Raw genomic sequence first — 72,089 nt, forward strand, 5'->3', positions numbered from 1 at the left:
TCTTCTGGCTACACAAGAATAGTGGGTAGCATAGTATACATTACAGTAGTCCAGTGGTCTAGTAGCCTAGTAGTAAACAGGTGAGAGGTGTGTGTGTTCTAGGCAGATATGACCCCAGCAGTAAGCTGTTCAGAAATGTTCCGGGACTAGAGGCCCTGTTCAGTCCTGTTGCAAGCATAATGCTAGAGAGACTGATTCTGATAGATAGACTGATAGATTATTATGTTTTTCTCTGTTCAAAATAATGTTTTTTTGGGGGGATGATATACATTTCTATAGTAGGCTACTTGAGTTTGATTTCCTTTAGATTGAGAGCAACTGAGGTTGCCAGGTCAATTGTCAGGTTGTAGGAAAAGTAATCCGATTACAATGATGGAAGACATTGGATTAAATCCAATGTCTTCCATCCCATAGATATATATATCTATGTTCCATCCCATATTCACATATAAGAAGAATCATGTACACATCGTCTGGCTCAGAACAAACAACCATAAACACGTAAATCACTGTGTGTGTGTGTGTGTGTGTGTGTGTGTGTGTGTGTGTGTGTGTGTGTGTGTGTGTGTGTGTGTGTGTGAACCATCACTGTGGCTCAGTGGCTGACCTGAGTCATAAGTGACAGTCAGTCAGTCAGTCACTACACGCTAAAGGGTGGAGAAAAACTACAACACCCAGTGTTTTGTGCTCTGTTGCCGTGGTAACGTTTGACGTCAGGCTCCCCTGCTCCCTCTCTGCTTTGGACTGGTGTGATTGGAGGGAAACCCCGTGGATTACATTCAGACGGACTGAGTTGTGAGAGAATCAGCTGTAGCCTGTTAGACCGAGATCTATCCGCTATCACCCACTTCTCAGGTAAGAAAAACACTCGATTCCTTGCGATTATTGTAGTTCACACTTGCATAGACCGTCGTAGTGCTAAGTGTTTTATTGTGGTGATTGGTGTTAATGGGGAAACCATTAGAATATAGCTGGGTGGCTGGTGTTAGCAACGACAATCAGGCAGTCCAAGAACAATGGCTAAGCTACAGTTTGGGCTCTGGCTAAATGCTGGAACCAAAATGGATGGAACACCCAGACATGCGAGCAGACGAGAAGGCGTGTCAGGTTGAGGGTTCAAAAGCTTCTATAGCTATTGTTATATTAGATTATTATAGTAAACTAGCCACCTAAATACACAGGCGCGTTCTGTTAATTAATTTGGATGTCTGATATAGATTTTTTTTTTAGCTCATCCTCAGACTTAACTGTGAAATTAAATAATTTCATTGGCATTGATGGACTAAATATCACTAGCAAATACTGCCACGAATTATCTGTCTCCGTTCCCCGTGGAGTCATGGAGCTGTCATGTTAAATGTGTCAAATGGTCGGATTTTATACTTTAATCGTGACAGAGACAACGTGTGATTTAATTCTAGAACATTATGGCAAATCAATCAATGGAGGGAGAGGCAGGTTCAGAGGCTGGGCCGTCACGCTTCTTGAGCAGTGTTGCCATATTCTGTGAGAGAAATAAGAAACCTAGGAAAACAGGCCTAGGAAAACAAGCCCAAAAGAAGCAACTAGGCCAAATGAGCACTTCAGCTTGTAGATCTGCTATTTTCAAAAACTCGTGGAATATTTGTAATATTTTTGAAACATTCTCAACTCAAATGCTCCCTGGAACAACACATTTATGACAATATTTGAGAACCACTGGTTTAAAAAATCATTACAAAAAAAATTTGAAGCAAGCCTAAATAAGCAACTACACTTTAGAAACCAGCCCAAAAAACCGCAACCACCAATTTTGACAAGCAACTTCACATTGAAAAAGAAGCCCAAATTCGCTTATAATAAGCCGACATGGCAACACTGTTCTTGAGCTGCGTTGTGGAAATAAAATCAATGTTTGATTGACATGTCCAGCTCGTTTTTAAGGTTTTTTCTTCTCTTTTCGGTGGAGGGGGGCATCGTAACATAACATCATACACTCATCATTTCAAGATGACCCATGTTGTCTAGTCTACTCTCTCAGGCTTGAAGCGCTTCACTTCCAGGAACTAGTCGGCGTCACTAGGCTGGAAACGGGTCACGAGGACTTGGCTGTTTCTTTAGCGTTTAACCTTTTTTTTCCCGACTCGTGTTGTGGCTGAAAACATGGATGATCTGATTGACTTGAGGAGACACACTGAAGTCCAAAGCCTGTGATGTGTTTGTGTTCTTCTTAATACAATGGCCTAGCATCTATATACCACTAGTCTGAAATGAATCATTTCCGCCAGCGGGGCGAGTCATTCCAACAGGTATAGAGATGGGTGTGGTGTGTGTGTGTGTGTGTGTGTGTGTGTGTGTGTGTGTGTGTGTGTGTGAATGAGTGCACATCCGTGTTTTGCCGTGGGAGCAGCTAAGGTTGGCTTGTTTTTTTGGCATGTGATTGTGCATCCAATACCGCATTGGTTCTCAACCTTTTCAGGCCGCGACCCCCCAAAATGTATCATATTTGAACTGCTGGGGAGAGGACCCCCCCCAAATTAATCATATTTGAACTGGGGACCCCCCAAAATAATCATATTTGAACTGAGGACTCACCCCAAAAACAATCATATTTGAACTTGGAAAGTAGGAGTTGAGGCATTACATTTTCGGTTCCACAGATACATATTGTGGAAAATAGCAGATCTACAAGCTCCTTGCTAGGCGTTGTGAGCTTGTAGATAGGCTATTTTCCTAATGATTACCTCTTTCTTATATTATTTGACAATTTGGCTAATGTTTGATCAGTTTTTATAGTACAGTTTGTTGATTACTTTTGATGCAGTAATGGTCTTTTTCTTTCCTTTTTTTTGTAGGTATTAAAAAGGTCTTAAAAGTCTTTAAATGATCACTTCACTGTCATCTAGGGACCCTCCTGGGGGGGACCCACAGGTTGAGAACCACTGATGTATTACACGTGGAGGTGACATTAACTAGGCATTTACACATTGGTAAAATGCCTAGTTAAAGTAAGGTCAGATACACTCAGACAAGCAATGTCTGAGTTGGGTGTTATGAAGGCCTATGTAAGGTGTCTAATAAGTGCTGATAATTTGGCTACAAGATGGATATTAAAATTAGATTCGTGATGAATCGTATTGCTTAACTGTTAAGATAATGTTGAGTTTATTGCTTGTGACACTATTTGGGTGCTCAGCTCAGTTTACATTCAATTTTCTCAGAATAGCAAAAATGTTAGACATGAGTTAAAGTTGTACAATGCAAAATCACAAATAACGATTTTTAGCAACCTCTGCTGGTCACTACCGTCACTGCATACAATTTCCCTAGTCCTCGATTACCCAGAATTCCATTCGTTTTCACCGGAAGCCGGAAGCGTTTCAAAAAGCGATCTTTTAATTGTTTTATACTATCTACGGATCGTTTCTCTTAGCCAGTGGAGCATTAGTTACCATGAGCTGTGCTTTCTTTTTCTGTTCTTTTTCGATCTCCAAATCCTACATTATCTTAAAATCAGCGTGAGGTTCCTTTTTGTTAATAGCGCGGTAGTTCCTGGCCAAACAGGAAACCGTTGCGGTAGTTCCTGAGGACGTCGGCCACGACGTCATGACGTTGGCCAGGAACGTCATTTTCCCGGGAAAGTCCCCCCCGTACACGTTCAATAGAAAATATATAAATAAAAGGCTTCCGGGGGTGAAATTCACGGAGTGGGTGTTGTGAAACTTTTGCCACTCGCAAAAGATATACAATTTAACTTTAGTTTTGTTGAAAACGTTACCTAGTATTACTTTAATAAGAAAGTTGCAGCTGTCCTAGCCTTGGCTTGGACCAAGATCATCTTGTGTCAAGGCTACAGCTGTCCAGATATTAATTTAGCGTTCTATATTTATTTCTTATTAATTTGTGCATTGTTTTCTCACTACATGGCCCATAGTTTTCTTGCAATCTTTCCATGCAGTCTGGGATGGAAAATAAGTGATTGATTCTTTGGAAGCCCTTTGGCCATAATGCCTTGGTCAAAGGATGTAAGTTATTGATCTAATGATTTGTGTGTGTGTGTGTGTGTGTGTGTGTGAGAGACTGTGTAGGGACACACGTGCCTTTCTCCATGAAAACTAGGCTAATTTAAAAGCTTTATTGGTACCTTTCACAGGCCTACAGTAGTTGGTAACGCTGCATTGCCTTATCCACTTAAACCCTATTTGACCGGGGTCCCCCAGGATTCTGTACTAGGTCTGCTCATAATTTCCCTCTACACCAAATCTCTTCGCCAAAATGTGCAGATCAACAAGCTTTGCATTTGCAACTGTTGTGAGCATGTAGAATGCTCGCATCCAGAATAGGGGCAATTCGGTTCATGTGGTTATTATGGAGGCTTGGCATTGACATAATCCAGCACAGAGAATGTGTTTGCAGTGTAATTGTTACTAGCTCTGTGCAGCTGTTTGTAAAAAAAAATCTTTTACTTTTATTTGATTTTCCTATACAGAACATTGTAGCTACTATTTTATTACCACACTATTATAGCTCTTGCAGGCATATTGTTCTTTTTCACTTATTTGGCCCCAATAATTGAGTCACTTTTCCACTACGGGCCTAAATGAAAATGGTTAACACAAGGTTGACAGCTCTACTACTGCTATTGATGCTAATGCTTGTTGGCCTCTTTCTCACAGCGGGAAGGCAGGGATGGCACCAACATGTTGGCCCAGAAAGCTAGCATTGCTCCATCCTGTTCATCCTGACAGGGAGCTGCCAATATGACCAGCTTTTGCTCTAGTGACTAGTCTGTCCTAGAGCTGTGAGTGACCATAAATGCAAACCCGTTTTCCTTCTTTCTGTTCCTCTACACGCTTTCCCTATTTTCAATAACTTTCTTTTGTTTAAACCATATGGCAAATCCTCCATACTAATTGTTCTCTTTCTGCCACAGCCACGAATAGTCCTTCCCCAAGAAATATTTCTTGGCTGCATAGAAAAAGCCACAAGACAAAACCCTAAAACTCCATTCAAAATGGATACAAGTTTTATTCTTTTAGGAAGGGTGGCATCTTCTGTGTTCTACACTAATGATTCCTTCCCCTTTCTTGTGACTGGCCTGTGGTGGACAAAAGCATGGAAGACATGGAATGTGTTTGATCGCTCCTCATTATGTAACTAAATTCCTCTGTTTACTATACTTCTCCAATGGGTATAGTTAGTTAAAGCAGTGAAGTGCTTGGGAGGAGGAACTACAAGGCCTAGAGAGAGACCATAAAACTAGTGCCCATTCCAGCCAGCTTGTTATAACAATAAACTCTAAGCCTGATTTATACTAAGAGTGGGCAATGGGCACCGGTGCACCAAAAATAGCAGATCTACAAGCTTGGCTCTTTTCAGTATGTGACACCCTTCCGCAATGTATAACCCGGGCTTTATTAATAGCGTGCACATCCCCTTTAGATATTGTTTCCTTCCTTCCTCATCCCTATTGTACCTAGATGAAAAGTAATCGTGAAGTAAGTGGAAATGAAGTCGTTTTATTTATTCTCATGTAATTACTCTTTTCTTTTATAGTTCTCTTATCTTGTCCTGCAACAGGGAAATGATTGCCATGAGTGATCTTCAGAAGCCATAATAAACAACCAGAAAATGTGTACTTACTTACTTATGCTCTTCGCCCCCGATGGGGCATAAGGCATTGATGATGTTCCTCCACCTGTCACGGTCTTTGGCAACCAGTGCCTTGCCCCACGAGAGACCCATCTGCAGCAGCTCAGCCTCTATAGTTCTGTGATAGTTCTTAGGTCGGCCTTGTTTCCTTTTCCCCGGTGGTGTCCATCTGAGGGCCACTTTAGGGATCCGCTCTGGGGGCATTCGAAGTGTCTAAGCCATCTTAGACGACGGTGTTTAAGTTCTGTGATCACGTCTCAGCAGCCAGTCTTCGTGTAGAGTTCCTTGTTTGATATTTTATTGAGCCAGAATATACGGCAGATCTTCCCCCAGGCAGCCATTGTGGAAAGAGCTGACTTTACTCATGTCGCACTTGGTTATTCACTAGCACTCAGCCCCATATAATAGAACCGGCTTGACCAGGGTGTTATATAAGCGGATCTTGGTTTTGAGGCTGTTGGTGTTGGACTTCCAGATGTGGAGTCTTGTGTAGGTGCTGCGTCCTTGTCCAAGTCTGCACTGGATGTCTTTTTGTGGACTGTTGTCCTGGCTAATCAAACTTCCCAAGTACACAAAGTCGTCAACAACTTCAAGCATGGGGATGCATGCCTGTGTGGTGGTGTTGATGGACATCACTTTGGTTTTGGTGGTGTTGATGAAAATGTGTGACCACCTAACCTGTCTGCCTGTTTTTTTGTTAGTTTTTTAATGTCTCTTTGCTTGCACCCCCAGCCTCCAGTGAGCAGCCATGGTGGACAAGGTGGAAGTGGTGCAGAAGGAGCTTGTGCAGAAGGCCAAGCTGGCGGAGCAGGCGGAGCGTTACGACGATATGGCGGCGGCCATGAAGGCAGTGACAGAGGAGGGTGCCCAGCTGTCCAACGAGGAGCGCAACCTGCTGTCGGTGGCGTACAAGAATGTGGTGGGGGCTCGTCGCTCCTCATGGCGTGTGGTGTCCAGCATCGAGCAGAAGACTGAGGGCAGCGATAAAAAGCAGGCCATGGCCAAGGAGTACCGGGAGAAGATCGAGAAGGAGCTGAAGGAGATCTGCAACGATGTGCTGGTGAGCTTAACTGACTAAAAATAAATAAAAAATCATTAAATATTTATTAGTACTATTGGGTTGTGCAAACAGACTGTGTGTCTCCACAGCCTGACCGCCTGTTGTGTACCCTGCTTTTAAAGTCCTGTTCGAACTTTGCACTACCTACCTTAAAGGGATTCGTTGCCAATTTTGAACCTAAATCCCATTGTTATAATGTGAGGAGGTCATATCTAGTGTGGGAACATACCCTATGTATTCTGTGAATTTCTCCCGTGATATTGTGTCATCAGGCGTACACGTCCTTTTGTCTTGAGGCATTTCATGTCACAGGTCAGGTGTACCTGTGACATTGACATGTGTACCTGTGATACAGGTGTATCTGCATTTTGTGAGAGAAATACACAGACTAGGTCTTTTTTCCCACACTATATAAATTTCAATGTTTCCCCTAAGATGAAGCTGTAGCAGCGGCGCTGAACCCTTATATATGCGCTCTTGCCCATAAGAAGGCAAAATAAGAAATCAGTTGTCTTTGAGATTGACATGTGTCGCAGAGTCACAGTGGCCCTGTGAACCACCTCCAGACAAAACACTGTATGGGTAATACAGTGTAATACCAAGGCTTCTCCATTTTTGTATGCAATGCATTATATGGGTTTTACAAATGTTTCACAGATTTGCATATGCATATTTCGTTGATTCCAATCAAATGATATTGTTTGTAACCTTAATGCTCCATCGCGCAATGGTGTTTCTTTCTTGACCAAACGAACAAATCTACTGTTGATTTAATATTCTGCCATGGTCAGTTAAGCGCAAAGTTATTGACCTGAATATGAAGAGATAAGCCATAATTGTCTTAATAGACAGAGCTATTGAAAGAAGCCCAAAGCTTCAACTTACTCACATCCTACTAATGAACTACAAAATACACGTTGAAACCATGCTAGAAAAGCTATACAAACTGTAGCTGTAAAACAAAACAAAAAAAACATTCCAGCTGACGGTCGCAGCCGTTACATTTAAACCTGTGACCCATAGAAAGGTGTTACCCTAAAGGTGTTACCCTAGGGGGAGCAGTCTCACAGGAGACTATGCAGAATACAGGCCAATTCATACTGCATTGAATGATGGTGTCACGTAGAATAATAAGTGTTTTCATACAAATTCTGCTGTGGCACTGGCTAATCCTGGAGTGGTGGCGACGTGGCGTGCCGCTGTTAAATGCATATAGGGGAAACACTGTAGATTTATATGAACCCACCTCAGAACAAAGGAATCAAGGTTTCAGTGTCAATCAGTTTCCCTTTAAGTTTCATTATAGCTAAGCTAAATTATGAATTAATTAATCTTTAGCAATTGAACTACAAATTCAACATAGTCCAATGAATTCAACATGGGTCCAGTGCTCTAGGTGCAAGCTGGGGGAAGGGAAAAAACTACTTGGATCAAAGTATAGTTGAATTACTCCACTTTGTTGGATGATCAAAATGAAGTAAGTGGCAAGAGTCACAGTATAGATGTCGTTCAACATCTATAAATGTGTTGAAGACTTATTGGGACTGTTCTAGATGAACATGGGTTTAAAAGTCTGAAGGGAGGGAGCAGGGCCACTCGATGAAGAATGTTTACCTCAGGCAAACATTTCATCAGTCCTAAGCTCGTAGTCACACTTTGAGCAGTTGAGGCTGACCGTCAGCTCTGATTTATCTTGTAATGTGAATGGGTGGCAGACAACACTTGTATCCCCCCCCCCATCTACTGCCAAATATTATTATTATTTAATTCTGTCAGACCCAGTCTGGTCAGGTTTGGATAGGCCAGTGAATCATGACTACAATCTGTGAACAACTGTGGAAGCAACCAATGAGATTCAAGCTCCAGCAAGCTGTCATTGGTGTATCTCTATTCCCTTGTTTATCCACCCTGCTCTAATTCGTATATTGGCCGGTATTTTCCCCATTGACCTAGTCTCAAGGCACGCTTTTGTCCAGATGTGGCACTTTTGATTCCTTTTATTTCTGTTTAGTAGGGAGATGGCAACGCTGGTCAAAGGTTATTGTCAACCAGCAACAAGCTCCTTGGTCTCCATGATGCTTGTTTTGTTTTTACAGCTGAAACCGGATTTCCTTGTTGTTGTATAAGGAAGTGGTCATGTGTATGTGAGGTTGAAACAAAATATGACAAGTTGGGCTGCAAGAGAGCCTTGTTTGTCACTATGTCTGTGACAACAAGCCTTTTGTCTCTATGTCCATGTGACAAACGGCTGTCTAAACAGTTGTAGTCAAATAATTGCCCTCAAACACCTGGTGTAACCAAGGCCTTAGTTTGTCTGAAGAGAAGTAAGGTGACTAAAGAGTAGACTTAGCCCATTAAAACCTGCACAGCATCTGTGTCATTTTAGATTTTTGCATTGGCTATTAAAAAATAACAGATATACAAGCTCACAGCGCGTCACTTCGTGCCGCGCTGCGAGCTCGTACATCTGGTATTTTTGAAAAACTTGAAAGTGTGAGATTGACAGATTTAGAAGGCATTTGTAGAATCGGCCTCAGGTCTTCTTTTAATGGGTTAAGTAAGTACAAAGTCAGACGTTCCTAAAGTGTCTCAGCCGGTTGATGGTGTCGGTTACGTCAACAACAGGTTGCTGGACCTTCCAGGCAGTGTGCGTGCCCCATACCTCTTAACTAGCTATTTAACCTCGTCTGCCCTCTATCTGTTCCAGTATTGAGTTTGACAGTAATCTAGATAAAGAAGTTTCGCTGGTTCTTCTAATTACCTGTCTTGAGCAATGGCCTCCAGCCTATAGGTTATTACCACGTTACTCATCTCATCTGTTCCCATGTAGAGAGAGTGAGTCAAGAGGAAGATGAGTGTCTGGAGTGGGAATGAGATGTGTCACAGTAGATGGGGGTTCTCTATTTTTAATCCAATGTGAGGGATGAATCCCCACAAGACTTGTCGCCGGTGTAAGGGGAGAATGAGCAAAATGTGAGAGATTCGTTTCCGTCAATAGAGTGGTCTTGCAGCATACTGTGTTTTGTGTTGTCATAATCACACACCACCTGAGGATGTGAGAAATGAATATTATCTAGAAACGCTATCCATTACCCCTCAGTCAACAGTGGTGTTAAGATTCAATAGAATCATGCAAGACATTAATCTCCACCTGCCCAATAGTGAATGTTGTAAAATTATGCTCAATTCTGCGTATAACTGAGTCATTTTATTAGCAATGAGTGAGTTGAGCCTGGTAAAACTCGCAGGTGGTCCCTTCTCATTATGCCTGCTGGCGCAATAGGCGTTCTGAAAAGCCACTTCCTTGTTTGATCAGCAAAGTTGGCTAGTACAGTCAGGTGATGCATGCTCTCACTCCAGGGGAAGATGGGAATGTGAGATAACGGTGAAAGCATTACCTCATACAAGGCAGAAAGTACATGTAGAGAAATGCTGTCCACTCCCTTGAGTCATAGTAGTATGAACAACCCAACTCTTCTATAGAGAAGGCTAACCTAGTTTAGGTTTTCACTGCCAGTACCCCGATGCTGTGATTTGAAATGCAAAGTGTTGCACTCCTTGTAAAGGGAAAAACATTTATATTTTATTTTGTATTTCCGTTATAATACTGCCGTTTAATTCCTGATGGAGAGTCTGTGTGAAGGGATGATGTGTCCTATACAGCCAGTGACACTGGAAGACAGCCAGGCAACAGGGGCAACTTGACCCAAAGCTGAAGGCATACACTATTCAGACCCTGTCTGCAGACTGGGCTTTCAACAGGGTCTAGTGGCAGCCAATCCCAGCATTGCTCCTGAGTCCATGTTTAGGGGAAGAATAATGCACCGGTCAGAATTTGATGCCATTGCATTGATGATGACTGATTTGGTAACCATCCGTGGTCCAGCAGTCAGGTTAAAGGAGTATTTCTAAAGGCTAAATTATTGTCACTTATTTTCTACTGAAAAAGGTGTACACTTTTTCAGTTGAAAATTAAAATACATAATCTTTGTTTGGTTGTGTGGCAAAGCATAATTATTAAGCCTCAGGGTACGTGTGAGCCATGAACCATGTTTTGTGGGCGTCTTAACCGTCTTTTATGGTGGGTCACTCTCTACATGAGGAGCAGTTGTTTTAATGACCATTGTTTCAAAGGCTGTTACAGAGGCTGTCACAGAATGAGCAGAGTTTTGCTCAGGCTTTGTAAAACATTCCCCACTTTTAAAGAATGGACCTATGCAGCAAAGCAGATGGTCAACCAGACATTATCTACTCTGCCATGAGGTGCCTCTTCTTCATTGACAGTTGACGGTGTTGTAGCTTTATTGGCGTCCCTGCTTCACTATGCGTGTTGTAAGGGCCTAGCAAAAAAGGTCAGATAGCAAAATAAGAACAAGGGACTATTTGTTAGAATTTCTATTTTTATAACTTTCCTTGACTACATGAAAATTTATAATGTAGATTCTAGAGGCACCATGCTATTCTAAAGCACTCTCTCCTCTGTATTATATGGCCGGGTGAGTCACTGGGTACTAATCCCATAATGACAGCAGCTGAGCCACCAGCGTTCTGGGCCACTGACCTCCACCTCAGCCTTGCACAGCCTCATGGGGACAGAGCAAGGGGGGGGACAAGGTTACTTTCTATCTCAGACTAGCATAGCAGCATTCTAAACAACATTCATCTGGTTTATTTTATTTTGTCTTCACAACAAGCTCAATGTGATGTGCATCTGGTATTTCATTGATTTAATAGTGGGAAGATATAAAAGTGTATGAGACCTCAATGTTGAGTTAAGAATGGACGCACCTGTGTCAGAGGAAGATAATGTTGGGAAAATGATCTAACGGTGTGTGCAATGGGTGGCGGTAGAGGGGAAGAGGAGGCGATGTATGGTAACGAGAGGAATGAGAGAGGAGGAAGAGGGATGGGGGTGGTCACTTTCACTACCCACCCCCACTTCTACCCCCCAGGGGCTTGTGTGGGCAGGCTTGACATACAGGGAGGTGGAAATGGCACACAGATTCCTGGATGTTGAGCAGTTGTCAGTTCTAATTCCCCCATCTAGCTTGTGACCTACCTGTGAGAGAATGGTGCAATCTGTCTCAGAGTCTGCTTCGACAGCTAAGGTGTGTCTCACTTCATGTGTTCCATATCTTCTTATTTTTTTGGCGAATGAACGCACTCCTTGTGCAAACAAGCAACAGTATTCTATTCTAGGACCATAATGGCTGCATGAACTGTGAACTGAATTCAAACATATGATAGATTTATCAGATTTATAAATGAAACCAAATCATTACCATCTGACTTTTACATTGCTTTATAAGTGGCTATCGTGAAACACCACAAATGGAATGTGCCTTATTACTTCGAGGACATTATTGTGTAATGTAAGGCTCTCCACGGCATATTGGTGTTACATAACATTCACGCTGCCCCTGCATACCAGAGAGCTTGTAGCCTAGCCTATGTGACGCTACCTCCAACAGACACTAGTTAAATTCGAAGTGTGCACTGCAGAAAGAATATGACTTATTATAGAATATGACCCATTTCTATTGGGTGGACAGAAATAATCGTTTCAAAGGCCTCCCCCTGTCTTTCTCCTTGCAGGAGTGGCACATGACTAAGTGTTGCCAAACCCACTAAGCCTTCATTTCTCTCCCACTTTCTCCCTGTTCATGTCTTGGCTTCCCTTTTTTTCCTTGCTCTCTTGTCTTTTTTTAATTGTTTTATTAAGGTGATTGGCATTTAGTAATGCTGGTACAGGATATATTAAGTACACCTTAGTTTTATTTAAAACAAATGACACAGTGACAACACAGGATAATATAACTGCAGATGGATATGAGTACAAACTTAAATTAAAACAAGCAATGAGTAAAAGGTACCAAGTAGGAATAGTCACTCCCACCCTAGCAAAGAACCGAAAGGGAAATGGAACCTTGCTCTCTAGTCACTGCATCTTTCTCTCTCTCTCTGTCTCTCTCTCTCTGTGTCTCTCTGTCTGTCTGTCTGTGGTAGAGATGATGTCTGGTATGCAGCAACCATGATCCCAAGGCCAATGCCTCAGAATAGGCACACCTATATGTAGGCATTTCAGTCAAGGGTATGATAACTGAAATTGTACATTTCACCCGGTGCATGCATTCCTGTCATCGTGCTGCTTGTCATTAGCCTTGCCTCTGCCGGTGCCCCAATTCTCCACACAGCTCTTGGAACACTTGGCTGCTCCCCAACGGCAGCCTAAAAGCATTGTGTAAGTACAGGCTCTTACATCAGCCCTGCCTTATTTTTATTCCGCATGGGAAAATTTAAAAAACATATCCGGTTGTAGAATCATACAGAAGTTGAACTTCTCTGAAATGAAATAGTGTTGGAAGTTAAAGTTGGACCGCTGAGCCACACGGTCAGTGTTTGGTGTGTTGGATTGAATGGTGTGGGGCACGGTGACCCCAATGTTAAAAACCCAACCGATGCCATATTTTTTGGTCAGATTGCCTGCCTTCATTAATTGGTCTGATGTGTGTTGGCTCTTAGATCTGATATCGTCGTGATTCCATATCGCTCCTCTTGAAACCATCCAATGATCAGATCTGCACTGTGGAATTCAAAGATGATGTTTCATGACTTTTGTAAATGCAGGCTGGGATCATGTTGGACATGGATAAAAAAAGGAATGGTGCTGAGGTCCAGCAGTTGCCCCAACATCTTTTTGCTCACCTCTATGCAGGCTAGTGGGATGATAGAGTAGTATCTACAGTACATTGCGTCCAATGAGTCGGTCGGCGCTAGCTTGCCACCATTGGTGTGTGTATTTGGTGGACGCTGGCATTGACCGTTCGCCGCTTCACCTCCCAATGTCCCCCCCCCTGTATGTATGTATGTATGAATGAATGAACCATTGTTCATTAAAGCGTACATAAAGCTCTTTTGAGTAAGTTTGAGTACTTAGAAAATTGCCATAAAAATGCAATTCATTATTATTATTATCTATCTTCGCTGAAGAGACAACTCAGTACGGTGTGATTTTTGCTCTATTGAGGCTAGGGGGATGGAGTAGTATCTATATATATATATCTACAGGGGTTGACACAAAGGTCTCGGAGGCACTTGCCCATCGGGCAAGTACAGGTCATATTCTACTTGCCCAAAGGTCTTACCCACTTCCCTGAAAAGTAAATTGTCCATTATAAAATGATAGGTAAAATTCGTGCTTGTAGAACAAATTAATGTTAAATCCAATCGATAACTGCAGAGTGGCGACAGTCACTTTGAAAAAACAGAATGAGTGCAACTGCTAGTTGTAAAAAGGTTGCATTGTTCATCGTGCATTGTGCATGAATGGCCAATAATATTTAATGAAGACGGAATGCACTTTCCCGTCGGGCAACCTGAAAGCAAACTCTACTTGCCCGAACGTTTTATTTACTTTCCATGGGCAGTCGGGCAACCGTTAGTGTCAACCCCTGTATCTATATATGCTGATGTGATAACGAACACAATACGGTATATTTTTACTTGCCTCCAGTCAGGCTAGTGGGATGGAGTAGTATCCATCTGTGCTGAAGAGACAACGTGGTATGGTGTATTTTTGTTCGCCTCTGTTCAGTTTAGTGGGATGGAGTAGTATCTATCTGTTCTGAAGAGACAACGTGCTACATGTCTCTTTTAGAGATGTACTGATACCATTTCTTCCTTCCATATATATATATTTTTTAACACTTGCGTATCGGTCGGTACCAATCCGATACCAGTGTGTAAGTTAAAAAGTTCTAGGACGGTGGTTCTAAGTGGGGTTCAGGGGCTATCTGGGTTACTTGAGGGGGTTCCAAATGGACCCTTACAGGTCTGTAACTAAGTTATGGGGGTCCTTGAAATTAAAAGGTTCTAGCCTAGGAATAAATCAAAATTCCATGAATAATTGTTAAAAGTGCAGCTATAAGTTAGTAAAATAATAATGTCAATAGTACAGTAAGGGTATAAAACAGTCATGCAACATCAACTGAAGCATTCAAAATATGGCTATAAATGAAATATCATCATGTGATAAATGACGTGGTATCGAAATGGTAAAGACTGGCACACTCGCCGATACCAGCATTTAAAGCAGTATCGGCAGCTTTTCCGATACTGGTATAGGAAGAACTCTAGTCTCTTTGCTCGCCTCTATTCAGGCTAGTAGGATCTGTACTGGAGAGCCTAGCTGAGCTAGTTGAGTGACCTAGTTCTACTCAGAAAGCTCACCAGGAGTTCAACAGCCTAACTCACTCCTCTTGCTCCTCCCACCATCCATACGCCTCTCTTTCTCTCCTCATCCACCTTCCAACACTTTCTGTTGTCGTCAGTCTCTCCCCCATCCCTAGTTACCTCCCACCCGCTCTTACACTCAGCCTCCTCTCTCTCACCCCCTCCCCCAGGGAGGTCTCTGAAGCATCTGTGATGCAGCCCAAGCAAAATCCAAAGCCCATGCCCTGAGGCTATCGGAGGTAGCTAGCATCTCCCTACAGCTTTAACCAGGCCTGGTTAAGAAAGAAGCTTCTAGTTTGTTTAGCTGTGATGATATTGGTTACATGTGTGTTTGTGTAACTAGCACTGCTATCATGTGTAATGGATGGAAGAGTTAACAAGCCAATACAGAACCAACCACTTAACATCTGGTATTACCGTCTGAAAATTGCCCTTCTGCGTCATTGAAAATGTCTCCTACACTTTCTATTATTTTTTATTTTTTATGTCTACAGTTGTGATAGGATGTCGGTCTGTTTTTCATGTGTTTCCATCCCCCCTTCCCCCATACAAGCCACATGTAAATAAATGAAAAGGTGGAGGAGGATGTTGGAAAATGTGCATGTTTTCTAACAGACGGTCCTTTTTGTGTGTTTCTGTCCTCTGTATGTCTTCCACAACAGGGTCTCCTAGACAAGTTCCTCATTCCCAACGCCACTCCAGCAGAGAGCAAAGTCTTCTACTTGAAAATGAAAGGAGATTACTACCGCTACTTAGCCGAGGTGGCTGTCGGAGAGGAGAAGGCCAGTAAGTCGTGCCATAAGTCCCTCTTATGCTAGCTGTGTGTGTATGTGTGTGTGTATTTAAGGATTGAAATCCACACTGGCTACAATTGCCAGGTCTTGCCTATCGCACCAGATCCTTTTAAATTAACACTTTAGTATCCGGATCAGCTTTGTGACATTGGCACCTCACAACAGATTACAGTATTGGCATGAATTGCCTTTGAGCAAGTTGGCTGCCCACTGCTCCTGATAGTTTGGATGGTTTAAATGCAGAGGACCAATTTCCCCACTGGGATCCATAAAAGTGTAGTAATAGTTGCAGCTTTTTGTTCTGTTTAGATGGACCTACAAGCTGGTTGAGAGCATCTACTGTACAAACTGGGAATTATATGTTGGGCTGTGTCCTTTGAACGGATAATGGTATCAATATGCTGTTGAATTATACCCGAGAGATTATTTAATGGAGAACCTAGTACATTTTCAAATCCCCCAAACACACACATACACACACACAGGACCAGTTGATTGATTTATAATCTATCTGGCAGCAAAAAGCTTCCTTATTGGTTAGTTTCAGCCCACTATCTCTTGCTCATCCATTCATATAATGACTGCCACAGGATGTTTCAGTCACGGGTAGGAAAGACTGGTGTGTGTTTGTGCGTGTGTGTGCGCACTCATATGCACTTCCTCTTTTCCCTTTCCCATCACACTTTGATATGGTGCCAGAAAACTACTAAAGGAACTGATGACATAGGGGAAGCGTGTCTGGATTGGATTTGCAGCTGTACACTCGACAGTGGAGTTGTATTAGTTCCTGAAACAGACTGGTAATGTTCACATCTTAGGAACAGTGGGACAAGAGAAAGATCTGCCATATAGTTGAGATAGTCACACAAACCTACAGGTACCCGATCAGCCAGCCAACCAAGGAATTCACAGAACATAATAGCCTGTCAGTGTCTACAAGTACAGCATTGTCTATCTAGTCAGTCAGTCATATTCAAACATTAGCTGCCAGGAGCTCTCTCTATTTTTCGGTATCACTCACTTACCTTGACCCACAGCAGCTGCCTGCAGGGTATAGCGAACATGGCATAATAACGTACTTTAAAATAGCTCAGACCAACCGTCTTTTCTGGGGATTTTTGAGGTCACACCATCCTAAACACAAAATTATGTTTCTTTTAAGCTCAGTGTAGCCTGAAGTATGGCAACTGCCATAATGTGCTGCCTGAGGAATCTTGAAATGTGTTGCTATCGAGTTGCTACACCAAGCCTGTTTTTGTGTTCAGACTGTTTCTTGGCGCTCGTCTTGTCAGCATGACTGTAACAAACATTTCTTGTTTTGTGCATTGCGTGGTTTCCCCACTTTTTTTTTGCTGCCATACGCTGCCATGTCAAAATGACGCCATAGGTTTCCAGGCTGTCAGACATGCATACAAAGTAACCCAAGTCATGAACGCAGAATAAATCAGCTAGCCGACAAGCCTTGCAGAAATGGCAGCACAGCTGCCAACCGCTCATCCCCAGGAGGAGAGCGAGGCAGGGAACAGGGCGCGGTCTTGGCCACTGCTTCCTGTGTGCTACAGCAGGGTTGCAGTTTGTCTGTCTGCCTGGTAAGAGCAAAGCAGGTGCTGACTTGTTTCACCATTTGCATCTAATGTATAGAGAATTAATTGGCCTTGGAAATTGTGCAATTATGCCCCCAAAAACCTGGAGTGATTCATTACTTTCTGTTCATCAAATTAAAGGCATAGCTCATGATCTGATACAGAGGCTTACAGAGCTGTTGTGCTTTGAATTGAAACCCCCAACCCCCCAGTTTTTTGTTACTCCACAGTCCACACCCAACTGAAACTGAGGCCTTGTGAATAGAGAGGTGTGTCCCCTGACATGTCAATATGATTAGTCATCAGTTATCTCCACAAGGCATTTAGGAAAAGTCATTAATGCTTTTGAAACGTTTCTACACAGTATTCTAGTGACGGGTAGGCAGCAAGTCCTTGCTAGTCATAATTGTTACGTGATCCTTTGGGCATGGCTACTACTATGTTCATTACAAGCGTGTCTGATGCCTGAACGGTGATAGACTCGATAGTTTGACTGCCCATAAATGCCATGTACAACTGTCACCCTACTTGTCAGGTCGTCACGGTTTCTGTTTGTTTCCTCTTTGGAATGGGGTGGCAGAGATGAAGGAAGCAGGGAGGCCAGTTAGAGTGTAATGTGGGAACAGGGGAAATAACACAAGGCTCAGTTCCCTTTTGTGTCCAACAGACAGACAGTTAGCCCATTGTGTTTATCTGCAGGAGAGGAAGAGATCTACACCTAGTCTCTTAGTTACAGAGAAACCGTTCTGACCCCCAACTGAGATTGCCAGCTCCTCCAAACTTTGTCATGATTGCATCATGCCTCTGTTTTGTAATGGAGTTGTTCTGTTGGGGGATGTAATGTTTTGTCATTGAATTAGGCTAATGTCAGCAAATTTGTTTCATGTTTGTTCCCTCCCACACAAGGTCTCTGCCGGGTGAATAATTGTCTGCTTACTTTTTTAAGAAAGAAAGTGTTACACATTAAAGAACCAAAGCATAAACTATAAACTTGCTTGTTTAGTCTGTTTGTCTAGTTGTTTCCAAGGCAACTGCTAAATGCTGGTGGTAGTACTCCGGATTATTCACTGAGTAAAGCCTGATTTATAACTTTGTGGTATGATTGTGTCGTGTGCTGAAAATAGCTCCAAGCTCACAACATGTCACATTCGTGATGCATTGTGTGCTTGGAGGTCCGTTTTTATTTTACGCACAACTCCATTGTATGGAGAAGTATAAATTGGGCTTTACACCACAGGTCCTCCTGAGCAATACAGTCTGAGCATTCGCTGCATCGCTCTACTAACAACTTGTGGTGTTGTCCTGCTTGAGATGAATTGTACAGCCTTTTTCTGCTTTAATACCTTGTTTTGTTTTTTCACTGTAATGTAAAGCACTTTGTGAGATCTCTCAGTGAGAAGTGCTATATAAATAAAATGTACTTACTTACTTAAGCACACTGTAGTTGAGCAGCAAGAGATTTTTTGTAATTGGAATATGATAATGTAATGCAAGACCTTGTTCCACACATATTGTATGAATTGAATAATGAGGAAATCTTGGTATGCAATCAACCCATGTAAATTGGTAGATGAGACGGCCACTAACATGTATTTTCTCTTCCTCAGCCATCATAAGCAGTTCACAGGATGCATACAAGAATGCCTTTGAGATCAGTAAGACAGACATGCAGCCCACACACCCCATCCGTCTTGGCCTCGCCCTCAATTTCTCCGTCTTCTACTATGAGATCCTTAACTCGCCTGAACAGGCCTGCAAGCTGGCCAAGACGGTAATGACTTTATAACACGTTGGTTTATTTATGGCATTAATATTGTCTCCGGCAGGCCGAAGGCGTGGCCGAGAGACTGTTTTTGCCCCCGTCGGTCTGACCTTGTGATTGTGTGTGTGTGTGTAGGTGTGTTCGTTCGGTACCGTTGGACCAATCAGCGTAAAACTATAGACTTTGTCCAAAACTCACACAAATCGGTACACGTTCTGGGGTCTGGGGTCATGTGATCAAGATGTATAAGTCCCATTCCAGCCATGGCTATGACCAAGTTTGCAGGCCCTGGGTAGGCAACCTGGCCTGGCGGAGACCTGTGCCCTGAGGAGCACACTTTTCTAGTATTTGAATTGTATTTAATGATCCAAAATAAAAATTATTTCTTAAATGTGAGGATATGTTAAATGTACAACTAAACTGACTATATACAAAATGCACAACAGCCACAAAAGAGGCAGCCTATACACAAAGACAAACAGTTCATACTCATACCAACCTGTATGTTGATGCATAAACAAATGCTTTTCTAACAGTATTCTCTGTTTGGTTCCTCCAGGCTTTCGATGAAGCCATTGCAGAGCTTGACTCCTTGAGTGAAGATTCGTACAAAGACAGTACATTGATCATGCAGCTACTGAGAGACAATTTGACAGTAAGTAGAGTTTCTTTTTTTTGTGGATTACATAAGCACAATTTTCCCAACACACTTGAGGCCCATCTCATTTTGCAGCATAAATAAGCAATGTGATTGGCCGAGAGCCCTGTGTTATTGCGCCAATATGGGCTAGGTGTTGCTTAGCAATGCATGCACCCAGATGACGTAGAAGTAAAAACACACACCCACCAGTTCGCTAACAGTCAGTGGTGCTTCCAGCTTGGCCAGGCACTCCAACGACCACAATTGGTAGTGATCATGGGTAGGAAGCCGGCAGGAGATTTTGTCCTCGTCACTGCTCTAGCGACTCCTATTGGTGGGTTGGCGCACCTGTTCAGGAGGGAGGGAGGAACGGTAGCGTTATGCACTCAGGTGAAACTCCTCACTGTCAGGTGAAAAAGAGTGGTGATGCCATCATGTATCGAAGGAGGCATGCGGTTGTCCACACCTTCCCCAGGCTGTCACTGTCAGTGTTGGCAGCAACAGGGACTGCAGTGTACAGGAATTTGTGTCTAAATTGGAGAGAAAATGGATAGTTGTAAAAACACTGACATGTTTAAGTCACAATATGAAATCAGACATGTACCGTATATGAATAAAAAAAAGTAATGGAACACTCACTCATATGTTCTATTGCTTGAATATACATAATTACAGTGCATTTGGGTGGTGCAGGGGTGAAGTACCTGTCAACCATCACATCCGATTTGGCTATATGAACACAATTGACCCGTGTTCAGGGTAGGGAAGGTAATATAACCCCCAAAGAGTTACATTTGAAACTATATTGCCTGCTATATTATGGAAAATAGAGCAGCAGTGAACACGAATCTAAGAAGACAGGATCATTCTGTTGTATGCTACAGAAATGTTGCTGCAAACAGCGTCACAGTGATTCTGTTCCTTCTCGTGAATACATGTTAATTATTCTAAAACTTACCTTCCTTATAATTATTCTCATGAGATTCACATCCTGACTGCAAACTTAAAACTTAAGCTAGGTTTTTCGTTGACGGTTACTCACAGTGGGTGGTTAACTACCTGTTAACTCCCTCTATTGTCTACTCAGGGGGTGAACATTCGCCAAAAATAGATCTACAAGCTCATAACGCGCCACAACGCATCGCGTTGCGACATGTTGTAGATGGGCTATTTTTGGCTAAGATAAATGTACAGCTTGGAAATCCTGTCTACTCAGTAGGGTTTAAGTGTAAGTAGGTCTAGCCTACACACAAGTAGCTGCAGTGCAGAAGGTTACAGACATTGGTAGAGCGAGAGAGTGGGGTCTGTTATGTAGCCGCTGTACAGATGCATAATAAATAGTTGTACATATTTTTCTTCCCCAAATCATCCCGTAGGCCACATACTGTACAGAGGCCAAGTAGTCTAATCGGCCTGTGGGCCACTATTTTCACACCTGTGCCATAGCTATTCCGTGGCATGTTAAAAACCTGAAATTGTTTTAAAACAGTAGGAATGACTATTACATTTTCTCTGAACTCTGATATACTGTATATTACAGCTATAACACTAGTGATCATTGCTAATGTGTTTGTAACTTCTCTTCTTTACCCCTCGCTTCCCACTTCCCTTTTTTCCTCGTCCTTCCTCAGCTGTGGACCTCTGATAACCAGGGTGATGGTGAGGATGCAGAGGAGTCCAGGGATTGAGACGGAACCCCACCCCCCCTAGTCGTCCCTGTCTGCCTGTCATTGTCCCGGCTCATCTTCATCATCAACACTGAGACCACCTCATTATCATCATTGTCGTCCAGCTCTCTCCATCTCTTCATTTTTAGTTCTCACCACCAGACATCTCACTTCTATTGGTTTACTATTTCTTATTTTGTAGTTACTGTACGTCGGAAGGGGGGTTGTAGGTTTGGAGTTACAGGGTGGGAGGGTTATCTTGGACGGGGTGGGGGGTGGGTAGATTAGTATCAGGAAGGTGTGTTTGGGGTTGGGCGCTTGTCTGCTGACCTTTTTGTTTGGGTTTGTTTGAGTGTGGGAGCAATAGGGGTGTTACATTATACATGCGGTAGGTGAGGGGGCAAGTTCTCAACTCATGCAAACTGCAGCAGGTTGAATTTTTAAGTCAGAAAACAGTTGTACTGTACCTGTGTCTACTCATGTTAACAGTCTTGTGCTTGATTGACACCATCGCTTGATGATACATCTGTGGTTTCACAACATCAGAGTCGGCTCCTCGTATCTGAGGAGGCAGCAGTTTTTAGTCTGTATTTAGCTAGAGAATCGACAGTGGAAACGAGGACAGTGGAGGTAGTATTAAGGCTAATTTATTCTTAGCCGCATGACCACGTCGCTCGACAGGAATGACTTTTGTCGTGCAACACGGTCATGCAACTAAGTATAAATGAAGCCTTAGAGGGCGCTGGAGACAGCAGGCAAGGTTATGTTGGAACAGAAAGGTTACATTCCATTTACTGTCACTTGCTCAACTTTCTATTCCTCTTTTTGGGTGGCCTGCATTTGTATTTCTATGTATCAATTACGAGGTATAGAAAACTTTTATGAACAAAAGAGCACACAAGCTTGTTACTGTCACTGTATGAGCAGAGCAGTAAGGATTTCTTTCCCATTATGCTTATCTAGTTACTGCTTTTTCCAATTAAGGTTTTTATTTGTTTTGATTTTCCTTTTTTCTTTTGATACTTGCCTAAATTGCATGTGGCTAAGTAGTTAGAGAAGAGGTGAAGGAGGTCGTTGTTGGGCTGGCTAACTTTGTTCATGTCTTTGGAATTTTCATACAGAACACCCAAACATAACTGTTATTTGGAGGGAAACATGTAATTTCATGTATGTGGAATAAAAAAAGATAATTTAAAAGTTTGATGCTGTCTATTTTGACTGATTATGAGTTTCAATCTACCTCAGTTTATATCCTGGTCCTACGATATTAGTAAACGATGCCAATTTGAATCATATCCAAGATCTCTAACGTTGGGCATTGAAGAAAATTGTATATTTGTAAGCCCAATCAAACTCATCGAAAGAAATGTTGGATCTAGTGCTTTTAAAGCATGCGGCCATTTCCCCTCAGCCGCTGTAATTTCTGTGAATCACTGTCTGGACGAGAATGAGTGAGTCATTATGGTGGAGAGAGAGACTCAGCAAGTCATCTTGCACTTGGATTCAGAATCTACAGGAAACACTCCTGTTAGTGGTCAGTAATGACTTTTGTGCCTTTGTAGTAAGTGTCATCCTGGAGCTACGTTACACAATTCTGCTATTCCCTGAAAACCACTGGCTAGATAGATTAATTAACAACTAACCTACAAGTATGCAGGCAGACCCACTTTTGAAGACACTGACCTTCAGAGACCGGGGACATTAAAGCCTACATACAGTAATCCATTTGCTGAATAATAACTAACACACACACACACACACACACTTTTCTTTAAGGATGAAGTGGAACATCAAAAAGTCAGTCAAGGTACAACATGTAAAATTGGGGGAAGTAGAGAAAGCACTAACTTTTCCTCCCAGAAACCCAGCCTTTCCATGCAGTCCTTTGGGTGTGTCTGCCCCACTGCCATGCGTCCAGGATGTGGGAGGAGGACACTACAAAGTACAACCACAGAGGAATGTCAAGCTGAATACCACTTATTAAATCCTTACTCATCACAGAGTCATGAAGTGACATCTTATTCACAAGAGAAACAAGCAGACCTTTGGACACAAAGTGGGCCCGATAGTGTGAGATGAAACTTAGAACTTAAGAGTGAATTATTAACCCAAACAGCTGCCCTGGGCCATCAGCTGAAATTAACCAGTGTATTTTCTTTAAGGTGGGACCTTCCCTCCGGCTCCACTATCTATGGTGTCATAAAACCAGCCTAAACAGACTTCTCTCTCTCTGACATGCTGCAGTGCTCAGAGCACCAGCAACGAAAATCCTTATAAAGGGAGGATGAAAAGGCGTTAGCTCTAGTAGACAAGGCACAGTATTGTCAAACAACCCGGCCTCATCTATCTTTCTGCAGATATATACAATTACTTTACTGATGATAAAAACGAATTGAAGTATTTGCGTAATCTCACAATCATAGTCATTGATTAATTGGAGATGAATAGTTTAACAAAATTGTTAAATGCAATGTACAGTCAAAGGTTATGCTAAAAGGATAACGCAACCAGCTTGTTTCTATTGTGGTCCTAAATGCATCAGTAAGACATACAACCCATACATTACATCATTGGTTCTCAAGCTAAATGTGTTAAAGGTTCTATGACATTCATTTTCACTTTTTATATTTTTTATGTTTTTTGGGGGGTTTTATGACCTCAAATACACCTAAAAAATCTGAACTTTGAACATTCAGTGGATTTTCTGTGGTCTGGGGTTTTCTGAATAATTAGGCTGAAAAGTAATCTGAGCTTGGCCCTTCGACAGTGAGGTCACAGTCGATTAATCCCGCCCACTCTCCTCCTCGCCCCTCCCCTCCCCTATCCTTTCCTTTGGGGGGGGGGGCGGAGCAGAGGCGATGATTGACAGGCAAAATCCCTCACCAGCGACACCCGCAGGCAAAGATTTATTTTTTCATTGCAGTTGAAAAGGCTTTAGAAATGTGAGAGAAAAACACCTGCCATGGATCAATGGAGTGGAATTTTTTGTTAAAACTTTCTATACACGTTTGAAAGACCATGACAAAGACTTTTAATGTGTGATAAAACTGAACGTCATGAAACCTTTAATACAGCATCACAATCATTTTGTTATATGTCATATGTTGACTATTCAAAAAGATCTACAAGCTCTCAGCGCAACACAAAGTGACTTGCTGTGAGCTTGTAGGTCTGCTATTTTTGAACATTTTAGAAAAATCTTTAGTGTTTGAAAAATGTTCATTAATTTTTTATTTTCTTTTAACACAATTCTTCTCTTCTGGGGGCCCCTGGCACAAAACATTTTCAGATGAGGGTCCCTGGCCAAATATCAATTTGGGGGTCCTTCCTTGGCACAAAAAGGTTTCAGAACTACTGCATTACATTTCATAAACGGTAAAAAAAAACATATATTTACAGAGAAAGTAGGGGGGGAATGAATATTCATTATTAATGCAATAAATATTGGAATAAAATGTTAATGTTTGTTTGTGACGGGCAGCTGCAACACTCACACTTGATATGTATCATACAAAGTTAAATAAAGGCAACATCAGGAGGTACAGGGCCTACACAAAATATAATATAGTGTTTATATGAAATCACGATGCTTTCTGCGCCCCCTGCTGAATTTGAAAACTGTTTTACACGTATTTCGAAAATGGCCTTTTTCCTTAATGTGACATCTATCCGGAGATTTGACAAGGTTTGCTGGCAGTCAGTCAACGACCATTTTAGAACGCATAGTTAAAATGTATTCTCGATTTTATTTATTACACTGCTGATACGACGTATGTACATTCATTTAGAGTCGTTTTCGAGCGTACTCTGTGGTGACACTGACGTTGCCGTCGTGGGCCGTTGGGCTCAATCTAGATTTCTAGAATAAAGATGCCAAGGTTTCGTCAGTGACGTCACCGTCATGCAGTGACTTCTGCTTCGTTCTGTTCAGCGATACTTCAAAGGACACGTGAAAAGGTTCGTGCAACAAAATGAAAGTAATTTATTTTCGTAAGTATAAATTAGGCTTAAATCTCAACAACAACAAAAATAAGTAGCAAAATAATTGTATATTTTCTATACAGGTGAAATAAACAAAGTAATAAGGTAAAGACCTACTGCTACAATACATTATCTGCAATATATTTGAAAACGAAGGTATGAGAAGTGTGGCGTAAAGTAACAAAGTACATTTACTTAAGTACTTTACTGTCTTAAGCACAGTTTTGAGGTACTTTTACTTTACTGGAGTATTTCCATTTTTTTAAAACTTTTACTCCACTATAGGCCTACAGATTTGACAGTCAAATATTTTTACTTTTTACTCCACTACAATTATTTGAAACCTTTAGTGACTAGTTACTTTGTAGATGTGTAGATTTTATTACAACATACATTAATCACTTCAGCCCTATTTAAACTTTGTCTATTTGAAAATAGTAAGCTTGTAAATCGGATATTTTCAAAATGTTTTTATACATTTGAAAACTTATGAAATGGGACATTCTGCATAACAAGTACTTTCCACTTTTGGTACTTTATGTACATTTTTATACCAATACTTTTGAACTTTTACTCAAGTAAATTTTGAATACAGGACTTTTACTTGTAACAGAGCATTTCCACATTGTGGTATTGATACTTTTATTTAAGTACAACATTTGAGTACTTTTTCCACCACTGCATATCTGCAAAATATGTGTAAACGAAGATAATGAGGATTGTTTGTTTTATCGTGGCCAGACTGGCCACATTAACTTCCGGTCCGATCGCCTGTGACGGCACCGTACCATCCTACCCGCCTGTACTGTGGGTTTAGACACCCAGAAACACACACGTCGCCCGTCCTTTTCATTCCCTGTAATTCGTCTGCGTAGGGTGTGCTCCGGAGCTAGTCTCGGCACACATTTTATTATTATGAAACAAACCAAAAGCTAGAGTACAAACGCAGACATATTTTTATAAGAAAAAGTAAAATCGGTGAAGCAGGATTTCATTTGCAAAATCAAGTAACGTAAAAAGAAGATTTTTTTTTTTTGGAAAAGACGCAGCAACCAGAGGAACGCAGGCTAAAGCTAATCCGTTAGCATCATTGTTGAAAGCGTGGGGTGATTAACGTTCATATTATTTTCCCTCCTCCTCGACGGGCATTAATATATCATTTCGTTTTAATTGCACTTGACAATATAGGATTTTGTATTACCGGCGGCAAAGCTTGGTGACTCGGCTGTGAAGGAATATAAACTTAGTATTGTAGAATTGTACGAAGCCAGCACGGGTAGGCCTCAAATCCGACATTTCGCTAATCAAGCTAACTAGCCCCACGTTGCTAAGCTAGCGAAGCTAGTTCTGGACCGTGGTAAAGGTTTATAATTCTGGACGCTAGTGACCGAAAACCCTAATTTGGGAAGAACAGTCATTCCACATCTAAAGACTGGTACTGGTCAGACAGTTGCCAGCTTTTGAAATCACGTTTATATACCTTTGTTAATTAAATAACCCCCTCGTGAGGAGTGAATCATGAATCCCAGCGCGCCCAGCTACCCCATGGCCTCCCTGTACGTGGGAGACCTGCACCAGGACGTGACCGAGGCCATGCTGTACGAGAAGTTCAGCCCGGCCGGACCCATCCTGTCCATCAGGGTCTGCAGGGACATGATCACCCGCCGCTCCCTGGGATATGCCTATGTCAACTTCCAGCAGCCCGCTGACGGTAGGTGTTTTTTTTTTCTCGTGATGAAATATGTTGCAGTGTAAAAAAAAAAAAAAATGCACACGTGCTGACTCCATTTTGTGTCGATGACACACACACACACACACGCATGGTAGCGATGGATGGGCAAAGCGATGATATTGTGTGCCGGGTGAAAATTAGGGTTGTGGATCCGGAATCGGAGGAACCAGATTCGGTTCCATTTGGAACCGTTTCTGGAACCGGTTTCTATCACACTGTCAGAGCAGGCATGTGGACTTTTACATTTCAAGGACCACGATAACTCTGAGTGTACAAATGGAACCAAATGGACCCGTAAGGGACCCGTAAGGGTCCATTTTGGTTCCATTTGTACACTCAGAGTTAGAGACCCGTTAGGGACCATTTGGAACCCCCTACAAGAATCGTTAAAGCTAACCACTAAGAAATAGGACCGAGGGAATCGTTAAGGAACTGGAATCGTTAAAATCCTAAATGATCCCAACCCTAGAAATCCACATCGGCAATATGGTATACCCATGTAATTATACATTACACTTAGGAAAATAAGCGGTACGATGCTAAGCGATGCCTACAATTGCCATTACGGCGATAGATTCATCTGGCTGCGGGTCAAGCCTTCTATCTATTCTAAAAGGCGTAGAAAAAAGTCATTTATATTCATGAACAGTGATGGTGTCAACGCAGAGTTTTTAAATGCTCTGTATTGTCTTTTCAGCTGAACGAGCCCTAGACACCATGAACTTTGATGTGATTAAAGGCAGGCCCCTCCGTATCATGTGGTCTCAGCGTGACCCCTCTCTGAGGAAGAGTGGTGTAGGCAACATATTCATTAAGAACTTGGACAAGTCTATTGACAACAAGGCGCTCTATGACACCTTCTCTGCTTTCGGAAACATCCTGTCTTGCAAGGTAAATTGAGACATAACTGTTGTCAACATTAACCACGCAAGTGTGTCAACATTAACCACTTAAACACTAGCTACTTGGTTGACAAGAGTCCCTCAGGGGTCTATACTAGGCGTCCTCCTTTTCCCCTCTGTACAGAATATTTGCACGGAAATTAGCCGATCTACAAGTTCGCAACGAGTCTGATCTTGTAGATCAGATGATTTTGTTGAATATTCACCCCACAGAATAGGGACACTAGGGTTCAAGTGGTTAAGATTAAGACTGCATGTGTAGTGTGAGAGAAAAAAGTGTGTGTTATAGTTACACGTATTTGATTGGCATGGTGTTTTCTGATCGTTTATATGCTCAAATGTGCTTTTCCCAAGGTGGTTTGTGATGAAAATGGCTCAAAAGGTTACGGCTTTGTGCACTTTGAGACCCATGAGGCCGCAGAGCGTGCCATTGAGAAAATGAATGGCATGTTGCTCAATGACAGAAAAGTGTAAGTGGGACAATAATTACCCTCTTGAACTCAAATATGTTCATTAACAATTTTAACAACAAAAAACCCCATTTAAGACTAATGTGTTGTTTTGAGGGGTGTTGAATTGCATCTTGTATACTAACTCTACTGCTGATCCTTCCTGACATCTTTTTTTTTACAATTGCATTATATACTCTGTTACTCATTTACACCCTAGAGAACGGAACCACATGCTATGCTCCCAGTCCTAATACGGTCTGGTTAAATAAGCATTATTTTTTATCTAAGTAAGAAATACGTTACCATACTTATTATTGTCTAGGCTTTTTTATGAATCAATATATAATGACCCCAATATTTTTTGAGTGGCTCTTATAATCCCTTAATAGCTAAATTGTCACCAGTGTTTTTCTTTGTAAATCTGAGCAGCACTAAAACTAAAATATTTATGTGACACTTTTTCATTACTAATCTCATCACAACAGATTTGTCGGTCGCTTCAAATCACGCAAAGAGAGAGAGGCTGAGCTTGGTGCACGTGCCAAGGAGTTCACCAATGTTTACATCAAGAACTTTGGGGAGGACATGGATGATGAGAAGCTGAGGGAGATGTTTAATAAATATGGTGAATATGGTGAATTGGGTGACTTTTTTTATTATCGACATTCATCACATTCACTCTACGATGTGTTGACAGCTGCTTGTCAACATGTTAAGTTGACCATTGAAATTAGTTTTAATAAGGCAAATAATCTGTTCCAGGACCTGCGTTGAGCATCCGTGTTATGACTGATGACAGTGGCAAATCCAAGGGATTTGGCTTTGTTAGCTTTGAGAGGCACGAGGATGCACAGAAGGTAAGTGATATTTCATATTATTTTCCTCCTGTCATCAGATGGAAGACTAAAGGTCTTTCTTTGCCATATTTTAGAATTACATTGACTAGACAGGGAAATGACCATGTTGTTCCATTGCATTGCAGGCTGTAGATGATATGAACGGTAAGGAGCTAAATGGCAGGCAGGTGTATGTGGGCCGAGCCCAGAAGAAGGGAGAGCGCCAGAATGAGCTGAAGCGCAAGTTTGAGCAGATGAAACAGGACCGCATGACCAGATACCAGGTTGGTTGGTCTTTATAAATGTGGTAGTTTTCACCCAGTTCATGGGAAAGGTCAAATAATAATAATGTCTTAATTATTAATGTCTTAATAATAATGTCTCTTTTTTTCCTTAAAAAAAAAGGGTGTCAACTTGTATGTCAAAAACCTGGATGATGGCTTGGATGATGAGCGCCTGCGTAAAGAATTCTCTCCCTTTGGCACCATAACAAGTGCTAAGGTAAAGACTGCACCTCAAACTCTACAATCACTCAGTTAAGATTACAGTATGGGTTTGAAAATACTCATTATTTTCCATACTAAGTCATAACTGAGGGAATGGTAGAAGACATGTTTCTTTCCCATAGGTCATAAAGATTTATGCTGTCTTTGATTACTTTTCAATAAAGTCACCAACATACACTCAATGTAGATTAACTAAACAATGCTAATCAATTTCTAACCCAATAGGTGATGATGGAGGGTGGGCGCAGCAAAGGATTTGGTTTTGTCTGCTTCTCATCCCCTGAGGAAGCCACCAAGGCAGTGACAGAAATGAACGGACGTATTGTTGCCACAAAGCCGCTTTATGTGGCCCTTGCCCAGCGTAAGGAGGAGCGCCAGGCTCATCTAACTAACCAGTACATGCAGAGAATGGCCACTGTCCGTGCCGTGCCCAATCCTGTCCTAAACCCTTACCAGCCTGCCCCACCTTCCGGCTACTTCATGGCTGCCATACCTCAGGTAAGACGGGATGATATAGGCCTGGGCATTAGGAAAACATCTCATGACTTCCTTACAATTTACTTTCAATACATGCTGCAATAAACATACTAATATTATGTACATATGGATTATCTTAGAATGTCATGTTAGCTGTTAGTTCTGTAATTTTGTGCATATAAATGAGTAATTGTGCCAGAGAAATGTTTCCTCACATTGAATGTCTTATTCTAGAGGATTTTAACCATTATCACTGCTGTAATACTACAGCACTAGCTTTTTTGTACTACAGGTTCAAGTGTTTTAGGCCCATGAATGAAATGAACATAAATTGTGGCTCAATGATTTGTGCATGGAATCCCAGGACAATGCAACCAGATGAAAAAAGTAAAACAATCAAACATGAGACCTATGGACAACCACATCTGCTGATTGTGCAAGTTTTAGGTTTACCACAATATTTACCACAATATTTCACTGGATTCACACAGCGTGCAAATGGCGTTAATTTTATTGAGTTAATCTCTGCTGTCTTCAAATCTAAAACATTTTTAAATCCTAAATGAACCCAGACATGAACATAAGCTTGGGGCCAAGTCTCTGGATTTGGAATGCAGAATATGAGGTTATAAACGGTTCATGGTCCTGGATTTTTAACAGAATCTCTTTTTATGATTTCTAGATAAGCTACCAATCAAGCATGACCATTTCCCAATGTCTTTTTAAGAAAAAGTTGGCAACTGTCAGTTTGTCTTGAAGATCCTGTCTTTAAGGGGAAACTAAAGAAAAAAGATCACACAATCAGTTCTTGACTTTCTCAATGGGTAACAGGAGAAACGGGTTGTTACTTCTCATCAGTGCGATAACTAAACATTTTGTTTGTGTATCTCCCCCACAGGCTCAGAACCGTGCTGCATACTACTCAGCCAATCAGCTGGCACAGCTCCGCCCCAGCCCCCGCTGGGCCACTCAGGGTGTGAGACCCCAGCGTAAGTAATCAGACCTGAACAGCCAGGAGGATGTCTATTACTTAAAGTGGCTATTCTTGTCAGGTGGCCTATGAATAAATGAATGTCTGGACACATGGTCCATAGAAAAAGCATACAATTACAGAAACATAAATAAAAACGGTGCAAAAGGCTATTTAGTGATTGTGATGCTGTAGAATATCAGTTGGTGGGATAAGTGAGTTATTCTTTTCTCAAGTTATTTTCTCTTGACTACCCTTGAACACTGGACAAACCTCATGTGGTGCAGTGTTGATTTAAAATGTGTCTTGTGTAAGATGTTTACACATGCACTATAATGCTGTTTTTGCTCTTATTGCAGACTTCCAGAACATGCCCAATGCCATGCGTCCGTCCGCCCCCAGGCCCCAGACCTTCAACCCTATGAGGCCAACCACTACCCAGGTTCCACGCATGATGACCTCCCAGCGTATGCGTGAGTATTTTGGATGGTTCTGAATAACTCCTCAGCAATCATTTGCTTGAGTTTCTTTTGACAAGCAGCAGAACCAATAAATTGCATCGGTGTGTTTGTGATGGAATGTTATCTCCTCTTCCCTTAGCCACCCAGGCCCTGGGTCAGCGTCCTACCAATGCTTCGGCTACAGCTGCCCCAGTACGCGCCATGCCCCAGTACAAGTATGCCCCTGGAGTGCGCAACCCTCAACAGCACATTCCCTCTCAGCAACAGGTCGCTATGCAGCAGGTAAGAATTTCACACTGATTGAAGCAGTGTTTGATGTACCACACTGCTCGGAATAAAGTTATATTAATATTCCTGTTAACCGCATGAACCCTAGTGTCCCTATTCTGGGGCAAACGATCAGCGAAAATAGCCGATCTACAAGTTCACCCCTTGTGAGCTTGGTAGATCAGCTATTTTCAGCCAAGAGATTTGTTGGTGGGGGAAAAAAATAGGTGACCAATTATAGACCCCTGGGGGTCTCGGAAGTCAAATAAGTACTATTCAGGGTTTATGTTGTTAATGTTGTGAGCAAACATAAGGTATTTGTATTCATGGTAGTGTTGCATGGTATACTGGTAATAAAAAGTATCCAGGTCCTGCTTCACTCCTACACAATGGGCCCCTTTTATACCTAAGTCATGATTCCGTCATGGGGTTAGCTGGAGGCAAGCGGAAAGGAATATTGGATTGGAGGCTAACAGTAATCACCTCAGAATAGTGGAAGTTCTTTGGTAACCGGCTAGCTACTCACTAGCCTCGATCTCCAGACTTTTATTGTTTAGTTTTGCTAAAAAATAAAAGCCTGGAGGAACGCGTCGGTGTACCCGGTATAGGAAGTGTTTCATTTCCCCAACCAACCAGAGTGCAGTGGGCGTCGCTCGTAATGTTGTGTTAACGGGGCGGGGGTTGATGGACAGATCGGTGAACCAATGGGATCAGGCGCAGTCTCTCTGCGCCTCTATACACCCGCCCCTCTATACACGAAATCAGGAGCGTTGGTGCAGCCTAGCTACTCACCTACTTGTTGGGTTCCACTAATCGTGTAATAGCTGCCACTGCCAGTCAAAAAAGTACGATATAGAACGCAAGGATCGGATCATCAAAAATGCTTGTTTCTAGCGCGCACTTCAAATCAGATACGGTTAAATAAAGTATTTTTTGTTGAAGTTATGGATATGTCTAAAGGTTTGTCATGCCCATTCATCAGAAATGGAAAGACAATAATTGTTGATTTCTCTCATAACTCACATATTGTGTGTTGGTTGTGTATTCAAGAAGACTGTCCCTCGTTGGGGGTGACAGGATGGTAAAAACCAGGTTCAGCAACGCTGGCATGAATGTATTGATTGCTTATCGTTTCATCAAATTACTTTGCCTCCATGTACGCTGTGCCCACACAACATAATCTTATCTAACGGTAAAGCGGTCTATACCAGGTTTGTGCAAAATGTGGTGCTTGATGAAAATGTCTTGATATTGAATTCCTTGCAAACTAAAACTGCACCTTGAATGGATAATTAAAAGGAAAAATTGTGTGATATGTTGCAGACATTCCTTATGAAGCAAATTAAGAAAAAAAAAGAATTTTACGCCAGCTTGCGGGCAGGAAATAAAATCTAATCAATCACGAGTTACAGTTAATCCAGGGGTTGAAAATGGGGCTTAATCTCAATTTGACATCTCAAGGCATGAGTGTCCGTTTTCTTTTGTTTTCTTTCCTTGCTTTCTTCACAAACAAGGCTTTGACTTTATAGAATGGACAATGATCAGACATGAAGTACTTTTCACAAATTTGACATCATGACTGTGCCCCATTACCCAACTGTTGGGGCTGCCCCAAACCCGTTTTTCAAGCATTTTCCGAACAAATATGTATATATAGATTAATTTGGTCAAAAACAAATCAAAGCTCTTTCAAGTAAGATAGTTATTCTTCAGAGGCCAGAGGTTTATCACATTTTGTCAAGTTACCCAAATTATTATTGTGATGTTTACCTAGGTTTGTTGTAAAGATGTCTAAGTCAATTTATTTGACTAATTCTTTTTGTGCAATTCCAGATGATCACTTATTCATCCAAATCCAAAGTATTCTAATTGAGTCGCCAAACCCTATCTAACTCATTGTTTGTTTGAACAAGCCAATAATCTTGCGATATAATGTCCTTCTCTCCAGCCTGCAGTGCATGTCCAAGGACAGGAGCCCCTGACTGCTTCCATGCTGGCTGCTGCCCCTCCTCAGGAACAGAAGCAGATGCTGGGTATGTACATTTTCTGTTTATCATTAACGGTTGCCTCTGATTCAGGCTTTGTCCGGTAATATGAACACTTCTGTGTAGTCTCCCCATTTTTCAGATCATGGATATCTGTTGAGTTGTCACATTGTTATTTGACCTATTTCCCTGTTGTCCCTACATTGAAGCAGTCTTTTGAGTGTGGCATTTACTAAAGGTGGCTTGTTATCCTCTCTACTCCCTGCAGGTGAGCGTCTGTTCCCTCTGATCCAGAACATGCACCCCAGCCTGGCAGGGAAGATCACTGGTATGCTGCTGGAGATAGACAACTCCGAGTTGCTCCACATGCTGGAGTCTCCAGAGTCTCTGCGCTCTAAGGTCAGTTAAAACATTTCACTTAAAGGCGTTTTGAAAGTGTAATTGTTAAGACTATTTTACAAGCTCTGTTTTACTGTATTCCTATTGAGCTTGAATCAGCGTCATACTTTCTGGATTGCGTGTAACTACTCTGAATGTAGTATGTATGAAAATGCTTTTCTCTACCGTGCTTAACCCAGTGTTTTGTTTTTAGGTGGATGAGGCTGTTGCTGTGCTCCAGGCACACCAGGCCAAGGAGGCCGCTCAGAAGTCCACCACCCCTGCTGGGGTTCCTAGCGTCTAAGAAAGGTGAGGGCAGCATGTGATTTGGTGTTGAATTAAGTAAATAATGAATTTGATGTCGTAAAAGGAATTGAATGGAGTTTGTGTTGTGTTTTGAATCGTATGTTGGATATTCACATTAGAATGTTTTTTTTTGTTTTTTCCTTCAGATCGAGCAACTTGAAACCTGCTTCACCGATAAAAAAGTTAGAAAAAAAAATTTAAACATTGAAAAACCGAAAACTCTGAAAACATTGCAAAATGATAAATTATTTCTTAAAAAAGACAAAAGAAAACAATTGACTCTGCCAGGTCTAGGAATGGTTTGACTAGGCCTTGAATAATAAATAATAATAAAAAAAAAGCAAAAGCTTGTTTAAAAAATTGCAAAACATAAAATCTAAATGAGAAATTTGATGATGAATGCATTCCTGTTTTATGTCATTTTACTGTGTAAGTGCTCAGAATATCAGCTATTGTGTACAGGAAGCTGATAGCTGAGCATTTTGAAAAGTAATTTGTATCGTAAACTACTGGCTGTAATAAACTCTCAAACAATTTGTATGCCTGGTTTCTTTAATGACAAGTATTGTCGCTTTTGGTTTGACTAGCACATTTTTTATTTGATTACTGTATTTGTCAATACAATTGGCCTATTATACTAAGAGAGGAGATCATTCAGTAATCTATTAATGGGATAATCTCAGCTGTAATGTATGTTATATTTGTGTATGTCCACCAGGTGGCACTGTAGTTTGAATGAAATTATTGACCTAGCTGTGGCACTTAGATTTTAGTGATGTGTCAGCCACTGCCCTAATGTATAATGTATTGAAATATATTGATGCCATGTCGTGTCTTTAGATTGAGATTTGTACCTTTTCTTTGATTCTGTGATGTATGTATGGCCTCACCTTAATACATGCTTTGCTATTCCTCCTAGTCATATTTGTGTTAAGAGTGCATTTTGACTAAATGTTCAGATTTATCCTGATGGATAGTGGGGTCAATGACTGCTGCATTGTTTGTGTAGATCGTAATTGATAAGTATTTACATAAAGTAGGTCAGCTTTGCATAATCAAGTGCCTATTACTCCCCTTAACATTCGATTTTGCAGAAAGATTACCTATGTGCCTATGTGGCTCTTATGCCATAATCTGCTTCTAGAGAAGACTACAGACTTCAAATGGGGAGAATAAAAGTGTAAAGACATCTGAAAATATAAACATTTACAGCTGTGAAGAAAATTGACAACTATCTTCTATAAACTGGCTTGTATCCCCATGTCCTGTCATGGACCCTACTGTAAGAAGGGGGGCAACCTTCAGTTGGCATGTGTTCACTTCCCTATGTTTACATTTGTGGCTGTGGTCTGTTTACGGTTACAACCCCATTCCTTCAACAGTTATTCCAACTGCTCCACTTATTTGAATTGAGCGATATTACCAATTTTAATAGCTGTGAAAACACATTTTTTTACATCTTCTCTTTCAATGATTTTTTTGGTAGGTTTTCTACTGCTTTTAGGCACATAATGGGCATAGCACCATTTGACCATTTTGCCCACTAGCACCAAAAGATGTTCCCCAGTGATTATGAGCCAAATAACCACTTTTTATGCAATTTAGCACCATTTTTGTTTAGAGTGCAGACTGAATATATCCTCATTTTAAGCTGTGCACTGTTGTGTACAGCCTATGTATTTCAAATCTGATGCCGTGTGTATGACTAGCCTACTAACCCAAAACCACTTTCCATTGTGAGCTTCCTTGAGCTTCATAGTCTACATATTGCATTTACTCTTGTTATGTGTCTACAGATACATTATAGCCTAAGAATGAAGGTTGTGGTAACCTTTGAGTGTTGATAAACAACATGACCTGCATCTATTGAAAAATAGTATTAAATCATCAGATTACCCTAGATTCCTGCTACCACATGATTTCCCAAAACTGTTTCAGGGAGTTGTTTTTGTCCTTCCCTATTAGGACTTCCTGCGAAGAACACGTTTAGACGTTTGTGGTATAAGTAAACAAGTTTACGAAATGTCAGTTGATATATTGGGTAATAATGGTTAGAAAATGCACCAGGTCATACACCACTTCCTCATCTGTCTTTTCAGATAATGACAAACTCACTGAGACACATCATGTAATCCTCTAGCCTGGATTAGATGTGTATGTCTGAAGCAGCCCAACTGCCTATCCAATCCAAACCAAACATTTGAGCAAATATTGTGGCATTTATATATGTTCATAATAGCTCTATGTAAGATATGATTGTATTTCAGTGGTGGCTGACTGTTACAGTGCAGCTTTTGTAACTTTCATCTACATCTCTGGGATCATACAAAACTACCTGCATGCTTTATGATCTTTGTATCCTTTGTGGCTATTTAAATCTACTTATATTTGTCCATAAAATTACTTTGTTCAATCTGAAAGGTTCAACTCATCCTTGGTCTCATAAAGGGGATAATAAAATCTATTAGTGATTTTTTATAACCGACCTGTTTAGTTAATTTAAGGGATGATAGGTTTTATGTCTACCTTATCTGTTGCTATGACAGACAGGATCATGGTGACCTGAAGCTTTGAGACCACAGATGTCTGACAGACTGATGATTAACACTACCCTACTAGTGGTTATTATGCCAAATAGACATCCAGGATTTGAATGAAAATGAAAAATATGTGTTGATGAAGATTTAAAAACAGTGATTTATATTCATATTGTGCTGATCTGAATTGTGAAGTATTTGAATTCTGTCATGCCTGTGAAGCACTTTGAACTGCAACCCTGTATGAAAGGTGCTATACAAATGAGGTTTATTATTATTATTGTAATTATTATTATTATTATCTGTTGATCTATTCTACACAGAAGCCCACATTGCACAACCTGGAGTGGTGCCTTTTTTTTAAGGTTTTGATTGTTCAACTGAAATACCATACACACTGTCTGAGACTCAGAATCAACAAGACATTTAGGTGTTAAACCACACACACACACACACACACACACACACACACACACACACACACACACACACACACACACACACACACACACTCACACACACACTCACACACTCAACACACTCACACACACACACACACACACACACACACACACACACACACACACACACACACACACACACACACACACACACACACACACACACACACACACACAGCTCTGTTAATCATATTGTATGCTATTATGTATTCCCCGCATGATGATCCATCATGACATTTTAATGTTCTCATTGTGAGGGTATTGCTACCTTGGCCAGCCGTAGAGTTAAAGTGGCCAGCCGGTTGCGTGGTTGAGATCTCGCGATGCTATTTGAATGTGCGAGATACAAAGAGAACAGCAGACAACGAACGAACGAGCTCGAGCTGCAGTGTTGCCATGTCCGCTTATTATAAGCGACTTTGTACTTGTTTTTCTGTAAGTCGCTTGTAAATGTTGGTAGTTGCGGTTTGCGTTTTTTTTTAGCTCGTTTCTGAAATGCAGTTGTTATTGTCTCCGCCAGGCCGAAAGGCATGGCGAGAGAGTATGTTTTCGCCCCTGTCCGTCCGTCCGTCCGTGTGTCCGTCCGTCCGTCCGTGTGTCCTGTCTGTGTGTTACCAGCTAATCTCTGGCACCGTTGGCCCGGTGGCTCCGAAACTGTGCACACACACTCCCTGGATGCCAATTCAGAACCTCTGCCCCTTTTTTCACATGGGCCTGTTATAGCGCCACCAGGAGGCCGATTTGTGCAAAACCCATTTTTTCCTATTACTCCTATAGCTTTTAACTAAACGTCATGCAAATCGGTACACAGTATCTCTATAGTCATGTGATCAACCCGGATCTGTTCAATTTCTCATATTCCATCCTCATTGGCTAAGGTTGGCTTCCAAAGTTTGCAGGATTGGTGAGTTTTGAACAAACTGCCTCAAACCATGAACGCAGCTTGCCATTTCCATAAAATTGCACACGCACATTCCCACTAGGCAGAGGAAGAAATGCCACTTAAAACTTTTCAAATCAGCCTCATGGTGGCGCTATATATATACTATAACTGCACCGATCTACGTGAAACTTTGCACGTACACTCCCTAGAAGCCAAGGAAAAACATCTGCACTGCATTTTTCACATCTGCTTTTTACAGCGCCACCAGGAGGCCGACTTATGTCAAATACATTTTTGGATATTAATCCTTCAGATTTTATCCAAACATCACGCAAATCGGTACACAGTATCTCTATAGTCATGTGATCAAGACGCATCTGTCCGATATTTCATATTCCATCCTGATTGGCAAAGGTTGGCTTCCAAAGTTTGCAGGATTGGTCCGTTTTGAACAAAATGTCTCAAATCATGAACGCGGCGTGCGATTTCCCTGACAGTTTGCACGCACATTCCCACTAGGCCGCGGAAGAAATGCCACCCTTTTCACATTGCCCTGTTATAGCGCCACCAGCAGGTCTACTTTAGCAAAACACATGTTTGGAACAAGATGCCTCAAATCATGAATGCATGCACATTGGGGCGGCAGTGGCTCAGGGGTAGAGTGGCCGGGTAGAGTGAACTGGAAAACCGCAAGGTTCCCAGTTCGATCCCGGGCTGGGGCGCTCCCCTAGAGTTAGTGTCGAAGTGTCCTTGAGCAAGACGCTGAACCCCTAATTGCTCCCGATGAGCAGGTTGGTGCCTTGCATGGTTTCCTCCGCCATCGGTGTATGAATGTGTGTGTGAATGGGTTAATGGCACAATCAATATATAAATGCACCATTTACATTCCCACTAGGCCGAGGAAGAAATGCCACCCTTTTCACATTGGCCTATTATAGCGCCACCAGGAGGCCACAATAACCTACCTGACCTGGCGGAGACCTGTGCTCCGAGGAGCACTTTTTCTAGTTTGGGCTTGTTTCTGAAATGCAGTTGCTTATTTGGGCTTGTTTCTAAAATGTGGTTGCTTATTTGGGCTTGTTTCCATTTAAGAAAAAATAAAAAATTTAAACCAGTGGTTCTCAAATATTTCCATGTCATGGACCCCCAAATTAATTATGTATTTGTCCCTAACCCCCATCAGAAAATGTTTTGTGCCAGGGAGCCCCGCATACCAGATTTGTACAATGTTTCAAAAATATTCCAAATATTCCACATTTTATTGCAAGAGTTTTTGAAAATAGCAGATCTACAAGCTTGTGAGCTTGTAGATCGGCTATTTTCAAATAGCAGAGGTTTAAAGTGCTCTTGTGACCTAAATTGCTTCTTATGGGCTTGTTTCTCTCGCAAAACCTGGCAACACTGAGCTCGAGCTCTGGCTGTTGTGGTTCAAAGCGGAGCAGCAGAGACTAAAGGAGGAAGGACCTGCGTGACACAGAGACGAGACGAACGAACCGAACAAACGAAAGAAATGTTTGAATAAAACGTCAGTTAAACTGTCAAATTAGCCAACACCGTAGTATCGGCACGAAGGATTAACACACCTGCGTTGGAGACAGACAACACTGTTTGGCTGTTTTCGTCCGGGGAAGTGTCAATAGCAACAAAAAGGTACGTTTTCATCGTTTCTAATTTAGCGTTAGCCCCAGCAGCTAACGTGGCTAAGCTAACATTCAATACATTTGGCTAACGCTAGCTGACTGTCATTTGAGATTATTAACATCAAGAAAGCAAGCTCTGGTCGTGCAGATATCGTTGTTATTATTATCACAATATCACACCGTTTTAATGGCCCGTCTCAACGTCAGTGTCACATTTGAACGTACAGTTGCCGAGATCATTCAAGACAATTGTAAGTTAACGCAAGTTAATAAACTAGCCATCTTAACATTAGCCTGTCTGAATGAATGCTAGCCATCTAGTAAACAAGACAACATCATATTACTTTGTAAAATGGTGTTACACCTATAGTAGGTCAATAACTGGATACGTTATCTATGGCAGTGGCACCAAATGTCCCGTTTCTCGCTAACCCAACACAATATTAGCCAGCTGCTCCCAATATAATTTAGTGTGTTTCCCCTTTCTCTATTTCATGTGATATAAGTGACATGGATAACTTAATAGCCTTGGATCAAGACTATCATGGATGTATTTTATAGATTTTCAAAGTAAAAGTCAGACTCTATAAAATACATCTATGATAGTCTTGATCTAAGGCTACATAACTAACTGAACACGGATGCAATCGTGTTCTAAGCCAAATCTGAGAATTGAGTACGACTGGAATGCATTGCATACTACTCAAAGTCTCAAATCCTACATACAGTGAAAAGTTAACGACCAAAAACGAGAACATAGTACAGCAGTTCAACCACCTAGCCTATATCTTCTGGTTGTTGGGTGATCGAGAGTTTCGTGTTTACTGTAGTAGACAAATATCTGTTCCGACTGAGCCTTAAATATGTCGGGACTTTGGTGCCTGTGTCTGGATGACTGAGGCACCGTGGAAATATATATTTTACTTGCCTTGATGTGTTTGAACAGGGATTGGCCTGTTTCAAGGGAGACAATAACCTAAATCTGTCCATTAAATTGCTGTATTGTGAATCTACTGAGAAAACGCCTCACTTGCATCACTTGGCCTTGGATCAAGACTATATCGAGTCTGACTTTTACTTTCGTTTCTATGCAAATGTAAAAATCGATAAAATACATCTATGATGGTCTTGATCCAAGGCTACTGCATCACCTACTCTCACCTACTCTTTTAAGACTGCCTTGAAAAGACACCTATTCTCTCAGGTTTATGGCGAATAGTTGTTTGTTGTTTTGTTTGTTGGTTGGTTGGTTAATTGTTTTTGATGTGAAGTGTCCTTGGCTTAATGAAAGGCGCTATATAATTCTAGCTGTTATTATTGTTATTGGTTGCCAGTGGTTTATTGATACAACACCAGATCTATTTATTCAAAGGACCGTGTGTGTCCCCACATTTAAGCTCTCTGGAAACCTTAATGTAAATGCTTTTGAATGCAATCATGTGTTATTTATTGTGTGGCTTTACCCGGGGATGGCAGGAAACATTGAGCGATATCTAGTAAATGCTGGGCTACAGAGTGTAAATTGTCTCAATTATTTTGCAACCCTGTTCTTGGATATTTCTATGTTCAACTTCTCATTCATCCTCTTACCTTTTGGTTGCTGAAAGACAGTGGGTTCCCTGTGGTGCTGACTCATGACAGTAGAGGGATGGACAAAATATATATTTTTTAACCACATACCTTTATCGATGTTGTGGGGATCATGACTATTAAGTAGAATAAAAAACTTGTGTGTGTGTGCAAATTTAATATCGGTGTGAACAATAAATCAGTGGCCATCGGTGGTGTTAATCAAACTAATTCATTTTATAGATTATTTTTTTTAATGGATAATTTAGTAAAATAAGTCCCTATTTTGGGCAAAATGTGAAAATCAAAAGAATCGAAAACTTTCAAAATAGTAAATAGCTGATCTACAATACAAAATGGGGCGTGTGCCGTGTGTGTATATATGTAATATATATATGTGTGTGTATGATATCATATTAAACATATTTGGAGACAGACACAAATATTAAGAAATTAGAATCCCTTATTGGTTGTTTGCCTATAAATAATATTGGTATGTCAACATCTGTAAATAACAAAAAGGCTCGCACACTTTTGTTGCTCGCACACTGGCAATTCGGTTTTCGACGTTTCGATCATCAGACCATTATCAACACATTTTATGTCAACATCTGTCCTGCTTTCAGACGACCTCTGAATTACTAGCCAATGTTTTAATCGATTTTAAACTGTTTTTTGTTGTTAATTTATTTTTATTTGGCATTGAGGTGACAGAAGAAGTAATGGTTTGTCATGTTACTCATTGATAGTATGAAACACGCGCAACAACTGACATGATCAGTGGTATCAGGAGGAATAACCTGTCTTGGTGTTCATGCATTATTTTTGTATTTACACATCAATTTAATTTCCGAGCCGACATTTAGTTGAATCTGAAGGTCAATCTGCATTGAATGAAGAAATTATTTGTAATCTTAAAAAAAAAAAAAAAAAATGGACGCCAGGCTTGCCAGCACAGTGATGTTCTGGTGTCATGCTGGGTCACAAATAGGTCTAATATTATATGTAATTATGTTTTAAATTATATATATATATATATATATATATATATATATATATATATGTATATATATATATAGATATATAGATAGTGCTCTGATGCATTTCTAATGGACTCTCTGCGATTAACCTATCTGCAGATGACACCCATACTGTGTATTTATTGATGCTGAAAGCAGCCGCCCAGAAATTGAATCAGTATTTCAGAGAGCCCAGAGAGTGTTTCATTCTATCAGAGAGCCCTCGCTGGTTATTTCAGGTCATTTTGTCTGTGTTCTTCTAGCAGCCAGGGACAGGTCATTGGCCCTCATGCCTCATGACAACCTGGTCTATGTTCCCTCTGTGTGTTTGTTAGGACCTCCCTTGCCTCCTCTAGGTAAACACAGCTGCAGGGCAGGGTGATGGTGGCTTGGCCAACCCATTAGGGTGTTGTCATTTATTGCCCCAATAATGGAAATCACCCCATACCCCCAGTTCCTCGCTTGTCCCCAACCCAAGGTTCTGAAAGCCAAATCTCTTAACCAATTTTCCACCCCACCAGGGACCAGTCTGTCCCACCAGTCTCCCTCCTTCCATCGCTCCTTATTTTCCCCCAAGCAGATGCTAGAGTTTGTTTTTCCTTGGGGGAGCAAAACAATTGAGATTCCAGGAAGTGTAAAGGTGCTGCTGCAGCTTGTTTCTAGCTGGCTGGGTGATGGTCTTGCCCGTGTGTTTTGGGCACATTTAGAGCCTCTTGCTTAGTTTTGCCTCTTGCTCAGAGGTTACATTGATTCACAGATGTCTGTAAAGCAAATTCTTGCGCTAACTCTGTTAGAGAAAGGAGCCGCATTGACAGTGAGGATTCATATAAGAGGGTTAAATACTTGACTGTGCAGTGTTTTCTGCAGTCTGGTGCCTTCTTGACTCTCATGCTTCAGGCTGCAGGTGGCTGTTCTGGTGCCTATACGGTGGCCCCTCAAGTTGTTTTGGAAGAGGCTTTGAATTTTCGAGTGGGTGTCAGTTACTCCTCTGCTCCCCTGCCTTGTTGTAATCTGTGAAACGAGTGTCAATCTCAGCATACTCAAGTTAGTTGACGAAAATGCCAGCTACTGTCACAACAGTGGGCACCCACATAACTGTAGCCCCTGAATTAGAAGATGTCTTTAATGAACTTTATCTAGAAACCTTTTCCAATAAAACAGCCCTTCATGGAATAATTAACAATTTATAGGGGATAATAGTCCTAAAGCCTGAAACATGCCCCTTAAACCCTATATGCTTCGTTTACCGGGGTACCACAGGGGTCTACTCTATACAAGGCCCATCCTTTTCCCCCTCTACACCAAATCTCTTCGCTGATATTAGCCGATCTACAAGCTCACAGTCGCAATGAATGTGTCGAGTTGTGAACTTGGGAATGCATTGTGAGCCTGTAGATCACCTATTTTGGCAGAATGTTTGCATAGTATGACATGCCCAGAGAATACAGTGCTAGGGTTCAAGTGAACATAAGTATGCGGGATTGCGGATGCTTTGAGCTACACAAAGCTGATCTAAAATGTGTCACCTGAAATTCTTAACTCAACGCAAGCGTGACATGTGTTGCAGTGTGGGTGTCTATTAGCAGGCAACAATAGGATGTTGCAGTCTGATTAGTTTTCTTGACCCCTTATGTTCCATCTTCCACAATATAGCAAGGCGCAAGCTCTAGTTTTAAATGTAACTATGGGTGGGTCATTATCCCCACAGTGATGTATATGTATGTGTATATATATATATATATATATATACACACACACACACACAACTGAGCGTCATTTTGCAATTTACGTTAAGAATGTTTCCAGCCTAAGATTTCCTTAGCATTTAATAGTCAGGGAAAGCCCCTCTACTGAAGCCACATCGTGCAGCTTTCACACATTTGTTGCCTGTTAAATTGTGAGAGGAAGAACACTGATAGCATTTTCCTTGGAACATCCCAACGCATAGAACGTCTGTATCGGGGTGGGGTTGTAAAGACAAGTACTCAGGGGAGCTCCGGGGCGGTTGTTAATTTATCAGAGGACTCGCAAAAGCTCCGGCCTGTGTCTGGGTGTGAAGAGGCTCAACTAGTGTCCCTGCTCTCCCAGACTGGATGGATGGAAGGAGGAAACCTCCTCTCCATGGAGATAACAGGCAAAACAAATCTTTATCCCATTCTCATTTTACCAAGTCGTTCCTCTTCGTCTGTTTCACACGCTCTCTCTGGTTGTTTAAGTTCTCTCTCTCTCAGCTGAGCAGAAATGCCAGGGTGCTTACCTCATTTCCTCCCCTCTGGAGTGAAATGAGGGAGGAAAAGAAGAGGGGGTCGGAGGAGGGAGGGAGGCTCCAGGAAACTATACTGGCCTTGTTGGATTTGGAAACTTTTCCTCTTCTGCTCGCTGCCTCGCCTCTCGTCTCGTGCCTTCAACAACGGCTCCCCTGTTAACTGTAACACTGCTGTAGTGAGCATTGTCTTCCCTTTGTTTTGTTTTCAGTATATGCCTGTGATGTTGCTTAGTCTCAGGATTATCAGGATAGTATTAAATCCTTAATATTTTCTGAGGTAATGCTTATCAGAGACCTTCGTTAAAACTAGGTGATTTTATAGCTATCAATGTTGCCACATTTCACGAGAGAAACCAGCATGGAGCACAGGGTGTGTGCATGTGCATGGGGGAAGGGGAGGGACAGAGGGAATGCTGTTGTGGACTGCTCCTGCGGAAAGCCTGGTGACATGAGGTTAGGTTTTGACTGACTGGAGCTCAGTAAAACCTAATTGTTGTCTCCGCCAGGCCGATAGGCATGGCCAAGACTATGTTTTGCACCCTGTCCGTCCGTCCGTCCGTGCGTGCGTGTCCGTGTCCACTGTCCATCTTTCCATCTGTGAACAGCTAATCTCTGGCACCGTTGGCTTGCTCGCAGGGAAACTGTGCACACACACTCCCTGGATGCCAGAGCAGAACCTCTGCCCCAAATATTTCACATGGGCCTGTTATAGCGCCACCAGGAGGCCAATTTTTGCCCAAACATTTTTTTGACAGTACTCCTACAGATTTTGTCCAAACATCACGCAAATGGGTGCACAGTATCTCTATAGTCATTAAACGAAGTCTTTCAGATTTTTCATATTCCATCCTGATTGGCTAAGTTTGGCTTCCAAAGTTTGCAGGAGTACTCTGTTTCAAACAAAATCTTTCAAATCATGAACACAGCGTGCAATTTGCATGAAATTTTGCGCGTACATTCCCACTAGGTCAAAGAAGAAATGCCACTTGAAAATTTTCAAATCAGCCTCATGGTGACGCTATAACTGGCCGATTCGTGTTTTTACCTATAACTGCACCGATCTGTGTAAAACTTTGTATGCGCACTCCTTAGAGGCCAAGGACAAACCTTTGCCCTGCATTTTTCACATCTACCTTTTGTAGCGCCACCAGGAGGCTGACATATGTAAACCCAATTTTGTATATTACTCCTTCAGATTTTATTCCAAACCTCACACAAATCGGTACACATTAGAATAGTCAAGTGAGTCAATGTTCCATCCTGATTGGCGAATTCCGTACATTGCTGGCCCACAATAACCTACCTGACCTGGCGGAGACCTGTGCTCAGAGGAGCATGTTTTCTAGTCTAACTTTGTTTTAGACAATTTTAGGATGCAAGCCCAAATAAGCAACTACACTTTGGAAACAAGCCCAAATACCAGAAAATACCAGTATTTACAAGTGACTTTGCAGAAAAACAAGCCCAAAATGTATAATAAGCAGACTTGGCAACTATGATAGCTATATTTATGTCATTTATAGCCTTTGCTCCAATTCCTCTCCTCAAGTTAACAGTTTGTGTTGGTCAACCACCTTCTTAGGTTTTGTTGTCAGAGTGGTAATTTAATCTAAATGTCTTTGTCCACAGAATACACTTGCACAAGGTTAAATCCCTCATAGAAACACAGACATTGATCGACCACACCCACAGCTTGCGGCTTGCTCTGCACTTGGGTGAAGAGAGAGAAAGGAGGAAGGGAAACTGTTTGGCTGCCAGGCTGCCAGCCCACATCAGTCAATTGCTGTTGGGCTCGCCTGCCAGGGGTTGATGCGCGCGCGTGCGTGCATCAATGTGTGTGTATGTGTTGCAGTTAGAGCCGTGTTAATGTATTGACTGTCCCTAGCCCCACAGAGGCCCAGGAATGTGCATAGAGGCAGCATTACACAGGAGACAGGCAGGCTAGGAATGCAGCCTGAGTGGACACTGACCGACTGATGGCACTGCCTCAGATCAGCCGCTCTGAATTTTACTGCTCCCATGCTGTATGTGTGTGCCTGTTTTTCTGCCTCTGCTTGGCTGTATGTGAATGAGTCTCTATCTTCCAGCCCCACTGTTTTATCTCCCTGCAGCTCGGTCTCTTTGCGAGCTGGCGTAGTATTAAATAAGGTAAGGAGTTTCACATTGTGCACAGCCACCATGCCAGTAGCAGCAAGAGACCACACAGCATTCCACTCACATGTGGGTGGGTTGCCAATTTGCCATGCTCTGCACACACATAGCCTAACCCTGGAAGCTATACTGCTTATAGAGAGACACCAAACTCACTATATTACAAGCTATATTACAAATATTTTTCATGATCTGATCAATCATGATGTTCTTTTGCCAGAAGTGTGAGTGCTTCCATGAAGTATGTGCGTCTTTCTCTCTTTCTCACTCTCACACACACACACACAAATTCTCTCGCACTATCTTTCTCGTGTGGGCTGTTCAAATTATTTTTCCGATTTGCACGTTGTGCGATTTAAGTAAAGCTTTGAGGGCAGACTTCTTCCTGCTTCTCCCTTCTGCCTCTGACTGACGGCTCTGTGATCTCGCGAGACCAGTCGCCGTTTAAGGGTACATGCGCCCAGAGTCTCGTGAGAACTCACGCAGAAGAATTTTGCTTTTTAAGGAATAATCGAATATGGAATATTCGTTGACAGCCTTAGTTGGGTCAAGGGTGAAGACTGGTGCCGGAGGTGCAAACATGGTCCCATAATAATCTCCATTTAGTTTGGAGTGAGTCTGACTGGGTTTATGTTTAACCTGGATGTCAACACAACAGGAAAATAACTTCGTAGGTGCTTAAAAGGTCCTCTAACCCGCTGTTTATTTTTGTTGTTTGTTTTGTGTGTTTGGTTTCTTAAAACAGTTTTTTTTAATGTTAAGAGCCAGAGGACCTCCTCCATCTTTAACATTGTAGGCTGTGCAAATGTATTTTATTGTTTAAGTGCCAGTAAGTTAGTGTTTAAGAGTTGAGATTGAGATACGTCATCGACAGAAACAACAAGGGAATAACACCAATAGGTGTGGAATGTATAGGCCTAGTTCCATCAATTCCATGTCTCATGAAAATTAGAACTGCAATTGTTTGCCATACTGATATTTATCACAGTTATCTTATGTTATTATTATTCTATCAAACACAGTACTCGTTAGAATAATGTATAAGTGTCTGGAACACACTAAGACTAAGCAGTGCAAAGTCCAAAGAAAAAGAGAAAAGTTATTAAGACTTCCCTTCAACAGGAAGTCTCATTTGCCTCAGAGATTCAAGTGTGCTAGGGAGCGCTCGGTGGTGCAAGGGTAAAGTTTCTGTCAACCACCATGGAGACTAGGTGTTTGAATACCATGTTGACGAGATACGTGGTTGTCTATGCTCTCCTGAGTTCTAACTGTAGGAGTTGGCAGTGACAAGGTCCTAGAATACACAGGGAATTGGGGATTGGCCTTGTAAACTAGGATGAAAAGGAAAGAATTGTAAAAAAAAAGAGTGTGCTTTACCATAAAGGTTTTTCTGTTTGATGGCGGATGTAGCTGAGTGAGTAGATAGGCTGTCTGGCAATTGGAAGGTCACCGGTTCAACCCTTGGTTCGCCCAGTGAATTTTTTGAAGTGTCCCTGAGCAAGACGTATCCCCATAAGTGCTCCCTGGATGTTGTAATAATGGCACTTTCCTACTGCTCCTAATAGTTAGGAAGGGTAAATAAGTTCAGAGGAAGAATTTCAGTTATGTACTAAAGTACTTCATAAATACACCAACAAAAACTATAGGGGTTCCAATTATTATTTTAATTAGAGTAGGTATATTCACAAGTCTAAGTACACAAAATATAATCTCTGTGGTCTACAGTCCTAATATCAACAAAGTACAATAATATAATAATAATAATAATAATAATAAACAAATAACACAATTGTATAAAAAATAAATCCAACATAGTAGCTGGTTTGAGCTCATAATTGAGCTGTAAGAGTGATTACTAATATTTTCAATAGAGCCTGCCTCGGGGGAAGTTTATTCCACAGAAGTGGCGCATAGTGGTAAAATTATCTGCCACCTACAGAGTGCTGAATTATCCTAGGGACATAGAGATAACCAGCATCTTGTGAATGGACTGTAGGAGTGTGAGTGTATGTAGTGTGAGAGTTTCACAGTCCCAGTCTACAGCAGGTCAGCTGAGGTCAGTAGAGGTATGTCCCAATGAACTCTGTCAATAAGGAATGGAAAGACATGGAAGCCCAGGCATTTTGTAGCAACAAACCGTCTGTCTACCCCCTCTGCAACTAGTCCCCAAACCCTTGCATTTCTCCCACTGCCATTGTCAGACAGACACACATGTTGCTTACATGACTCTTTCTTCATCCAGTGTCTGTTTCTTAACTACTGACTTGAAATGCCCGAGCTCAGATCAGCTATGATTTAAGAGGTACCTTAGTGTTGATGGAGGACAAATAAGGCAAATTCAACATTTTCATATTCATTTGAAAAACGTGTACTGCTGCACCACTTGGAAAAGAAAGTAGCACTTTAGGCAGAATAACTGACAGACAACAGAAGCAATTTTGTGTATGAACATTAAGGAAGTTGCCTCCTAATGTTTTACCTGCCATGAGTGGCTGGTTGGTCTCTGTATTTCACCAGCCAAAGAGGAATTTGTTGCTGTCGGGCAGAAACCTTGGATCTCCATACTTGAACTTTTTTCCCGTAAATTCATCATACAAGAGTGTTGCACAAAAGTAATTAAAAAACAGATCTACAAGCTTACAACGTGTTGAATCGTGACGTGTTGAGAGCTTGTAGAGCTTTAAAATAATAAAGGAATGGTTTTGGACATAAAAGGTTTCCACCCGACAGCAACGAATTTGACATGCCATTGGCGGTGAGACAGACAGGATGGGCGTGTGTATTATGTGTATGTACATGCTTGTGTGTGTACGTGCTTGCTTGTTGCGTGCATGGCATGCCTTTCTTTGTGTTAGCATGACTTGTGTGAATTGCACATGGTAATAATCCTCAAAAGCTGGTCTTAATTATTAGTTGCTGCTTCTGCGTCACGCAGTGTTTTCAGCATCACATTTTCCTGTGTTTATGCAAGGCTCTCAGATAATGGTGGAATCCAGCTACAACACACAGCAGAGAGTGGCCTGTTCAAAGCCATTACCCAGCCTGCAGAGTGCTGCTTGGTGCCAAACTAGAAATATCTTAATTTTTAGCTTGCCATGCATTTTCCTTTCAGAAGTCTTACTTCCATTCCAAGTCCCACAGTACAGTATGATAGTTTTATCCTGTTGTTTGGAACTGACTTCAGATTTGTTCTGCAATATATTCTGCATAGTTTACCCATATCTGGCACACTGATCCAAGCCCTTCATTCTCCACAGCGCCACATCTTCATGGAGCTAACAATCTGTGTCTGTGCTGTTTGCTGACTAACCTCACAACCACGCCGGCATCTCTTGACATTAGCATGCAGCTACGGCTGCTAGTTAGCTACGCGTGACCGACATCTAGCCCGCTCTGCCTATCTGTGTTATTGGATACGATCGGATTGATTCAGTTCAGTTAATGAGAACTGCTCTCTTCCTCTTTCTCTCCATTCTTATTCTACCAGCAGTCCAGCACATGGCATGCTCCTTCCTTGAATCTGACACTTAATCAGTGAGGAAAATGTACTGTAGCGCTGATTGGAATGCCGCCAAAACTCTGAGAAACTCTGTTTCTTTGAGCAAGTCAAGAAAATGGCCCACTATTTGGGCCATTGATGAAACCACATCTCTCCCTCCCCCTTCTGTACTTAAACAACTCTCTTTCACTCTCCCTCTTTCCTCATCTATCTCTTGGTGTCATTTCTGCTCCTCCTTTCCTCATGTTTCCCTTTATCCCCTCTTCTGCCCCTCTCCCCTTTTCTCTCACCCTCCCTCTCACCTCTCTGAGTCCACCCCTTCTCTTTCACTTAAGAAGTCTTATCTCATTCTTTGCTCAACTGCTGCTTTGTAAATGTATGTGTGTCTACTTAAATCTCTGCTGTGAATGCTGACTACAGGCTACAGCCAGATGAGCTGACATTGGAGTTGTTTTATCTGATGGAGGTTTTAGCCAGGCTTCTTATGGTAGGTGCATCAGTCTACCTGCTCCAGGCCCCTCAACACACACATGCAGGGATATCTGCTTTTTTGTGATAAAGCCTCTGCACAGTCAGCTGAGATTTTAAACTCTGCAGTACCGTTGTTACTTATTCTAAGTAGATGGAACATACACACAGTAGCCTTCTCTCCATGGTTCAATGAGTGTCATTATTATTTTGCTCGTCCCTGTTTACTGCACACTGTAGGCACATATTTCCTGTACAGTTTGACCACAGCAGAAAGCATCGGATCACAGCAGCAAGCCGTCCACAGAGCAGCAGTAGTACTGTAGCCTTTGAAGTGCGCGCACATAGAACATCCTGCAGGAAAGAGCTGCAGGGACTTCTGCAGGCTTGATAGTTAACGCCACTGCTGCAGTTTTTCCACTCTGCCGTCCTAGCTCTTTTCATATCATAGTCTTTTGAGGTGAAATTTGTCAACAACTATAACAAAAGCTTTATTTTATTCAGTGTACTTTTGTGTCTTGCAAAATAAAACACAAATATACACCTGGTGTATATTTGTGTTTTATTTTGTTTTTATTTATATTTCTTCACTTGCTGCAGGCAGTGACAGTTTTCCTGGCTTCATTTAGAGAAGCTTGGGTGACAGGTTAGTCTCTGGGTTAGCCTGATTATTAGCCTGAAGATGCATGGAGCTTCAGTCTGAAATTGCCTGCAGTGTCGGCGATTACAAGGGGGAGGGGGTTCGAATTTCCCTAAACCAATCACAAGAGATCCACGGCTCCACCTACATCTGACGTCATCGCACAGCTTGTTTTAGCAGATATTCACTGATTGGCTTGTCGTTAGACCCACCCCCACCTCCGACTCTCATTGGACGGTACTTTTTGGACCGAATAAAGTCCTAGGCTCAGATATCAACACCAGACCAAGAGGGGCAGTCCACTCAGAGAGTGGGCAAGGTCTATGGTTTGGAACCAGGCTATCTCTGGGTGGCTTTTCAATGAATGTCCCATGATGTGTTCACCAAGATGATTAGTGGAAAATGGCAGGCATTTTGTTCTCCTGTGAAATGTATTTTGACTGGAGGGAAAAGGGACAGGTTCAATGGGAGTATCATTTATACCCATTGGGCCTGCTCAATTACAAGTCACAAGTGACAATGTGGACTGTGTGCAAACTGAACAACTTATTTATGAAAGATGTTTTAAAATAAATAATTCAGTCAGGAACACTCACATCATGAATAGATAACTATTTATTGCAACAAATTAAATACAGTTATATTTGGCATTGATGGCTCCAAGCGGCATTCTGAAGCTAAATCAGGGAACACAATGCAAACCCATGAGTACAAGAGCGGGCCTAAAGCAAGACATTGAATGAATCAGTTTAACTTGAGTCATGCAAACCTGAATTCCAGTTTAACTTTAGAGTCATGCCACAATGAATTTCAGTAACTTTAAAGCCATGCAAACATTGAATTTCAGATTTCTTGAGAGCTACGCAAACATGAATTTCAATTTAACATTCAGTTGAACTTTTGAGCCATGCAAGTCTCTGAACTAGAAAGTGGAGGCTGCGGTGGAGGTGGCAAGCCTTGCTACTGTTGCCAGCAGCATATGTGTGGCAGCAATTGAATTGCAGAGATCCAGTGTAGTAGGTAGCCATACTTAAATGGACCGCCTTGTTGTGGGAATGAGCTGTGATTGGAGTGTAGAAAAGCATGGCTGGCTGACAACTAATGCAATGCTTCACTTAATGGAAACGGATGAATTAAAACTCCTTAGTTATCAGCGTGCTCATTAATCAATCAAGCTACTTCTCACATGGTAACAGGTAGTTGGCAAAAACTAGGGATGGGTCAGAATAATAATAGAATATTCAAATAATCGTTGGAGGATAAACATCGATGGGTGTAATATTCATTCTCTACTGCATTAGCATTGTGGTCGAATATTCGTTATTAATAGTAAGTATGTCTTGCACATCCCTAGCAAAAACTAGAACAGAAGATTGTTAAAGGATCTACACCATGAATTAAAAAAGATATATATATATATTTAATATCATATTGTTTATGTCCCTCAAACGTTTTTCAAAAGGTTTGAGCCTAAATCAAGCCTCAGATATACTCATTCCAACTAACTTCTCTCTGGCTTATAAAGCACTTTCACCTGCAATACCACATTGTCCTGTTTGGCACGGGGCGCTATTGAGCCAGTTTGTATGCATGTTATCTCCTGGTTCTGTGTGGAAAAAGTAAAGAAAAAGTTTAAAAAAAATACGTGACGTCACAAATCAGTTTGGCCTGTTTTGAGACCAATTTACAGAAAACCCCAGATTTGCTGTGAAAGCCTGAGTGTTCAAACTGGGGTATTTTTTGGGATAGAAGAGAGGTAGGGGAGACCAAAAACACACAAAAAAGAAGAAAAAGTGAAAATTCATGGTGTAGTCCCTTTAACATGTTACAAATTGTGTATTTTGCTTTAAGCTATTATCGGTTGGTTAACTGAAATATCATAATATAACATTTTCCTTAATTAAACAATTTAACTGAAGAATTTAGTCCTGTGGCTCAGTGTGACTTGTGTTGACAGTAGTGTGGTTTGCACATGAGAGAATGCACTGTGCATGCAGAGTGTTGTCATTTGACTTACTTTTAAATCATATTAGCTACTTCCCCTTTCTCAGTAACAGCGCAAAACATATGACTGCTCCTTGTCTCTGTAATCAACCAGTGGAGTGGGCATTATTATCATAAAGCGAAATGTTAGAATACATAACCACTTAATAATGGCGTGATGATTAAACATTACAGCCACTGGTACAGGATCTTATACCCTGAGCTCTGTGCCTCTTCTCAAGGGCTCCATATGTCCAGACTCCAGTAGTTACTAAAGCCTGCCCAGCACCACATTAGAGTTTCCTGTTTTGAACCTTGGCTCAGAGTGAGCGGAGTAGTAGCAAAGGATTAGGGAGGGGATCTATTTTCTCGCTCTCTGTTGATAGAGAGAGAGAGAGAAAGAGAGAGCAGTGGTCGAGAACAAGTTAAAAGCAGCACGTGTGTGACTGAGGAATTCCAAGAAGAGTGTCATTGCACTTAGTAGAGTGAGGTTATGTGAGTGGTGCGGTGGCATGCCGTCTTTGATGTTAGTGGTTTTGGCAGTTTTGGCACACAGATTGACAGAATTGCACGACAGCCAGGTAGACTATGTTGCCCTGTTTACAATACATGCATAGTAGTTGTTGGGACAGACCTTTTACCCCCTTTCTCCCCATTTTAGTCTTTATGCCAGAACAAGGGCCAATTGTGTTTGTGTAGACGCTCGACAAAGCCGGATGCACCACGGTGGATTTGAAGCCACAACCTCCATGGTGGTGGCCAGGCACTTTACCACTGCGCCACTTGAGTGCCATGCAAATTCTTATGTCGGATTTCTTTCGATTTCCTAAATGCATGTCTTTTTGCCTGAACATTAGGGATGCCACTAACAGGGATGTCACTAACATGCATGTCACTAACGGTTATTGTCATTTGTCAACCCCTCAAACGCAGTGGTGCAGGCCCAGGGTGGTTAGCACTATTGCCTCACAGCAAGAAGGTCATGAGTTTGAACCCTGGCAGAGTTGGCCTTGTGTGTGGAGTTTGCACGTTCTCCCCATGTTTGCTTTGGGTTTCCTCTGGTACTCCGGCCTCCCACACCAAACAGACATGCCTGTTAGATATTTGCTGCCAGTGCCCTTGACCAAAGTACTAGCATTACAACTGGGTTTGGTCCCCAAGTGCTGCACTGAGGCTGCTCTTTGCTCACACACACACACCATTTTTTTTTGCAAGAACAGTAGCATTTTTTAATAAGATCTTTGGTCAGTCATGCAGATCCCTTCTGTCTATAAGGCATTTTGATGGGTCTGGAACTCTGTATCTGTAGCGATGCTTCTTAGTGTCATCACACCCTTAGTGTGCGTGTAGAAATTATGTTCAAAAGCCCATTTAGTTCCTCACTGCATGTGTCTGTGTGTGTGTGTGTGTATATAGTATATAATATACAGTATGTATTAGGGCTGTTTTTCCAGATTAGTCATAAAAGACAAAGTCATTTTGTGTGAGTGTGTGTGTCCACTCCATGGGTCATTGCAAAGGTGTAACCAAGAACACAAACACACCCACTCATTAGGAGGTAAAGTTGAAACGGCTAACACTAAATAACAGGCATTATTTTTCCACTCACCTCGTCACCACACCAAGACACCTGGACAAGACAGGTGGTAAACCCATCTTATCTTGGTAAACCATGCGTCACCATTAGACATGATAGGTCTGTAGGTCTGTAAGAGATGGTCTTCTCTTTCAGGTTGTATTTTAGACCTCTTTGTGGCTGGGAAATGTGCACAGCTAGTAGACTAGTTTATTAAACAGTGCTACTCCAACCAAATGGTTACTATACTTATACTTCGTTGTACAATGGTAGCATGCAAAAATAGCCGATCTACAAGCTCACAACGCTTCACGATGCGACGTAGATCTGCTATTTTCACTTTCATTCTTCTTACATGCTTGCTGCTCCTTAACACTGACCATCCGTCATTGCCATCCTTAGATGCAAAACATAACGTAATCTTATTTCTGTCTGATTTGTACAAAACACTGATCAATGTAGAGAACAACTAATGTTGGATTTTGTCTGTCCCTGTAGTCCTGTTGAGATGTGCGTTCTGAAAAGTGAGACATCACTTTGCCAAGACTTCTTATCATGATGCCTCTTCCTATTTCCTATTATTAGTAAAGGTACAGGCCTTGTCACTGCTGATCTCATAGACGGGCCACTCTGATCAGTGTCTGAATGACTAACTGATAAGCTATGCAAACGTGCACTCACCGATGCCCAGCAACGATATTGGCAGACAGAAGATGTCAGGGATTAGCAAACATGCATTGGTCATTAGTTAACAAACTCTTCACAAGCTAAAGAAGGGAATTTATTGCAACATAGATACCTTTTATTGACTTTTTGTGAATTAGAGACTTCTGTGTAATAGAACATTACATAATCAGAAGAAAAGAACAACACATACACAGTAGGGGTGCAGCGGTTTACAGTATAAAACTGAACCGTACGGTTCGCCCTGCACGGTTCAATGCGCCTTTATTGGACTACGGTTTTTCGGTTTTGCAAAAAAGGAAAAAAAACATCACTCCCAGAGTTCCCCGAGAGTGAATCCAGAGCCCAAAACAGCCGATCCACAAGCATCACGACACATTGGGAGCCTGTAGATTGTCTGTATTAGGCGGGCGCGACACCATCAGATTAAAAAATGAGCATAATGATTAGCCTACCTGACGTTGTTATCCTACCACTTGTTGCAGGAGCTCATTTAAAGTTGTGAGCATAATAATGAAAGTAAAGTCTGCGATATAATTTTCCTTAAATAATAAAAGGCAGAAAATACTGGAATGTTTCTGAATATAAAAAAAACTTTTTGTTGCCAATAATTAAAATAAAGAACATTTTGGAAATATTTTCTACTGTACTGAAACCGTGACCCAAAAACCAAGGTTTGAACCAAACTGTGGGACCCCTAATACACAGTCACATTTGTTTCTAATTCATTCCAAGATTTAGACTGTGAGTGAGACATAGGCCTTTTTTTGCTCTGGGAGATGGGACCCGAATTGCATAAGACTGCAGCGCTTAAATTAATGTCCTTGTGTTGAAGGCCACTCCTGGAAGGCACAGTTTGTGTTTTTGCTACATCATATCTACAGACCTTTATAAGGCAATGACATGGTGTAAGAGGGACTTTTTGTACCCGTGTTCTCCTCTGCTTGATGCCCACTTGTGTCTCCTTTAGTGGAAGATGTCACGTCATTACCTCAGTTATTAGACGCGCACACACACGCACGCACGCACGCGCAGTGTACCCACTGGCTGTCTGCAGCTGTGCACACTGGCAAAGCTCTTGACTGGAGAACGGTGTGTTCTCATTTCCTCTTATCACCTTCTCTCTCCTCTTCCTCCTCACTTTTCTCCCATCTTTCTCCTATTTGGAGGAGGTCATCATGTTCCAAACCGAAAGAGACACAAATGAATTGTGTGCAGTAGGATTTATTATCTTTTATCTGTGATGGAAAATATGATACTGTTGCCGCTGGAATGTTGAACTTCAAGTCTACCAAGTCTTAACATAGTTTAAGTTTTGCGTATTGTTTAAAAATGTTTTAGAATGGTATGCCTATTATTTATTTGTGACCAAGTGGTCTTTGAAGGTGAATAGTCTATTTCACCCGTCTTCCATCAGTGTTTTCTTTTTTTCTCACTCTCTGTTCCTCTTGTTTTGCTCTCTGTCTCTCTACAGGTTCTGTTGCATGCGTGGGAGCTCACAGCAAGTGAGCCCTCGCCCCTCCGCCAAGATCCGGCTGTTAGATGTGACCACGAGGCTGATCAGGAGAAGCCATCATGTCTTAAACCCAGACGGACCCTCACCCTCCCTTCCCTTCCCCCGCCCCTCCCCCCGCCCCTCCCCCCCCTCCCCAGTGGACCACCTTTCCCCCTCCCCCATCCCGCTCCCTGACCTCCCCACCCATGTGAGGGGCAGGCTTCCCAGCTCTGGCTCCCCGCCGCCGGGCCCTCTTCCCTCCTCGGTCCCCTATCCTTCCCCTGGAGACATGAGTCTGCAAAAGCACCAGCATCTAGGTGGAGGCGGTTGCGTGATGGGCTCCGACCGGGACCTTCAGTCCACCGCCTCCTCGATCTCCCTGCCCTCCATCAAGAAGGCCCCGAAGAAGAGGCGCCTCTCCCTGGCCTCGCTGTTCCGACGGCGGGGCAGGGAGCCCAAATCCGGGGCGCGCCACCGGTCCCGTGAACTCCATCACCACGGAGGAGGAGGGGTGGACGGCATCGCCAGCATCGAGAGTATCCACTCCGAGATGTGTAACGACAAGAATGCTGCCTTCTTCTCCGTGCCAGGGACCACTACTGTCTCCACATCCGGCGGTGGTGGTGGTGCTGCTGCTGCTGTTGTTGCTGCTGCCTCCACCTCATCTGCCTCAGGGCCGCCCTCCTACACCCCCACCACCTCCTCCTTTTCTGGTGCTGGGGATGGAGGTGAAGGAGAGCTACTGGAGTGTCCGCTGTGCCTTCTGCGTCACTCCAGGGAGAGCTTCCCAGACATCATGACCTGCCCCCACCGCTCCTGTGCCGACTGCCTGCGTCAGTACCTGCGCATCGAGATCTCAGAGTCGCGCGTCAACATCAGCTGCCCGGAGTGCTCGGAGCGGTTCAACCCGCACGACATCCGCATGATCCTGGGCGACCATGTGCTCATGGAGAAGTACGAGGAGTTCATGCTGAGGAGGTGGCTGGTGGCTGACCCCGACTGTCGCTGGTGTCCCGCGCCAGATTGCGGGTGAGGAGATGGTTTGAAGTGCATGTTTATAACACACACTGACTTTATTTTCTTACTATATGTATATATATGTGTGTTTGTGTATATATAGAGATATATCTATCTCTGAGCTCAGTTCAAAAAAATAATGTACACATTTTGTTTGTGTTAAAACAATTGGTGACAATATATATATATCGTTAATGCGTTATTATGGTGTTAATTTTGACAGCCCTAATATATAAACACACACACACACACACACACACACACACACACACACACACACACACACACACACACACACACACACACACACACACACACACACATCAACAACTGCACACATCATGTGGTGCTTGTTGAATTAGTTTCTCATTAAACGTGTTGATTCATCACCAGCTTCTTCTCCAGAGAGCAGAGAGTGTGATCTGAGCTTTAGTCTCTGGTGCCCTAAGTCTCTGAATACCTTTGTTCCTCTTGGGTAATCATCTCCCATGGATACCAGGCAGCAAGGACCAGTTTCCTAAGCACCTTGTGGTGAGACCATCCTAGCGCCATTGCAAGCCAATTTGACCAAAAACATCAACATGCAACTATCCTAGCGCTAACAGGTTTTTGGGAATCCATTCCATTGCTTTGAGTTCCAGTCCACCACAGAAACAGCTCTGGAGACAGACCACTAGCAGCAGGATTGATGGGCTACCCTCTGACGGCCAATTGGAGCCAGCTGATTGCTTGCTGTAGCCCTGGTGATGTTTCAACAGTAGGCGGTACATGCTGGCAAACTGCTATGTGTGGCTCGGCGGCCTCAGCTTGGCCAACAAAAGACACAGCGGCTGTCTGGCCCAGAGCCCAAAGCCTGCTGACACCGCTGTTACAGACGTGTATTGTGCTCTCAGAGACACAGAGAGAGTGGCCAATGGTGGCTGTCGGTCACAAGCTGTTCCAGGAGGGGGGAGTCAGGAGAGAAAGAGGATGAAGGATGTTGAGTTGAAGAGGAAAGAATGGAGACGGTAGCAAAGAAAGTGAAGGGCATCGGAGAAATGGACAGATATGCAGACAAGGATGGTAGGGGGGCAAGCAAGCAAGAAATGAAGAGTGGAGAATAGACAGAGTGAGGTCACCGCAGATGATATACAGATGGATGAACAGAGGAGGGGAAATAGGGCTACAATGATGGGAAAAGATAGATGGAGGAATCGTGCTCTCAGGGAGGGTGGCACTGGCATGGCGCATAACTGTACCAGGGAGAGACAGCACCACAGGGGACTGGCTGCTGTTTGGCGTGTTGCAGTCATCACAGTACAACAACAGCTCATTTCTCTACTAGTTGTTTTTGGACTACGTTTCCCACAGGTTCCTGGCAATTGATTGGTTTGAGATTTCGTGGCAGACAGTGGCAGCATGAATAGATGCACCTAAAAGGGAATGAAAATAATCTGTGTGGCTGACAAAAGAGAGACCTCCAAAAACATGCGTGGTGGTAGCTAGTCGTGCAGCATTAGCTGAGGGACAGAATGACATTGCCACATTCAGCTTCAGCCCTACTTATGCTTAAATTAGTGTTTTCTGGAAGATGAATACAGCGAGTAGAGTGGGTTTAGCATGGAAAGAGAACTTGAAATTGAACAGCCTTTTATGAACAAATCATTACGTGGCTGTAAGAGTGCCTCATCTTGCTATGCTCATGTTACATGAATATGCAATTATTATACATTAATGTGTAAGTATATGATATAGCCGAATATGTGATGTCACATGCAGGGATTATGGATATATAACATATATCACTGCTGTCAGGCAGAATCCTTGTATCTACATTTTTATTTTTCATAAATTAATGCCCTACTACTTCATCATACAAGAGTGTCGTACTAAAGTAGTAAAAATGGCAGATATACAAGCTCAAAACGCACCACATCGGCTATTTTCACTATTTTAAAATGTTTTTAAAATAGTATTACAAAATGAATGTTTTTGGACATACAAGCTTTCCCACAGCAACAATATCAATTTATATGTTTGAATTAAAGGATGCAGAACACAAAAGAAAAGAAGAAACATGTCAGAGAGGGCAAGACATGTGGTAGAAAATGGAGGGTTTAACCCTCCCATGTGTCGTTAGCTGCTGCTGCTGCTGCAGGGAGGGGCATACAGCCAAAGCCCCAGGCAGGCAGGAGGAATTTGTGCTGCTGTTCAGAGTGGGGCTCTGGTTCTGAAACTGCAGAGTATTGATAAAATACCTAGAGCCAACTACACTCCCCCATCTCACACCTAGCCGACTAGCCGTCCCATTTTGTTTTGTATATTGACAGTTCGACACATCGGAGGTGATACTAGGTTGTTTAATAGCAGGACAGGATGCTTCACTGTGGTCATATGTGCTAAACAAAAATGGTGCTAAATAGCACTAAAAGTGGTGCTTTGGATTGTAATCATAGGGGAACCTCTGTTGGTGCTATATAGCACCTATCCTAAAGGTTCTAGTGTAGTGTAGTACACTACAACTGTATCAGTTGTAGTGAGGCGTCACTCGCCGACTGAGCCAGCTCAGTGGGTCGTTGCCCGTTGATAGCATCGGGGTGGCGTAGAGCTAGAGCTCTCTGATTGGCTGTTTAGCCATGCAAGGGGGAGTTTTCTGTCTGCATACACACATTGTCGCCGCTGTATTTGCAGAAAATGCAGATACTAAATGCTAAATGGCATTTTGTTAACGTACAGCCTTGTGTCTATGTCCTATAGGGCATAGCAGTGGCGGCCATTTTCTGGTTCCACTTCAAAATAGTCAATGCATTTTTCCCATTGACATTTCCAAAAATATTTATATCAATTCATTTAAGCCTAGAATCAAGCCATCCAGGGTCCTGGTGAATCATGACCATAAAACATTTTTTTAAATTTATTTTATATTTAATTATATGATATACTATATTTAATAAATACCCTTTTGTTTTGCCGTTTTCAAAAAAGTTTTCACAGAATCAAACGTTTTATGGTCATGATTCACCAGGACCCTGGATGGCTTGATTCTAAGCTTAAAATAATTGATATAAATATTTTTGGAAATGTCAATGGGAAAAATGCATTGACTATTTTGAAGTGGAACCAGAAAATGGCCGCCACTGCTATGCCCTATAAGCCCTCTGCTGTGCAGTGGTCATCTGTGTGTTTTGCTATGATTTCTCAAATGAATTCATGTGAATGTAGTCAATGTACCATATCAATGCTGTGTAAGCCCTGCAGTTACGCATGCGAGGGCATGTTCATTAGAACGTCAAGCTCTCATTTTTAGCATGTACGATACCAGCCGACTGCACGGTGTGGAGAGAGCTGCATTCAGCAACTCTTTCACACCTTTCAACCGACTGATCTCCGACTGATCTCCCAATTTAAGACTTAGTCTGTAGATGTCTGGACAACAGTGGTGTGTAGCTTGCTTTAGGCTAATACTGACAATATTTTTTGTAGAAATAGTTTATCTATGTACCTTTAGACTTCAGTGGAGTTGGACTAAACTTTGCTTGCTCATTTAGAATGGGGTTTTATACGGCAGATGCCTGTTGTATGCACAGACACTTTATCGTCTTTTACCTGCTTAAGAAGAGACGCAAAATAACAGATTTTCAAGCTAACAACGCAAAGCATCACCTCAGAGAGCTTGACAATCAGATACTTTCGGTGACTCACAACAAAGTATTAGTTAGACATAAGGACCAGAGACTGAGAGGAGGTGGTCTGTCAGAGTGTCACGGTGTGATAAAATCATCACATCAGGGTATATTACGTCATAGGTTGTATAGTGTCCAAGGCTAAATATTTATCATAATCTGCTGCCAAAGGCTGACGCATCACAGGTGGATCCAGTAGAATGGGTGTGCCACAGTACACTGTACTGAAGTCATATAAACTCTGTAATATGCCAGACAGTTAAGATCACTTTATGACAGAAATTATGTTTATCTTGTCCTGGTTCCCTAGAACACCCATCTTTGTATGCCTGTCTTTCTCACTGATCATTTACTGCCCCATTCGTCTGTTTCTCTTTGATACTCTCTCTTCTTGCCTGTCTGTGTCTCTCTGTCTTTATCCCTTTTTGGCTGCCTGCCTGTCTCTGTTACCCTGCTCATTTCTCTGTACCCATCTCATCTCTCTTTCTGCAGCAGCTGGCTGCTTCTCTCTCTACCTGGCTTTTTCTCTCCGTCTCTCTACCTAAGCAGTAATCTGCCGGCTATGCTGTGCTATGTGTAGCCGTCTAATTCCCTTCCTGGCTGATGTCTGTCTGGCCATCATCCTGTGTGTGTGTGTGTGTGTGTGTGTGTGTGTGAGAGAGAAATCCACAGCTCATTTTGGTGGGGCCAAGTGGACATGTGTCCAAATCCTCCAACTCTTGGCTAATCATAACACACATAGGTCAGGCTGGCCGCAGTGAGGAGCAAGGAACACGTCAGCATGTTGACTCTTAAGTACTTATTAATTTTAACTGCGACCAGAACAGGATAGACGCAGAAAAGAAGGCCCGTTTGGGATTCAGCCACAGACTCAACTGTAATATCAGTTCAGTCAAGGTCGAGGACCCCCCTTTTTTATATATAAAGAAAATTCTGTTTTAATTTTTTCAACTTTGTATCCAGATGAGTAATTTAATCTCACACCCTGCGATCCATGATCCCATGGCAACCCACTAATGGAAATGTATGCGCACCCCATTAGCAATCATGACTCACAGTTTAATAAACCATGGAACAGTCATTTGTAGAATGACCAGATTTTCATATTTAAGGACGATGGGATGATTTTTTCAACATGAACTGGCTTCATCCAGGACATGGAGTGACACTGATGCGACTTGGCCTTTTATAATGGAGCTGTTGTGGGGTCACCGAGAATACAAGGGACATTTTAATTGTGAATGTTCCTGTTCCTGTGGAACACAGGCGTGGTTCACACAGTGTGAACTCAGTTGTACCGGCGGACGTCGGGTATCTCAGCTTCTCATATCACGCATACTATAGTGTACATACGTACTCTCTTTAGCCAAAACATTCTCTCTTTGTCTCTTGCATGGATGTTTTATCTTGCATAATGCATGGTATATACTGCATTGAATTCACTTACCCTTGGTTACTTTTCTGGCATTGGCTTCTTTCTGTTTTTGACGATGTCACAAGTTTATTCAAGGCCTGCAACTTAGAGTGCTGCTGGCAGCCATTTCCTTTTCTTCCAGGAATTGTTGCAGATGGCTCTAAAACTCTCCCTCCCCTTAAGAGCCTCTAATGCTGTTTGTACCTTGTGCTGCTGGAGTCACAGGAACCTTTAATCGTCAGTCAATTGGATGTGGTGTTTGTAGGGTGTCCTGCCTTTGCTCTGGGCAAAACCATAACCAAATATATTAAAGGAAATTGAAGAGCCCTTGATTTAGTTTTGATCCCGTCTTTCTTTACGAAATGTGCAGTTCATTATTATTCCATTTATCTACCAGGAGTCATTTTCATGTTTGAAACAACTTGTTCTTGCCTAAATCAAATGTACTATCTTTCCAAGAAGGTATATTAACCCATTTAGACCGGGAACGCATCTGTGTAATTTTTTAGATTTCTTTGGCTATAAAAAAATAGCAGATCTACAATTGCATAGCGCGGCACCGAGTGCCGCGCTATGAGCTTGTAGATCTGCTAAAAAGACATTCTAAAAGATTTGTGCAAATCTTTGAATATATATATATTTTTTAAAGCGAACATTTGTAATTCAAATCTTTGGTTCTGGGGGGTCCCTGGAACAAAATATTTTCAGATGGGGGTCCGCGGCCAAATATATATCATTTTGGGTGGTCCTTGACATGAAAAAGTAACGTATGTTTCTTTTTCAGAAAACCGTTTAGCATTTAGAAGACATTTGTAGAATTTAAGTTAAAATGTTCGCTTTAAAAAATACATATATTCAAAGATTTGCACACATTTTCACAGAAAAAAAAAAAGCTGATCTACAAGCTCATAGCGCGGCACTCGGTGCCACGCTATGAGCTTGTTTATATATGCTATTTTTTTGAATAGCCAAAGAAATCTAAAATGAAACCGATGCGTTCCTGATCTTAATGGGTTAACCAAGCTAAGTATGTTGACAGGATTGAAGGCAATGGCTACTACATCACTGTCTGTCCACTGTCCACACACTCCACACCTGTCTTCAGAGTCTTTTCACTCTCTGTCCACGAATGGGTCCTTCCCTCCTATCTCGTCCACATTCCTCTGCTCTATTTAGTCCAACCAATGTGTTGTGTACACATTCAAAGACAAGTGCTTGTTTGAGAGTTCTGGTGTCAGTTATTCACTGAGAATGTTTGTCAGCAGGGCCAGTGTCAGGGATGATAAATGTGCATTTCTTGTGTCCACAGATCAAGCGTTATTTTTGCACCCCTCAGTGGTCCAAAGGAAAACACAGGGTTCTTCCCCCCGTTCCATGTTTTCCTACTTCTCTGCCTCTTATTTTGTTGAACTCCTTTTTCCTCGCCCATTCCTCCTGTAGCCTCAGAGATCTCAGATTAGTCCACCTTTTAATGAAAAACAAAAAGGTTTATGACCCAGTTTTTAACATGTTATTGGCTAAGACAGGCTTTTGGGGGTGGGAGTGTGCAGAACTCAACATTTGGACCAGTAATCTCCCTTTGTAAACATTGGTTCTGTCCTGCTCCCCTCCCAACCCACGCAGACAGCTGGGTTCTCTCCTGGGTTCTGGATGCATTTTGGGAGGTTCTGGGGCTGATCCACACATCCATCTGGCCACTGGATTCCACAGCCAGTTTAACCACTTAAGTCCTATTTTATACTCAGGTTTATTTGAAAATGCTATTTAAAATTCCCAAAATTGTCACCTATAATGACATGCGCAAAATAGGGACGGCAGGGTTAATGTGTTTAAAAATCAAGTAAATTGACTGTTCATTAGTATGTTTTGCTATCAATTTCATGTTTGGGTCGGTTATATTTGTGTAATGCTTGAGTTTGTCCCATCTCCTATGGTTCAGTTGGGTATCAGGCATTTTGCCTGACATGTACCTTTTATTTGCACATATTATTGATCTAAAATGACTGATTAACATTGTCTGTGATTACACAAATTAATCATTAAAACAAAGGCAAATTTGTTCTAGATCAGCAGTGCTTCTTCTCAAAGGTAGTTTGTGAATACATTCCTGACAGCAGTGGAGTGTGAGACCACCATTGTCTGCACTGCCATGACATAACATTGATTTAAATGACATTTTCTATTTATGTGCCCTAGTAGCCCATGGCCTTGCTTTCTCAAGATGCTGCATTTGGCAGAGCGTGGTTAGGAAAGAGGGATCAATGCCTGGCTTTGAGGGGCAATCAGTTCTGGATATGTCTGGTCAAAGTTGAGAATGTCTGGATGTAATTGGCATTGCAGAAGCAGCTGCAATTTGGAATCATAGTACCTGCTATTAGGGGATTTTGTCAAATGTGATGCATGTTCATCCCAGTAACTTGTTATTCTAAAACTGTATGTTGTGCAATTTGGGGGATTTTCAGATTGAAGTGTAAAGTTGTGTATCACAGCGGTTGGTCATACTGCAACTGGTGATGTAATACTTGTTGGGGATTTTGTGAGTAGCCCATAAAAAAAAAACAAAGGGGAAAAAAGGGCTGTTTGTTGTGGCAGATGGTTGTAGAACACGGCTGACGATTTGTCATTTTTGTGGGTGTGGGGAAGGTTGGGCTCAGTGAGACTGCGTTTTTCACAGTTGCAGTGGCTGACTACATAATAAGCACTCGTACCGCGACACTAAAAAAACTTGGCTCTTCCCACTCTGCAGTCTGCTCAAGTGTTTCAGCCCGGTGGTTTTACCAAGTAGGACTCTCTCTGTTTGGTCAGTGTCCGTCTGCATTCTAGTAAAGTGATCTGTAGCGGAGAGGAAGTCTCCCAGGCTCCCCTTGACTCTGGAACAGAAACCTGATCCTTGGGTCAGTCAGGGAGACACTGGAGGGGGGTTGTGTGTCTGCTGCAATCAGACACAACATAGGCGCTCAGGCCAAGTAGGCTACACTGCATACATACATTCACTATAAAATGTTAAGTGCCCATTTAACTCGGAGTGCAAAAAATGACCCTTCCATGCCAATTTTCCACTCCTGAGTTATATTGACACTCAGAATTTTACAATGTACTCTTAGAGCAAAATGTACAACAGTTTAGTTTGTGTCAGTGGAGATATGTGTTGTGTGTACAAGATACAGCCTCGGTAACCAAGTAAAACCTAGTGCTTTTTGTCACAGAATGCAGGACTAGTGTCTTCCTCTCATTTAGTTGGTCCAACATGAGGAACGGCACTTGATGTACTGTAGCTTTTCCAGTGTCACAGATGAAGCTCAGATAGGTCGATGTTACTTTATTCATACTTAACATGGTCAAAGCCTGCTGAGAATCTCTGCTTGGTTAAATCTAAGCCAGGAGTCTTCATCGTATATTATGTATTCAGTTATATATTGACAGTATGGCCAAGTACAACTCCTTGATGATTTTTGCTACTATCTGATCAATAAGAATATGAACAGGCCATTAATAATGGCTGATGCTTAAGTGTTCCATTTTCCATTAAGTTTAAAATTAATGTCAAATAAAGTGGAGTCGGAGTCATCAGTCCTCCTGAGCCTGCTGTATATTGGCAAGCTGGCTGGCTCATTAAAGCCTCGGCTGATTCTATCACACACACACACACACACACACACACACACACACACACACACACACACACACACACACACACACACACACACACACACACACACACACACACACACACACACACACACACACAGTGGTACAGACTTGATTGAGTACAGACCCAAGCCACATTACTCATGTCAGAGGACTAAGCACCCTAGGAACAGATTACAATACCGATGGGCAGAAGGAGAGAAAGTGCTTGTCTGGCCTGCTGTTTTCTAAGATACCTGACATGGGTTTTGAATACGGCGATATATATTAAACTGGTGTAGCTAGGCCACGGCTATAGCCATGTCTTAATGCAGTAAAGTGTGCGTCACGTGAACTTTGAGCCTCATTAATGCATGTGCACCCCCATGGTACACGCATACCACATGGCCTGAAATACAAATGTCAAACTGGGGGGAATTACCCTGTTAACCCATTCAATCCGGGAAAGCATCTGTGTCATTTTAGATTTCTTTGGCTATTAAAAAATAGCAGATATACAAGCTCATAGCGCGGCACCGAGTGCAGCGCTATGAGCTTGTAGATCTGCTATGTTTGAAAAATAAATCGTGAAAATGTGTGCAAATCTTTGAATATATATATTTTTTGCTCAAATCTTTGCTTCTGGCCTGGGCCACGGCGTGGCGGACGGTCCAGGCACCCTAGGCTGCAATGCCAGCTTGACAGCGTGTCGCGGATTCGAGTCCCGAATCCCGATCCCGGCGACCTTTGCTGCTTGTCACTCCCCATTTCTCTCCCCATTTCCTGTCAGTCGACTGTCCTATCATTAAAGGCATAAAAGCCCAAAAATGAATCACTGAGAATGTTTTTACTAAAAAATCTATATATATCTTTGCTTCTGGCGGGTCCCCTGGAACTGTTAGGATTCAGAAGATATTTGTAGAATCCCCAGAAGCAAAGATTTGAGTTAAAAAATCATCGCTTTAAAAAACATATATATTCAAAGATTTGCACATTTTCACGATATTTCCCAAATAATAGCAGATCTACAAGCTCATGAACTTGTAAATAAAATAATTATTATAGCAAAAGAAATCTAAAATGACACGGTATGCGTTCCCGGATTGAATGGGTTACCGGCTTCACATAACGGCCATTTATATACAATTAAGAAGAATGCTAGTGGTGAGCTTATAACTAACTATAAATAACTATTTTGTCACTCTGCTCCAATAGAATGGGTTTGTGTGAGAAAGAGAGAGAGAGGATGAGAAATGGACAGAAGCTGTATAGTAATTATGTGCACTTCATTAATATTCATTTTAAAGATCACTAGAATTATTTTGTAATGTAGATTTTATGTATGAGCATGGGTACAGTTGGTATGTGGTCTATGCATTCTGTGCCTACAGTACGTGTCTACTACTGTATGTCCTATACACTTCTCCTTGGAAAGAATGCACAAGGGACAAAAGATGAAATGTTAACGATGATGATATGAAAAGAGAATTAACACTTCACAGAAACGGATGGAGAGAGGAACTAAATAACCAGACAGACGAACAAAATGTGGAAGGGAGAAGATTAATAGAGATTGAACAGAGGAAGAGGGAATAGACATTTGAACCAGATTTTGTAATAAGATGATGATGATAATGATGATGATGCCCGAAAATAACCGATCTACCAGCTCACAACAGGTCGTAAGCTTATAGATCCCAGGGTTTCCTACAGGAAACAAATTAGTCTACGTGCTACTTGAGGGGGTGCACGTGTCTACGCGCACTGGGGCTGCACAATATGGACACAATTCATACCTCAATATTTTTGCCAAATATCTAAATGGCGACACATTATGTAATATATGGGTTCATACTTATTGTACATTTTAATTGTAGCAACATTGATAACTTAACATTCTTAAAACAGCATATTACAGTGCCATAGTGGTGTGTATATATACGTTTAGTCTCTGTGCTAACCATTCTCGGTGGTCTGGCGGAATCCCTGGATCTGCCATCATACGGCTTGAGTATAAATAAGCATTATCCAGCTTATAAGGAGTGGGGCTTGTAGCCTAGTAGAGAGAGGCAGACATGAATGTTTCTGGAGAGTGAGGGGGAGAGGGTGCACGGTTGATGTATGGTCTGTCTATACAGCGCTTTCAACCAGTCTTCCAGCATTCATGCTGGCTGATTATATTAACATAGCTGTAAATGCAATACCCGCAATCCCGCTTCGAAATTCAGCCCTGTACAGTGTACACCCTTTTCACAGCAGCCATTTTGATAGGTAAACACATCTGAGGGTAATACTGGTGAGGGACTGGTGTACTGTGCCAAACATCTCCTACACAGAACTTCATGCTGAAATACGTACTGTAAATGAACCACCCCCACAATTAATGTTATTACCTTCAGCTGTGTTTACCTACCTGTCAAAATGGCTGCTGTGAAAAGGGTCCATTCTCACATTTTAAATTGTGTGCTATTTGACTGACAGAGATTGTGTCAGAGTAGCCAACATGTACTGTATGAGGAGGCACACCTATTAATCATTTACTCTCAACAAAAATAAACTTAAGTCAGAATTCACTAGGCTGTGATTTGTGTACCTGAATTAGGGCAAAGCTATAAACAGTGCTGTCAAAGCCGTTTATTGTGTAAGATGTGGCAAGCATTTTTTGCATTGCTTATTGACTATCATTTTCACATCTCTGTTTTATACGCATCAGTTGGCTGTTGAACTTTAAGATGGTTTCCAGTTTGCTTTTGTTTGGCAGATTTCATGGGAGCAGCCAGTTTCCTGAAAACATGTTTTTGATTTATGTACATTATGTACACCATTACCAGGACCATAGACATGAAAATAAGAAAAGGGCAAGACTTTGGCAGTAGATATTGGGAGTGTTCGGTTGTACCCTCTGTGCTCTGCTCAGATTTCAGAGCGCTCTGGTAATATCATAAAGCACTTAGATATCAGTTAATTTACGGAGTAGATACTTATAAACTAACATTGCCCTTTTCATCTTTTAAAATTCATCCCATGTATATCATGATTATAACCTGTTTTGTTACACGTAAATTGTGTTGAATATATGTTGAATATTGTCTCTAGAGTAACAAATAAGCTGCAACCATCGCATTTTCCAATGACTTCTCCAATGTTTAGACGCTCGGGACAACCCCTCTTTTACCTCTGTGTGGTCAGTGTGTGCACTGACTGATCTCAGAGCGGCAACACTCCGGCCACTCTTAATTTCTGAATGACCACACGTCACAGGCACACACCACAGAGCACCTAGGTTTGCTCTCCATTGCTCTCAGAGCATATATCTGAATGCGCTCATTGACCCTTTCTGTGTGTGTGTGGGTATGTTTCCCTCCATGCAGGTATGCAGTGATTGCCTTCGGCTGTGCTAGCTGTCCCAAGATCACCTGTGGCCGGGAGGGCTGTGGCACAGAGTTCTGCTACCACTGTAAACAGCTGTGGCATCCCAACCAGACATGTGACGCAGCACGACAGCAGAGGGCCCAGAGCCTCCGCCTGAGGACTGTCCGATCTTCCTCACTCAGCTATAGCCAGGAGAGTGGAGCTGCAGGTCTGACACACAGACGCACGCACGCACGCACGCACACGCACACACACGCACACGCACACGCACACACACACACACACACACACAGGCACTCATGGGCACACATATATATATATACATATAGCTTACACATTTACAAGCTTGCAAGCATGTAGACTTCTCTTCATATTGTTCTGTTCAGTAACTTGTTCCTTGTTCAGATACTTTCTGTCTCCTAATATTGACTTAATGTTTATTACATTGAAATAGACTCCCACCTCATCACTGGTACTGTCCGTCTGTAACACAGACGGACAGTACCAACCATTGTTTCAAGTTGTTGTTTAGTCAAGTAATGTTTCTGGTTGATAGGTTACTAGGCATTAAGAAAACTAGACAGAAGCCTTACATGAGTAGAGAGTTGGGATTTTTACATACAGGAATTGTTATTAATTTCACCCATTTTACCCAGCCTTACAATAACGTAAGGTACAGGGGATTTGTAGTCAGTGAGCTTAAACATGCAGGGGCGTCTGGGTGGTGCAGAGGCCCACCCAAGACTGGGGTTCAATTCCTCAACGATGCTTCCTGTACTGTAGTGCAACGCACACAATTGGCCTCGTTTGAGGGTGGGAAGCCGGGTGGGGAGGGCGAACTCTGTCACTGCACTAGTGACTCCTACAGGTTGGTTGGGGTGCCTGTTCATCAGGGTGTGGCTCTTGGAAGGATAGCGCGTTCCTCCATATGCATTACGCCCTCCTGGTGAAACACCACACTGTCGGGTGAAAAGTCACAGCTGGCTACGTCATGTGTATTGGAGGGGACACACCTTCGCCAAGACCAACAGTAGGGGTTGGAAGTGACAGGGACTATACAATACACATGGGTAGAAAAATAAAGAAAACTGAACAAAGGTTTGGGGGAAAACACGTGCAGTATGGTCCTTTTTTAAATGATTGTGTAAACTTAACGGTATGCATATACTGTACCCTCTGACCCCGTGGTCTCCTCTCCTTGGTCCTCAGCTGACGATATCAAGCCTTGTCCACGCTGTGCCGCCTACATCATCAAGATGAACGACGGCAGCTGTAACCACATGACCTGTGCCGTCTGCGGCTGTGAATTCTGCTGGCTCTGCATGAAGGAGATCTCTGATCTGCACTACCTGAGGTCAGTATGTTCACACATGCGCGTATCAATAAGAAGCATATCTACAGATGATTTGCCCTAATCAGACCTCTGTTCTACTTAGGGCAGGGGTGAGCAACCAAGCTCTTTTTGATCTTCCAAGTGATCAGATTAGGCTATTCAATTGAATTG

The 72,089-nt window shown here is 42.1% G+C and overlaps 3 protein-coding genes across 4 annotated transcripts in view; all 3 read left to right on the forward strand.

The window, feature by feature from the left end:
* Positions 1–701: 701 nt before the first annotated feature.
* LOC308084548 (14-3-3 protein beta/alpha-A-like) lies at positions 702–22,570 on the forward strand. Its single transcript, XM_080427220.1, has 6 exons — positions 702–855; positions 6,364–6,691; positions 15,586–15,709; positions 18,908–19,071; positions 19,622–19,717; positions 21,334–22,570. Exons 2-6 carry the CDS (start codon positions 6,380–6,382, stop codon positions 21,388–21,390), a joined length of 753 nt encoding a protein of 250 aa, XP_080283346.1. The 5' UTR covers positions 702–855; positions 6,364–6,379; the 3' UTR covers positions 21,391–22,570.
* A 3,613-nt stretch (positions 22,571–26,183) lies between these two features.
* Positions 26,184–35,158, forward strand: LOC308084347 (polyadenylate-binding protein 1A). Of its 2 annotated transcripts, none has more exons than XM_080426953.1 (15): positions 26,184–27,061; positions 27,780–27,973; positions 28,339–28,454; positions 28,922–29,070; positions 29,199–29,293; positions 29,419–29,556; positions 29,678–29,773; positions 30,004–30,276; positions 31,154–31,244; positions 31,585–31,698; positions 31,826–31,968; positions 33,902–33,986; positions 34,207–34,337; positions 34,531–34,625; positions 34,769–35,158. In XM_080426953.1, the coding sequence occupies exons 1-14, from the start codon at positions 26,869–26,871 to the stop codon at positions 34,618–34,620; spliced, it is 1,908 nt and encodes a 635-aa protein (XP_080283079.1). In that variant the 5' UTR covers positions 26,184–26,868; the 3' UTR covers positions 34,621–34,625; positions 34,769–35,158. The 2 variants fall into 2 exon arrangements, with proteins under 2 accessions (XP_080283079.1, XP_080283080.1); XM_080426954.1 differs by having other exon boundaries at positions 28,922–29,061.
* A 4,793-nt stretch (positions 35,159–39,951) lies between these two features.
* The window catches only part of LOC308084546 (E3 ubiquitin-protein ligase RNF19A-like), a 40,702-nt gene continuing 8,564 nt past the window's right edge, over positions 39,952–72,089 (forward strand). The window contains exons 1-4 of the mRNA XM_080427216.1: positions 39,952–40,153; positions 57,473–58,522; positions 70,585–70,793; positions 71,795–71,939. Of these exons, the coding sequence (XP_080283342.1) occupies positions 57,483–58,522; positions 70,585–70,793; positions 71,795–71,939 (1,394 nt within the window). The 5' untranslated portion in view covers positions 39,952–40,153; positions 57,473–57,482. The remainder of the gene's footprint in view (positions 40,154–57,472; positions 58,523–70,584; positions 70,794–71,794; positions 71,940–72,089) is intronic.

This window comes from Gymnoscopelus braueri, assembly GCF_963280865.1.
Source record: "Gymnoscopelus braueri genome assembly, chromosome: 4".
NCBI classification, from domain to species: Eukaryota; Metazoa; Chordata; class Actinopteri; order Myctophiformes; family Myctophidae; genus Gymnoscopelus; species Gymnoscopelus braueri.

Excerpts from the sequence above, each read along its gene's own strand:
- LOC308084347 (XM_080426953.1), top strand. The coding sequence starts at position 26,869 with ATGAATCCCAGCGCGCCCAGCTACCCCATGGCCTCCCTGTACGTGGGA. Across the intron at positions 29,774-30,003 it reads GCACCATAACAAGTGCTAAG|GTGATGATGGAGGGTGGGCG; the intron begins GTAAAGACTGCA and ends CTAACCCAATAG. Across the intron at positions 33,987-34,206 it reads GGAACAGAAGCAGATGCTGG|GTGAGCGTCTGTTCCCTCTG; the intron begins GTATGTACATTT and ends TACTCCCTGCAG.
- LOC308084548 (XM_080427220.1), top strand. The coding sequence starts at position 6,380 with ATGGTGGACAAGGTGGAAGTGGTGCAGAAGGAGCTTGTGCAGAAGGCC. Across the intron at positions 6,692-15,585 it reads AGATCTGCAACGATGTGCTG|GGTCTCCTAGACAAGTTCCT; the intron begins GTGAGCTTAACT and ends CTTCCACAACAG. Across the intron at positions 15,710-18,907 it reads TGTCGGAGAGGAGAAGGCCA|CCATCATAAGCAGTTCACAG; the intron begins GTAAGTCGTGCC and ends TCTCTTCCTCAG.